The 72089-nt window shown below is 35.2% G+C and overlaps 1 protein-coding gene across 3 annotated transcripts; it reads right to left on the reverse strand.

The window, feature by feature from the left end:
- Nucleotides 1-25553: 25553 nt before the first annotated feature.
- On the reverse strand, nt 25554-53819 carry LOC148939437 (uncharacterized). Of its 3 annotated transcripts, none has more exons than XM_089106786.1 (7): nt 53791-53819; nt 44445-44737; nt 41648-41763; nt 35436-35669; nt 31784-31930; nt 28071-28229; nt 25554-27407 (listed from the first exon to the last, which is right to left on the reverse strand). In XM_089106786.1, the coding sequence occupies exons 2-7, from the start codon at nt 44719-44721 to the stop codon at nt 27171-27173; spliced, it is 1170 nt and encodes a 389-aa protein (XP_088962912.1). In that variant the 5' UTR covers nt 44722-44737; nt 53791-53819; the 3' UTR covers nt 25554-27170. The 3 variants fall into 3 exon arrangements, with proteins under 3 accessions (XP_088962912.1, XP_088962910.1, XP_088962911.1); XM_089106784.1 differs by having other exon boundaries at nt 53693-53816; XM_089106785.1 differs by having other exon boundaries at nt 44445-44744; nt 53693-53805.
- Nucleotides 53820-72089: the final 18270 nt, after the last annotated feature.

Below are 72089 nucleotides of genomic sequence, written 5' to 3' on the forward strand. Positions count from 1 at the left end.
GTTAATGCTCCCCCACTTACATAAAAGGTCTACTGAACTTGAGTACCACTGCAAACAGTTGTAAGGTTGCCCCTACTTAACAGGGCTAATAAATTAGTTAGCGTGATATAGACTGAGGCGTCGGATAAGAATCGGTACTCAGAATTCAGTTACAACTGATTTTATTTATAAAATAAGATAAAATGAAAAATATTCTAATTCTATACATTTTGGCTAATTCCAAACCTCTTCTAAAGTCAAATGATCTACTTGTTCAAATCCACCGATGTATACCGAAAAGAAAAAGATTAAGTTAATCCTAAGCTAACGAATGTTTCAACTTAAAGGGGTTGCACTTGAACAGATAGTCAAGGCTTGAGTTCTGGGTTATAAAATCTTTCAGTTCAAGTTATTTTTGAGCTAAGCTAAGAATAACCGTACTTGCTTTTAATTCAAATTTCATTAACCCAAAACCAAGGGGCAAACCAATTAGCCCCAGCTAATTGCTTATCAGCAATTAGCTGGGGCCTGGGGTCACTAAGAGGAGGGAAATTTAGATCATAAGACAAAATTTTATTATGGATTTGCTTGAGTTCGGAGTCAATGTTTAGAAGCCTTGATTCGAGGCTTGAATATGCAACGGCTGGAATGACAGGAACCTCGGTAGGCAAAATAATCACGTAAATAGGCAAAATAAAATCATCAGACTCGCATCTCTGAAGGTTTCAATTATATCCTTTATGTGACGGTAATTAGCTAGATCACCTTGCCGTCGAGGCACACGTTCGTCCACGGACACTTGAGACCATAGGTCAGTTTTAGCTATCATGATAGACTTTTCATCAAAAAAGTCAGCCGCATGTTTGGCAATAATTTCATTATCCACTCCTTCATGAAAATTTGACTGTACAAAGTTTAGCAGCACAGAATGCACAAGCTCCATCATAATCATGAATATATTCAATGTAGCCTATACCACACTCAACCTTTTAAGTAATAAATAAGTTCAAGTCTAAACTAGTTAGATTTGATTAGCACCCATCTCTATTCAATTATTGCATAAATATTCACCTACAATTTACTGTCCCAAGGGAATTTGAAATAGCCTGCAAAATGGTAATCTACTTATAAAAATAAATCCAAAATGAAAGTCCACAGGGAAATTTAACAGCTTGAGTAAGGTTATATCTGAAAAAACTATGGTGTTAACACAATAAAGTCTGAATACCAACTGAATACAACATCAATCAATCGATTTTATGATCGAACGCCTTACAAGGTCTTGCCGATCAGTTGTAGTGTTTGTCATATTAAAATACAAGGCACTAAACATATAATAATCGCAGCCATAGCCATCTTCAACCAATTTATACGAAACTGAATAAAAAATATTTAATAAACAACGAACCTCGAATAAAATAAATAATCAAACTAAAAACAAAACATATTTAAAATCATAACTTTCTGAAAAAAAATATAACACATCGAAAGTTAATAAGAAATTTAGAACCTAATTAGTTAAAAAAAAAATCTAATATTAAAGTTAAAAAAAAAGACTTAAGTCAATAACGAATAAAAGAATAAACTAAAACAAATATGTACGATTATTGACGAGGGAGCGTAGTATTAAAAACCTTGACGAATGAGGGAACGAAACTATTGCGAAACGATATATCATGATATTACTGGCTGAATACGGAATGGATACATGAATTAGTTTCAACTAATAGTAAAAAAATTTAAGAAACCTATTTACGTTTAAACCTTCTGCTGAAAGCACGGTACGAGAAGAGGACGAACAAAACGAAAAAACAAGGCAAAGTTAGAAATTATTAAAGTAGGCCTACGAGTGAAAATAGCATTTACTGTCGACGATTGGTAAATCCGGGGCCAGATACGGGGGAGGGGGACATCTTCCCCAGAAATGTATCCCCTGCCACCTGGTCACCCAGCTTTTTGGAACCATTATAGCGTTCGATCAAGGCGAACAAAAATGATTTCGGGAGTGACAGTTTCAAACAGGGTACCCTCTTTAACTGATTGTTTGGCAGCTCTAACTGCTGATTCGTGTAAACTAATTCCATTTTTCCCAGAAATCCACTGGATAGTAACTTGGCGTCTCTCATTTTACCAAAGTACTTCCATCGCCTTACAAGCAAAAGTCGTCCCGTGCTACTTGAAAATTCAGTTTTTTAAGTTGTGTTGAACATTTGAATATCGAATCGGTTCAAATTCACGACACCCTTCCATCTTCAAGATCCCATTGCACAGAAGTAGGCATACAGAGCACCCAGTTTTAATGAGGCTGTTTTTGCTTTCCATTCCTCCCTCCTCCCCTAGTTGTATTTTTTTCAATATACAGCATTGAGCAAAAATAATGCCTGTCATCACTTTGAAGTTGGGAATTCCAGCTTTTTGAAACTGTATTTTTAGCATCTGAGGAAGGTAGACAAATAAAGCATTTCGTTGCTGGAAGTTTTATTCAAAAGGTGGTACAGGTACTGAACCATCAAAATGGATGGTCTCTCCTTGGACAAGCCGTCAGCATGTATAGTTAATACTTAGGTCAGAAAGAGCTAGAAGGAAAAGCAGCATGCAGCTAAAAACATTATTACCTTAAATTACCTTAAATCGCATGGTCCAGCGAAATAAGGAAAAAATCCTGTAGAGTCGCTGGTTGCTGGTCAGTGATGATGGGGAGCCATTGGTTCGGCGGCGTCCCACTCTGTTTCCATGGTTTGGTGGACCGATTCTTATCAACGACCATCTTGAATGTATCAACAGAGGATGCGGTGACAGCTGCATCGGGAAGACTGTTCCAGGGGGCCACTACTCTATTGGAGAAATATTGGTAGCGGAGTCTAGTGAGATCTCTCTTCCGGAGCAGCTTCTTACTATGCCTTCTTGTCCTGGGTGATTTGTCAAGTTGGAAAGGCTTCTGAGAAGAGGAAGTCATGATGACATCACCCCTCCGTTGTCTGTAGACGAGTGTTGGGAGCTATACTTTGTTCAGGCGAGATAGATAGTCGAGGCTCTTGCATCCATCAGCTTTAGTTGCGCGCCTTTGAACAGACTCTATTTTCTGTTGGTCACCCTTATTCAGGGGCGTGGCAAAACACATCCCAAATTCCAGCAATGGTCATGACTTTGGATGATCTGCTAGATACTGTACGCTTAATTATTCCAAGGGTCTGCTTTGGCAACCACTGTTTGTGTATGTTTGTGGAATTTTAATTCTTCGTCAACGACTATTCCCAAATCTCTTTCAGCTACCGAGGAACCAATCGATTGCCTAGAGCCATCCCCTTCACTCATATGCTACTGACACTTCTTGTACTTTTTCCCGAAATGTACTGTCAAAGAATTGTTTTTAGTAAAGCGCCAATGACGCAGTAGGTTTTAGGCTTCTGCAGTGAGACGACACCCAAACTCTTGTTTGTAGTTATTTTTATTCGATTCAAACTTGATTTGCATATTCAATTTAAGTTTCACTCGTTTTAAGATTTATTTATTCATTTACATTAATATATATTGTATGTTTCTTGGCCTTGATTGTTTATTTAATTTCTGTTCGTTTTAAGTTTCATTTATACTTTAATAGCAAAATATTTTTTTTCGTTTTAAGCTTGATTTTCATATTCAATCTAACCATTACTTGCTTTAAGATCTATTTGTTCATTTACATTATTACTTGTTTTATGTTTTTTGCTATGATTGCTTATTTGTTTTCTGTTCGTTTTGGGTATCAATTTTCCTTTCGTAGTAATTTCTGCTCATTTTGAGTTTTAATTTGAAACTATATTTGTATCTCTTCAGCTTAAGTTTAAAATTACATTTATTTTTATTTGAAAAACTTATTTTTCGGAAAGTTTTTTTTAATTAATTTTTGTTCGTTTTTTATTGCAAAAAGTTTCAAGTTTTTATGGCATGGGGGCTTATGGTTTCCAAAAAGTTTCCAAATTTTTATGGCATGGGGGTTTTTATGGCATGGGCTTCTTACTGTCCGATTATTCTTGACTTTAAAAAACGGATCTAGAACTTTCAATTTAAATCGAATTTGGGTTTCTTCAAAGTCTATACGATTACCTCTTTGATAAAAAACTTATATATGAACAATACACAGCTTGCAGAACTTGTGGACAGTGATTGACAACAATGAATGGATTGAAGAAATAGCTCCAATAAGGGGGTTTAGACCATTTCACTTGCTGACACAAAGGGATCACGACTGTTTGGAATTGACCTTAATAGGAATTTGTGTGCCAAAGTAATTTTGCATCTATCACAGAGTATGTATTTTAACCTTATAATTGGATAATTATAATAAATTTCCTATGTGTTCTTCCCATACAAAACCCCTTCCTATAAGTTATAAACCTCCTTTAATAGGTGATGCCCCAGGGCATAACTTACAATGCCTACCCCTGGGCCCTGGTGGGCTGTGTCGACACTGGAGTTTTTTTTTATCAGAACTTTGAACTATTTTAACAAAATGTCTGTCTCAAAATTTTTATCTGATGCATTTAGGGTGTGGAGGAGGGAGAGGGGCTAGTTGCCCTTCAATCTCTTTTGACTCTTAAAAAGTGAACAAGAACTTTCAATTTTCAATGAAATGAGCCCTCTCTAAAGTTTATACGACCATCCCTTCCATAAGAAATAATATGAAGAATTCCGAGAATCCTAAAATTACAACCCTTGCCCTGAGGGCTTTGGGGGAGTTGTAATCCTCAAAGACCTAATTTCCAGAACTTAAAACTACGTTTAATAAAATAGCTGTCTTAAAATTTTGATTGGATATGTTTGAGAAAAAAGGTGGGCGTGAGAGGGGGGGGGTTAGTTGCCCTCAAACCACTTTTGACTATTATAAAGGGCACTATCCCTCGGAATTTCCAATCGAATGAGCCTTTTATGATGTTTCTACGACACCGCCTTCTATAAAAACCTTATATGCCCCCCAGGGCATAACTTAAAACCCTTGCCCTGAGGGTTGTGGGGGATTGTCCTCCTCAAAAATATATTTTCTATCTGTAAATCAGCTACGCTGAACAAAATGGCTAGCTCAAAATTTTGTTTGGATGTGTGTGGGGGAATGATGGGTGTGAGGGGGGGGGCTAGTTGCCCTCCATTCACTTTCGACAATTAAAAAGGGCACTAGCCCTTTAATTTCCAATTGAATGTGCCTGTTTTGAAGTTTCTACGACAACGCCTTCTATAAAAACCTTATATGCCCCCAGGGCATAACTTAAAACCCTTGCCCTGAGGGTTGTGGGAGAGTGTCCTCCTCAAAAACATGTTTTTTATCGGGAAATCAACTACACTGAACAAAATGGCTATCTCCAAATATTTTAGCTATTTGCTGTGGTAAATGATTGACGTGGGGAGGGGGGCTATCTGTACTTCAAAAACTTTCGAAAATTAAAAAGGGGACTATCCCTTTAATTTCCAATCAAATTAGAATGTTTTGAAGTTTCTACTACAACGCCTTCTATAAAAATCTTATATGCCCCCAGGGCATAACTTAAAACCCTTGCCCTGAGGGTTGTGGGGGAGTGTCCTGCTCAAAAATATATTTTCTATCTGGAAATCAACTACGCTGAACAAAAATGGCTATATCAAAAGTTTGAGTGGATCTTTTGTGGGGAATGAGGGACGTAGGGGGGGCAAGTTACCCTACAATAAATTTCGACTAATAAAAACGGTACTAGCCCTTCTAATTTAAAATAAAATGAGCCTGTTTTGAAGTTTATATGACAAAGCCTTCTATAAAAACCTTATATGCCCCCAGGGCATAACTTAAAACCCTTGTCCTGAGGGTTGTGGGGGAGTATTCTGCTCAAAAATATAATTTATATCTGGAAAACAACTACGCTGAACAAAATGGCTATCTCAAAATTTTGATTGGATGTGATTTGGGGTGTGATGGGGGTGAGGGGGGGGGGGTCGTTACAATCCAATAACATTCAATTATTAAAAATGGCCCTATCCCTTTGAATTTCCAATTAAATGGGCCTTTTTTGAAGTTTCTATGACAACGCCTTCTATAAAAACTTTATATGCCCCCAGGGCATAGCTTAAAACCCTTGCCCTGAGAGTTGTGGGGGAGTGTCCTCCTCAAAAACAGATTTTCTATCTGGAAATCCTTTACGCTGAACAAAACGGTTATCTGAAAATTTTGATTGGATGTGTTTGGGGAAATGATGGGCGTGGGGGGGGGGAGAGGGCTAGTTTCACTCCATTCACTTGCGACTATTAAAAAGGGCAATGGCCCTTTAATTTCCAGTCGAATGAGCATGTTTTGAAGTTTCTACGACAACGCATTCTATAAAACCTTATATGCCCCCAGGGCATAACTTAAAACCCTTGCCCTGCTGATTGTGGGGGATTGTCCTGCTCAAAAACAAATTTTCTATCCGGAAATAAAAAACGCTGAACAAACTGGCTATCTCATAAGTGTGATTGGATGCGTTGGGGTAAATGTTGGGCGTGGGGGGCCATTTGCCCTCAAATCACTTCTAATTATTAAAAGGGGCTCTAGCCCTTCAAATGTCGAATCGAATGAGCCTGTTTTGAAATTTATACGACAACGCCTTCCATAAGAACCTTATATGCCCCCAGGGCATAACTTAAAACACTTGCCCTGAGGGTTGTGGGGGAGGGTCCTCCTCAAAAATAATTTTCTATCTGGAAATCAACTACGCTGAACAAAATGGCTATCTGAAAATTTTGAATTAATGTGTTTGGGGAAATGATGGGCGTGGGGGGGGGAGGGAGGCTAGTTGCCCTCCAATCATTTTCGACTATTAAAAAGGACACTAGCCCTTTAATTTCCAATCGAATGAGTCTGTTTTGAAGTTTCTACGACAACGCCTTCTATAAAAACCTTATATGCCCCCAGGGCATAACTTAAAACCCTTGCCCTGAGGGCTTTGGGGGAGTATCCTGCTCAAATATATATTTTTTATCTTGAAATCAACTGCGTTGAACAAACTGGCTATCGAAAAATTTTGATTGGTTGTGTTTTGGGGAATGATGGGCGTGGGGGGGGGCTAGTTGCACTAAAATCACTATCGACTATTAAAAAGGGCACTAGCCCTTTGAATTTCTAAGAAAATGGGCCTTTTTTGAAGTTTCTACGACACCGCCTTCTTATATAAACCTTATGTGCCCCCAGGGCATAGCTTAAAACCCTTGCCCTGAGAGTTGTGGGGGAGTGTCCACCTAAAAAAAGATTTTCCATCTGGAAATCCTTTACGCTGAACAAAATGGCTATCTGAAAATTTTGATTGGATGTGTTTGGGGAAATGATGGGCGTGGGGGGGGGAGGGGGCTAGTTACACTCCAATCACTTTCGACTATTAAAAAGGGCACTAGCCCTTTAATTTCCAATCGAATGAGCATGTTTTGAAGTGTCTACGACAACGCTTTCTATAAAAACCATATATGCCCCCAGGGCATAACTTAAAACCCTTGCCCTGCTGATTTTGGGGGAGTATCCTGCTCAAAAATATTTTTTCTATTTGAAAATCAAGTAAGTTGAATAAATTGGCTGTCTGAAAATTTTGATTGGATGCGTGGTGGGGACTGATGGGCGTGGGGGGGGGCTAGTTTCCGTCCAGTCACTTTTTACTATTAAAAAGGAAGATAGCCCTTTGAATTTCCAATGGAATGAGCCTGTTTTGAAGTTTCTACGACAACGCCTTCCATAAAAACCTTATATGCCCCCAGGGCATAACTCAAAACCCCTGCCCTGAGGGTTGTGGGGGAGTGTCCTCCTCAAAAACCTATTTTCTATCTGGATATCAACTACAAAGAACAAAATGGCTATCTCAAAATTTTGATTGGATGTGTTTGGGGAAAGGATGGGCGTGGGGAGGGGGCTAGTTGCCCTCCAACCACTTTCGACTATTAATAAGGGAACTAGTCCTTTAATTTCCAATTGAATGAGCCTGTTTTGAAGTTTCTACGACAAGGCTTTCTATAAAAATCTTATATGCCCCCAGGGCATAACTTAAAACCCTTGCCCTGAGGGTTGTGGGGGAGTGTCCTCCTCAAAAATATATTTTCAATCTGGAAATCAACTACGCTGCACAAAAATGGCTATCTCAAAATTTTGATTGGATGTGTTTGGGGCACTGATGGGCGTAGGGGGGGCTAGTTGCCCTACAATCAATTTTGACTATTAAAAAGGGCACTTTACCTATGAATTTCCAATCAAATGAGCATTTTTTCAAGTTTCTAAGATAAAGCCTTCTATAAAAACCTTATATGACCCTAGGGCATAACATAAAACCCTTTCCCTGAGGGTTGTGGGGGAGTATACTCCTCAAAAACATAATTTCTATGTGGAAAACAAATACGCTGAACAAAATGGCTATCTCATAATTGTGATTGGATTTGTATGGGGAAATTATGGGCGTGGGGGGGGTATGTCCCCTCAAATATCGAATAATTATTAAAAGGGGCCCTAGCCATTTCAATTTCCAGTCTAATGAGCCTGTTTTAACATTTTTATTACAGCGCCTGCTATAATAATTTTATTTGACCCCAGGGTACAGCTTCCAACCATTGCCACAAAGGTGGTGGGGGAGTGTCTTCCTCAAAAACATAATTTCTATCTGGAAATCATTTACGCTGAACAAAATGGCTATCTCAAAATTTTGATTGGATGTGTTTGAGGAAATGATGGGCGTGGGGGGGGGGAGGGGGCGAGTGACCCTCAAATCACTTTTTACAATTAAAAAGGGCACTATCCCTTTAATTTCAAATCAAATGAGCCTGTTTTGAAGTTTTTACGACAACGCCTTCTATAAAAATCTTATATGCCCCCAGGGCATAACTTAAAACCCTTGCCCTGCTGATTGTGGGGGAGTATCCTGCTCAAAAATATATTTTCTATCTGGAAATCAACTACGCTGAACAAAATAGCTATCTTAAAATTTTTATTGGTTGTGTTTGGGGGAATGATGGGCTTGGGGGGGGGGGGCTAGGGACACTCCAAGCACTGCCGTATATTGAGAAGGTTACTGTCTCTTTAATTTACAATCGAATGAGTCTGTTTTGAAGTTTTTTAGAGAACATCTTCTACTTCAACCTGAAATGCTACCAGGGCATAACTTAAAACCCTTGGTCTGAAGGTTGTGGTGGAGTGTCCGCCTCAAAAATATATTTTCTATCTGGAAATCAACTACGCTGAACAAAATGGCTATCTGAAAATTTTGAATTAATGTGTTTGGGGAAATGATGGGCGTGGGGGGGGGAGGGGGGCTAGTTGCCCTCCAATCCATTTCGACTATTAAAAAGGGCACTAGCCCTTTAATTTCCAATCGAATGAGCCTGTTTTGAAGTTTCTGCGACAACGCCTTCTATAAAAACCTTATATGCCCCCAGGGCATAACTTAAAACCCTTGCCCTGAGGGTTGTGGGTTAGTGTCCTTCTCAAAAACATATTTTCTATCTGGAAATCAACTACGCTGAACAAAATGGCTATCTGAAAATTTTGAATGGATGTGTTTGGGGAAATGATGGGCGTGGGGGGGGGGAGGGGGGCTAGTTGCACTCCAATCACTTTCGAATATTAAAAAGGGCACTTGTTCATTAATTTCCAATCGAATGAGCCTGTTTTGAAGTTTGTACGACAACGCCTTCTATAAAAACCTTATATGCCCCCAGGGCATAACTTAAAACCCTTGCCCTGAGGGTTGTGGGGGAGTATCCTCCTCAAGAATACATTTTCTATCTAGAAATCAGCTGCGCTAAACAAAATGGCTATCAGAAAATTTTGATTGGATGTGTTTGGGGGAATGAGGGGCGTGGGGGGGGGCTAGTTGCCCTACAATCATTTTCGACAATTAAAAAGCGCACTACAACTCTTGATTTCCAATCGAATGAGCCCCCTTTGATGTTTCTACGATGACACATTCCATATGAAGTGCCTCTGCGGAAAAATAATAATAAAACATTGAAGCCGTATGGCCTTTACTATAGGCAACGCTACAGCGTTGCCTCTGATCAGCTATCCAGCTTAAAAAAAAAAAAAATCCTACTTATCGTTCTTTTCCAATTTATTTCAAAGACTTGTCATATTCCCAGTAAATGGATATCATTCACCATGGGATTTTTACTAATATCAACATTTAGCTAGCTCTAATTTGAGCCAACCAGAATTTGTCATTAAAATTCTTCAGCCAATCAAGGAAGTCTATGGAAAATCTGATTGTCCCAAATTAGAGCTAGCCAAATCTCAGTGTAAATGGGTCTTAAATATCTCAAAAACCTACAAAAATCTTACCTTTTTATCAAAAACTTCTCCTTCTACAGAAGACTGAGGTCTATTAACATAATCCTTGAGGAACACGAGCGCGATAAACCCAACCTGGATCACCAGGTCGAAGAGGTTTCTCCCCCTCCTTGACCTCCTACTTTTTAGAGCTTTTTGGTATGGTTTCAAGACTCTATCGACGACGGTTAATTTGTTCTACATCTCTTTGCTAACGTTCTTCACGAGAGAGAGCTGCAAGAAACAATAGTAGAGTAGAGAGAAATCGGTAATTAACTTAAGAGAAACCAAAGAAAATGGAAAACATATAAGAATTGGATCTTCGGCCATTCAGCAAGGGGATTGAAAAAATATTAGTGCCAGTTAGTGCAGCGTATTGCGACTTCATTAAAAAGTGAAATATTTCGAAGAAAATTGGATATTTGATGAGATTAATCTCAATGCAACAGGATTAAAGTTCGGGATAAGATATGATTAATCAACAATTTACTTTACTTTCAAAAATTGGTCAAAGTAAAAATCCAGTCTACATACAGTAGGCTAGTTAACTCTAAGCTAGTATGCCTACTAGGAACTGACATCTTATTTCTTTACCCTTTTCTGCAGTGAAAGACAAAGTAAGACAAAGTAAAGTAAATATTTATCTTAAACAAAACTTCTGAAAAAAAAAATCTATATTCTGTTAATTTTGCTATTCACTCAGATATCCTCCAAATTTCAATATCAATACTTGTAAACATATAAAATCTTAGTTTTTTAACTTTTGCTACAGTTTTTCAGAATAATTCACTTTGAGTAAAAAACTCAGTAACTCAGAGTAACTCACTTTGAGCAACTCAGTAAAGAGCAAACCATGGCCCACCTTCTTAGCACCTGCATTCTTACTTGTATTCTTAGCACCAGTATAATAGCCGAATAAATATATCGGAGGAAGGGGCTTAAGCCCTTTAACCCTCTTCTTCTTGGATGACATTATCTATGACACCAGCTAGAAGTATTTGTCTTTTACTGTTAACACCCAATAAGAAAAGTAATTTATTTTACATGACGTCATCGCAAATGGAATTCCTAAATTGACATATGAAATATAAAATAATGTCGAATGACGTCATCAAAAGCGAGCCTGACATAAATGACGTCACCTCTTGAATATAAATGGCTGTTCCCAGTGAGTTCTTATTAGTTGATCAATACCAAGTTACTGCAAAGCAGACAATCTATCATGTGTAACGTTCTTAGCAAAATGTTAAATATTGAGAAGGAAAAAGATGTACGGTGTCCTATTGGAGAGAAGAGAGCAGTGGTGAAGAAGGTGAATGCCTGTAAATCTACTGGAATTTCTAAACTGGGACCTCAGGCTAAAAATGTGGACGTGGAAAATGACAATTCAGATCAGATGGACAAAAAGGCCGCAATTGAAATGGTGGCTAGTAGTAAACACATTGATCCATTCGACAAATTAGACAAAGAGATTGCCACAGTTGCCAAAATGCTATCCATATTTTATAGGTCCCCAGAAGTGAAGAAAAGATTCAGATTGCGGAAGGAATTAATGGATCTTACACGACAGACAAACTCACTTACGGAAAAACTAAAGGGATACCGAATCCAGCTCGGAACACGTGATTTAGATGGAATTTTATCCAGCTTTTATTTCCAAATAGCCAAATTGAGTTCAATCCTAAAGAACTTGGAAATAGATGTGGAAAAGACGGAAAAAAACGAAGAAGAAGGTTTAGATTCAAGCCAAAATAAAACTGAGCCCCTGGGTCAGAGCAAAGTAGGTCAAGATCAAACTGATGTGAGTGAAAATATTTTATGCAATTTAGGCATGACTGTATCTACGGATCAAATAGATGCGGTGGAATCTCATCTAAAAAATAGAATACACCCGAATTTGAAGGATAATTTCCAGAAAACAGCTTTACATTATGCCGCTGAAGGGAGTAGACTAGATATTTGTCAGCTACTAGTTTCAGACGGGGCAACTGTAGATGCATTAGATTCTAAAAATTGCACGCCTTTACACTATGCTGCCAGACGAGGGACATTAGATATTTGTCAGTTTCTAGTTTCAAAAGGTGCTCTTATAAATGCCTTAGATTCTGACAATAATACACCTCTACATTGTGCTGTGAATTCAAATGCAATGGTTGTAGTTAAATATTTTCTAGAAAAGGGAGCAGACCCCCACCTGGAAAATTATAGCAAAGTATCAGCTGTAGATACAGCTGCTAAACAAAGTTCACTGGCTATTAATCTACTGCTGAATGGGGTCAAAGAATGGTAAAACTGAAGTCTCTTAAACACTAACAACTATTTAATTTATTGTTTAATTTTGTCTGTGTGCCTTTTATAAAATAAAACTAGAAATTGTTCTTATTTGGTTTTGGATTATTACTTCAATTTCTTTTTTTTATGGGAATTATGTCGAAAAAGAAACTATGGAAATGGTGTGAATAATTTTTTTTCTACCAACAACCATTTTCTTATTCAACGCATCTTGAGCGTTTTTTGAAAGATTTACAAGAACAAAAGCGAGGGAACCCTGTGAAATTACTCAAATAGTTCATGTGGATATCGTATTAAAATTTAAAAAATAATAATTTGATGTACATTTCTGGGTTTAATGGCAGGCCTGTGTGGGCTACCAAAAAGCTCACAACTCCAAGTTCTTATATTTTTCTTGTTTGTTGTAAAAACAATAGGGAAAAATCACTCATATTTTTAATAATTATATTTAGATTTTCTTATAGATTGGTTTAATAGACGAAGCTAGTTGGGTATGTTCTATCATATTCTACTGTTTAGGAATACATGCTTATACAGAAGGGATATGATGAAATTGTTCCTCTAGTATACCATATTTATGCCAAATCTGAATTTAGCTTGAGTTTGTACAGCTGGATTTCACAATGGTTGAAAACTTGGGTTGATTTTCACCGCATGATTGAATTTCTACAGCTGGGATTTAGCAAGGTCTAAATTTTAGAGAGATGCAGCATACCAACTTATCTGCTGCAAAATTTCGCAGTGGATAAGGGGGCGGTATATGGATTGGTCAAAGGCTAGAATTTCAACTCTAATCATACAAATTGAAATTCCTCGAACTTTTGAGTTGTTGCCATGTTCAAATTATGTTTACTCATACTTACCTGTACAGGGGGTGGAGCAATGGAGCATCTCCTAAAAAAAATAGTAGTAGTTGTGAACCTACTCCCCCTAAAAAATGAGTAGGAACAAAATTTTGATTTTCAAAATTTCAGAATATATTTTGAATCTAAAGCTTTAGATTCAAGATAGATTAAAATAGTCTCAATGCTTTGAGAATGAAGAAACTTATTTAGTTATATATACTTTAAGTACTACATAATCAATGCATATTGTTCTGGAGTAAAGAGGCACACAAAGTGGATTAAAGAGGCGTTGAGTGGAGTAAGGAGGGGCGACAGCCGCCTTATAAATTGTCACTGCTAAGCCTAAAAATCGTATTTAATGTTTTCATGCTTCTGAAGTCAGTTGAGTCAGTGAAGAGGATCAGTTGAGTAGTATGAGCAAGAGGACCAAAGTGTGATTGAACATAAATTGCCCTGTCGATACTTCCTTAGATACGACCAAGACGGTATCCAGGATTATTGTTTTTTTTTTGGGAGGGGGGCAGAGGGGCTTACAAAAAACTTGTAAAATCACATCAAAATGTATTTTAATGCAATTTCATTACGTTTTCACGAGCTGGACAAACTTTTTAAGGGGAGAGGGTTCAAACCCCTTAGCCCCTCCCCTGAGTATGACCTCAGATTAATCGGCAGCAGCTTCATCAACGATCTTCAGCCAGTATTTGTCCCATCTCCAACCATATCTTTGGAAACTCCTCCTTGGCTCTAGATCTTCCTTGAATTTTTGCCTTCCTGGTAACCATTTCAATGAGGGTGCTGGCTCAAAACAAGGAAATCTTGGACACCTCTGGGAGGATGCAAAGTATGGCTAAGGAGTTTCAGGCAACGTCCATTATTAATGAGTAAAAGTTCTGCTAGTTAGCTACAATGACTCAATACTTCTCGATTCAAAATTTTGTTCTATCCCAGAGACTATAACGAAAACAACGGCTTGGTGCTGCGGTGAGTTGTTAGTAGTAGTAGTAGATAGAAAATGGAAAAAATCCTTGCCCTCTCCCCTACATTTTTGGTAATTTGCGGCCGTGCTTCCTTGCTGTCAAACTCACTTTTGAAAGATTATGAGCAAAGAGAAAATTTGTAGAGACATTTGTAGAGAGGTATGAGACATTTTTTTGGCTCTTGGATTCCTTCTTCTCAATTATTTCTACTCTGCAGGAGATGGCAAGCTGGCAAGACAGGGATACCAGCAGTAAAGCATATGTACTGCGCTCCTGCATTGAGAACGCAAGACTAGCTGATTGGACTGGTCTTCTAGAATTCCAGTTTTTGTATGTTATGAAACCATTGAAAGAGCCACTTCAACAAAAGGACGCTGATCTCGTGAGAGCTTTAGGACTCATAAGCAGTGTAAAAACAACTTTAGAGGAAATGTGAGTCCGTGCAGAAACTGAGTTTCAGTCTCTTTATAAAGAATTCAAGACCATGACAGAAAAAAATTAATGCTGCCTTGAAAGTCGTTCATCCACGCGCAGCCTCGCCCCTGTCTACCGAACAGGAGTACCGAATATGAATTGAAAAAGCCACAACAGGATGATGGTGTTCTTCCCATTTCCGGATGCCATGTTACTTGATTTCACGGGTTCTTCCCATTTCCAGATGCCATGTTACATGACTTCATGAAGCGATTCGGCTCCTATTTTGCTAATGCCGCAAAGCTGTCATCATTTATCCCACCAGTTGTCCACAGAAATAGTTGGGACTATCTCAAGGTAGATCCCAAGAAGCACAAGGACCTTCTCAGTGGTACAAAACTGGCTTGGGAATGGAATTCCAAATCTGGATGACCCACTGGTTAAACGTTGCAACGGAGAATCCAAAGACGGCCATTTCAACTCTCAACAACAGTCAAGAGCAGATTTTCACGACCACCTTTGTTTTGCTCACAATCCTTGCGATGCTTGTAGTGTCAACATACAAGGCAGAAACAACTTTGTCCAAGGTTGATAGGACTTGTTCTGCAGTGAAAAGCGCAATGTCAGAGGAGAGGTTGGTGTCACAGTTGTTTATGCAAACATACAGGAACGAACTGCCAAAAAACAAGATGTCATTGGTTAATTTGCCACCAGAAAAGCTCGGACACTGAATCTGATACTCTAGTATTGCCTATTCTTTCTTTTTATTCGATTTTCTTTTTAATTTGATTTTGAGTCTTTTGCGATGAATATTGAACGAAATTTTAAATTTGTTCTAGGTTGTTGTTACAGATATGACTCGAATAGATCTAACAGACATCTACCCGTTTTTCTAGTTAGAAGTGTTGTGACCATCCAATGAAACGTTCTGTTGGATTAGTTTCTAGGTCTTTTTATATCACCACCACACAGATTCATACAAACGAATTAGTCTGACGAAAGCAATATCAACATCCCCAGCTAGTATTGCGCTCGATTGACATTGGTGCTCTTAGTCCAGTGGGCCCCCTCAAGATTTTACTCTCGATCTGCCGGTGAATTTTTTAGCCATAGTACATTTTTCAATTACATATCAATCGAAGCAAATTCAAATAGAAGCTAATCTTAGTCGAAATATTCTTGTCTATTTAAACCAGGGGTTTCCAAACTTTATTTTACCAGAACTCCGTTAAAAATGTTTTGATCATATGGTACCTCCCTTCCCTTTCATTAAACAGTGCAAACACGAATTTTTTTTATTACTACAAAATTTATTAAGATAAGCTCCTACAAACAAAGAAAAACAATTTATAACAATTTTATATTATCATATTTTAATGAGAAGGATGTGCTTGTTTGGACAAAGCACAAAGCTTGTCAAATCTCGGTGTCAATTATAAGATGACTGAATGAAGCTTATGTTCTACAACCAAACGAACTACAACCAATTCTACAACCAATTTCAGTTTCATTTCACTTAATGCAGCAAATTCTGTTTCGTATAAATAAGATCTTGCAAATGGCATCAATGCTTTTTAAGCTTTACAATTAAAAAAAACACAAGTTTTTTCAACTGAAAGTAAGGAGCAACATTAAAACTTAAAACGAGCAGAAATCATTAAGTATATGAGGGGGTTTCTCCTTCCTCAACACCTCGCTCTTTACGCTAAATGTTTTATTACTTTAAAAAAAGGTTCTTATTGTTCTAATTAAACGAATTTTGTGTTTCATGAATTGTTCTTAAAGAAGTGGGACAAAATTTAAACTTTAGCGTAAAGAGCAAGTTGTTGAGGAGGGGGAAATCCCCTTCGTATACGTAATAAATTCTATTCGTTTTAAGTTTTAATATCGCTCCTTACTTCAGTTGTAAAACTATTTTTTTTAATTTAATTTCTAGTCATTTTTTTATAATAAATGTCAGGATATCTGACTCCACCTCCAAAGAAAAATCCCTCCTCCCCACGGAAATAATCTCTAGACAATTCAATCCTGCTGAAAATTTACCCCGGACAATTACCCTGAACATCTCCACGCGTAAAATTGAGTTGGCAAAGAGAAAGCAAGACATAAGACGCATTTCGTATAAAATTCTGGCAAATTCCCCTAGCTTAAACTTTCCCCTGAAAAATGCAGCCCTTAGAAACTTAAACAACAAAAACAAGAAGAACAATAGGGAATTCTTTTCTTAAGACAGTGAAGATAATTTGAATGAATATTTCGGCCCTATGTCCGAAGACCGTCCTCAGCAAGACAAAAATATATAAAAGAAAAAAGACTCACAACAACATGCGACCAATCAAACCTTAAAGCAAAAATTTTCAAAGCAGTCCCAGCACCTTTACTTCTGCGAAGTTCAACCAGAACTGATAAAAAAGTGAGGTAAAACAAGGCGATTCAATGAGATGAAAGAAAAATAATTTAAGAACACTTTCTAATTGCTAATCTAGCCTTTTTGGTGGCCTGCCTCAAAGGTCTTTTTGTGACCGGTTCTGTCTTAATGTCTCTTGATTTTTTAAAATATTTTGTAAGATCATTTTTTATTCAATTTGTGCATAGAGCATTTTAAGGAAATATTTAAGTCCCTATTTAAGGAAATATTATTATTAATCTTAAGTCTGATTTCAATTGCTTCTCGGACTACCTGTCTTAGGCCATTGCTAATAAGGACAGATTGATTAAAAAGTATGTTGTGGCTAGGATTTTCAAATACATGGCTTCCTAAAGCAGAATCAAATGAAACAGTAGCAATATTAGAATTTAGAGCTTTGACAATATCATCTTTATGCTGTTGTATGCGTTTCTCTTAATTCTGGTGAGTTCTACCAACATAGTATTTGCCACAATCGTATGATGTCTTATAGACCCCTCTTTGGCGAGTAACTGGGGTCTTATCTTTACAGGAATTTAGGAAATTTACGATTTTGAAATTATTGGTAAATACCACATACAGATTATTTTGTGCGCAAACTTTTTTTTTAAGATTTGTTGTGATTTTTGGGATGTAGGGAAGGTAAATTATGTTTGAGGGCCTGTCAGAAATCTCGTATGGTAAACTACCATTAAGTTTACGGGAGTTTCTTTTCAGTCTACAGTTGATTACACTATTAATAAATAAAATAGGATACCCATTTCCAAAAAGTATGTCCCTGATAAAGTTTAGTTCTGCTGTGATGTGGGAATCAGAACAAATGTTTAGGGCACGATCGACGAGAGAGATTACGACAGCTCTTTTAACTTGTGGGGGGTGGTTTGAGTTAAATTGCAAATATCTATTATTTTGTGTTGGTTATTTATTCGATTTAAAATACAAATATCTATTATTTTGTGTTGGTTTTCTATTGATTTAAAATGCAAATATTAATTATTTTGTGTTGGTTTTCTCTGGTGCTATTTTCCTTAGAAACTTCCCTCCCTATGGAAAATCCCTCCAGCGGAAAATCCCCCCCCCACACCCGAAAAATATATGGATACTTCCAAATAACAAATACTATACGCAAACAATGGGCAAATCTTATAACTTAGAACTTTCCCCAGAGGCTGCGGGGGGTCATGTCATCTCCAAAGGCACAGTTTTTCGTTCTTTAAACTATGTTGAAGAAAATGGCTCTCAAAATTTTGATCGGACGATTTTGAGAAAAAAATGGGCATGGGAGAAGAGGGCTAGTTGCCCTTCAATCTTTTTTCGTCACTTAAAAAGGAAACTAGAACTTTTAATTTCGTTTAAATGAGCCCTCTCCTAATACTCCAGGGCCTCTGGGTCGATATAATCACCCCAGGGGAAAAAAAAAACAAATAAACACGCGTCTGTGACCTTTCTGGCAAAAAATACAAAATTCCACATTTTTGCAGATAGGAGCTTGAAACCTGTACAGTAGGGGTCTCTGATACGCTGAATCTGACGGTGTGATTTTCATTAAGATCCTTCGACTTTTAAGGAATGTTCTCCCCTTTTTCGAAAATAAGGCAAATTTTCTCAGGCTCGTAGCTTTTGATGGTTAAAATTAAACTTCATGAAACATATATTTGGAACCAGCATAATGAGCCAATTCTTTATATATCTATTGGTATCAAAATTCCATTTTCTAGAGTTTCGGTTACAATTGAGCCGGGTCGCTCATTACTTACAATTCGTTACCACGAACTGTTAGATTTGACCAAATATTATATTCACTCTTAATATTTAGCCAAAATTGTGTTAGAGATGCATTCTGATTTTTTTTTTTTTTTTTTTTTTTTAAGCAGTAGCACTAGCTAATTCGATCAAGTTTTCTTTGTCATTACTTTTTAAGTCAAATTGGTATTCTTTTTCATCGATAAATGGATTTTTTATCCGCACATATTTTTTTAAATTGAGATTATCAAAGTAATTCGAGAAACTAATTAAAAAATCATCTATGCGTTTAACAAACGGATTTTTGTTTGCTTCTATATTATCTTGGGTGCATAAATTTAAAAATAGAAAGATGTCAAACTTCTTTTCCAAATCTACCTTCTATTGTTTCTTGAATGCTTTCACATTATCTTCTAAAATCAATGGATGCATTTTTGGCCCTTACATTGATTTATCCAAAAAGGTGAATTTTCCTAAAATATCCACCAAACAGGTTATTTTAACAATTAAATTACCATCCCCAAACAAATTTTGATTTTCTTCTATAAAAACTGGAATTTCCACTTTGAGTTCATTTATTTTCTGAATCAGTGGCGGATCAAGGGGTCCCCTTCCCTAACGTCATCTAAAGTAGTATAATTTACTTAATTAACGCAAGTTTGCGTTAATTAAACTTGCTTCTAACGCAAGTTTATCGGATCAACCTATTTTGCGCCCCCCCCTAAACAAAGTCCTGGATCCGCCCTCCCTTGCTCTGAATCATTTTGCCACAAGATATCCAGCGCCCTTCACAATACTACAAAAGGGAAATGCAAGTAGCTCCCATATCGTCACACAGCTTTTTACATAATCTCACTTATAATGTACCCTTTTTGTATGTAATATATAGTTTTCTTGACTTTTGTAAAAACATCTTTAAGTTCCTCACTTTGTTTTTGATACGAGAGCTGCTCTATGGGGTATGCAGTGCGTCCAGTTACAGGATACAGTGCGTCAGGGATGTTTTCATTTTAATTAGTGCTAGAAAGTCAGTTTTGTGTCCTGATATTAACTTCGCACCTTCTCTATAAAGTCAAAAGCAATTTTTCCACAACATACCTTTCTTATTAAAAAACTTTCACCTTTATTCAAAATTTCACTTGATATGACAGCAAGAAATAAATTTGCAAAAAAAAAAAATCTTCAGTTATGTTTTTCTGTTCAACACATTCAAAATATACAATAAAATATGGGGTTTTAGCTCCATCAGTTTCTTTTTCTACTTTCAGAGCAATTTTTTAATGCGTATCTGAGAAACTAATTGATCGCAAAAATCGTCTCTAATGATCTTCTAATTGATCATCCCTGAACATATCTATAAAATCTTGCTAATTTTACCTCAAGATGGCAAACGCAGCTTTTATTGAGCCTGGGCGTCTAAATCCCGTCAATCACGAACGGGTTAAGATATTTTGTGTGACTACGCAGTTTTAATTCCATTTGATGTTTTGTCAGTCCTAGCTAGTACTCGCACCGTCCCTTAAACTAGTCTGTACCCCCTAGGGAGGCGCGCCTCCCAGTTTTGAGGAAGCTGATTTAAACATAATTATTTCAACTAAGATTGACATCTATTTTCAATTACTCTAGTTTGCCGCCTAATAATTAGGATAGCCTATACTTTGTTTTAAACATGGAAGGAAAGCCTCTGGGACTCTACCCTCAGTTACTCGTAGTTTTTACAATGTCCTTCCAACATTTTCTTTAATTTTGTGCTATTTACCTGTTTTCATATTGTTTTACCAACCCTTCCTCCCTCCAACAAATTCATGCGTATGTGCCTGCAAATGCTCATGAAATCCCGAAGGAAACCACAAACACATTAGAAGCATCAGGAAAGCAGTGAGTTTGAAACATCTATATTGATTTATTGATATTTCGGATACCCAAATCAAAATACAGGAGAATCCAGATATAACCCATCACTAGTTATCACAACTAACGCCCATATTCCTATCACGATATTAGATTTGAAGAAACGAGGAATAGTAAAAGCAAACAAATTATTATAAGGAAAACGTCACTGGTAAGGAAGAGAACCCGAAGGAAGTTTCCAGGGGGAATGGGGGGCGGCGGTAATTCCTCGAGAGGGAAGGCTTTGAAAAATTGCCCGACTAATTTCATAGTTTTCCCTATGTTACATACCACTGAGCTTCAGACATATTTTTGTGTTTTATTGGGTGAAGGGGAGGGGGCCAGTGGCACACTAGGGCCGCAATAAACAGAAGTTTCAAAAGGCATTTCGGGGAAAAAAACTGTCTGGTGAGAAAGAATTGCAAGCTGAAGCTAATTTATTTTAGTTTATGTTAATAGTAAAAACTTATGACATAAATAAATTAATGGGAATTTCGAAAAAGAGCCTGAAACCCCTCGAAAATAGCGTCAACTTGAAGTGAAAGCTGGACCATTGGAATTAACACGGTCAAAACATGTTTAAAAGAATTACTTTTTAGCATGGAAACCACTAGACATGTCTCCTTTTTTTCAGGGGTGATTGCACCAAGCCAGTGACTGTAAAACGTTGGCAGGGAGCACATTTGAAAGAAAATCACCATAAGTGACTCACACACAGTGAGTCACAAGCCCTGTAGCTCATACTATTAATATATTCTCATCCTGGAGCACCATAGCCGTAATCTAATCATTCATTAGGTTTTATTATTTGTGTAGATAATTGTTCCACTCTGTTGTAAGTAAAATGTTCACAAAAAAATAAAATAAAAAAATATATATTTGAGTAGGGCTAATGTTATCCCATCATTTTCTAAAATAGTCCGTTCTAAGGCGTTGAAGGGGGTGGGTGATTATTCTTTAGACTCAAGAACGGTGTGATAACCATGGTAGTAACACCACGGGGGGGCGGGGGGTTAGCAAAAACCTACCTTCTCCTCTACTCTTTCTGGGAGTGCTCTTACTAGATTACCAGTACTTGTATGGCCTGACGTTTTGCAAATAAGGAAATTTAGTGTTATTTTTTCTTTATCTAACAGAGCATTTGTGCGAAATTAACTCCAACGGTGGAATTAACTTCACGATTTATTATGTAAAAGGAAAATGTCCTAGTTCAAATAATGTGTCAACATGAAACCATCAAAATACACAAGAAAGTTTCAAAATTGCTTAAAATCTCAATTTTAATACTGGATAGATTGATCCATTATCGTCAACAATGCAGAGGCAGTTTTAAATTAGTATTAAACATAAGAATTTTTTTTTTATAAAACGAAAAAAAAACAGCAGCAACTTCATTAAAATAGAAACAAATAACTGAAAATCGAACCGTTTATAGGAAAGTTTGAGCAGTTCCATAAAACAAATAGTAGAGAACACTGAAAAAGATTCCTTATTTCCTTCCTATGTTTGATTTAAGTGTACCAATCATCTGGTGGACATTATGTCCATAATTTTTTCCTTATATTCATCAGCATGTTTCATATAATTCCAATTTGCTCATTAGGTCGAATTAATGTTAAAGAAATATGTATTCATTAATAGAAAACGCTAATTGGCGCTTGGAAAGAATTCCATTCAAAATTAATTTTTTAGCATGAACGGCAAATTTCCCGCTACGCGTCCTTACCCCATCCGAAAAATTCCATGTGTGTGGCTTCATAGCTTAACACACCGAAACCATTCTTGACAAATAAAGCAAATTTCGGCACTTTTTTTAGGTGGTTGGATATTGAAATCTTTTTTATTGCGAACATTCTTGAAAAACACCGCGTTTGCGCATTTTTGCTAAAAAAAAAAAAGAAACAGAATTTTCGCCGTATTCTGTAACGGAACTTGCACTGGAACTGGAAGCTTAAAACAATAAAACCCCTGATATGATTTCCCTCTATTTCTTTGATTTTATTACTGTAAAGAAAAAGACCACTGAAAGGTAGAAAGTAGATCCTTAGCTTTAAAAAAGAACAATAGTTGCAAATACAGGAGTGCATAATGTGACGACTATAATGAGAATTTGTCCCAATGAAAATAAAATTTTCCTTAACAGGTCACCTCCATAATTAGCAACATGACTTAAAAGACAAATTGAGATAACCCAACTAAGGATATTAATTTTCATCAGAAATCCAATAGTTTATAAAATCAGATTCATTTTTTTTCCATGTTTTTTTTAGGTCTTTTCTTTTTTAGTAGCATATTATTTTCAAATTCTGTATATAATCATGCAGGAGGAATTTACATGTACCATTTCTTTTTTTCACAACCTTAGTCGATTTTAGCTTCATGTCTTTTCGTTGGCCTTATATTTTTATTCCTTTCTATTTCCCAATTTCAAAAGACCATAAATGAAGTCAGATTGTGAAAAGCAAAAGCAACGAAGCATAAATTAATTTCTCGCTCGTCGTTGTACCTATCTCAAAGATGTTCTTGGGGAGGGGGATTTCATTTACATTTGTCTGAATTCAAAAAGTAAAAGTTAAAGCTGAATTAAAAAGTTAAAAAACACAATTGAAGCAGCAATTTAGCAATCTTTGAGCATATATTTTGTCAGAAAAACAAAAACAAAATCTATTTCAATCGTGCAACATACCAAAGATTTCCGCAGTATTTAAAACGATTTTTAATATGACCTCCTGGGCAAGGGATGTGGAATTCAGCCCACCCACTCTACCCATGCCTGCACACCTTTACTTGTGGAAGTCTCAGTTGTTCTTCTAAGTTGCTCTTTGGCTCAGTTGAGCTTCTTCAATAATATCTGTCCCACAATCTAATCAAATCCAAATTCTACCAATTAAAGTCTTTGTACAATCTAGGCGCGGGGGGGGGGGGTAAATAAGTTTTTCCATTGCAAAATTAATTACCTTCATATAAACCAACAATAGGAAAAAGAAGAAAGAATACAATGCTTAAAGGAATAAGAATACAGTACTAGTTTTAATTATAATCTATTAGCCATGAGAATAAAAATTTCTGAAGCTTTTTGTTATTTGGTCATGTGTTTGGCTAATGCGATATGTATTTAGCATAGTCAAGTTTGCTCCAAAGAAGATATTTAGGTAAGATAAGTAGCCAGTTTTATCTTCTTTTTTAAACGTATTAATTTTTATTTTAGAAGATTCCGATATGAATGTACAAAGTTGGTCAATGAAGCGTTTCAGTTAAAATGATTAAAAAAACAAAACAAGTGAGGTCGATTGATTTACATTCTAAACTGCTCAAATAATGGTGGGTCGTATGTCCACTGCCAGGTTAATTTGAAGTCCCTAATGTATACAATCAAGATCAAAAAATTTAATAGAGCCAAAATACATAAAAAATTGTTAGAAAATTTGCGAGTTATAACTAACATTATCATCGTCACTAATAATCTATTTCGATTTCTATAAACTAAAATTATAACATCATATCTAAGCCTTACATCATTCAAAAACAAAGTTACACCAGAAGCGAAAGCTAAAAAACACCACAACCTTGCCAAAAATTAAAATATGGAGGGATAAAAATGTGCAAGCACCACTTCATTCGCCGTTTTACAGCATATAGGTTACAAAGAAAGATCACCACTAGATGGTAATCTTCGCATTTTCAACCTGTTGTAAAAAAAACTATAGCGCCCCCTCAAGAACGACAAAATTACTTTTACTGAGAGAAATTTACGTCACAATTGAAAATCGACTTTATTGAACAGATACAGTAGAGTGATGGTGATTTCTGTTTTCATCGAGAGAATCATTTAACTGAACTGGTCGATATGAAACATACACGTTAATATCAAACATGTTTGATATTAAAAAATTTGATACAAACATAACAAGAAGAAATTCGTATCTTTGAAATGTGTTTTATTATCTTTTCTAGTCGTGTGAGTACTTTAGTAAATAAAATAAAATTTCTTAATTCACTTGGATGAATGTATCTCGTAGTTTGAATGTATTTGTATTAGGGCTAATTTTATACTGAGTTATTAGTATTTGTATTGCTAATATTTTACTTATTGTCACGACCAATATTTCTTCTTCTGAAACATTTAAACAAGGAAAATCTTAAATTTCTAAATTCTTAACATGATTTCCCTCATCCCATTTCTCTAATAGAAGGTGGTAAAAAATATTACTAACAACTTTAACCAAAAAACGTGTTCCTTTTACCAACGAAACCGCTGATATTTCACCACTAGAAATAGGAAAAATAATAAACCCAAAGATACGTCATTGGGTTTTAAGCAAAGGATTGAAAAAAAAATTAAATTTACAAGCATTTTTAGTTGATAAAAAAGGTAGGCACCGCTTTTATGTGTTACAGCCCCATTATCTTTATCAATGGCTTTGAATTACCTCGTTTTCGTCGTTGTCCTACGTTATTTCGTTTTTATGTGTAGCCATTTTGTTATTGGATATTATTTGAAGATGACTTCAAATTTACGTTGGGGGGGGGGGCAAGCCAACTTTTCTCTGGTCATCACGAAAAAGTATGCGCTATAGTAGTTGTTATTTTTAAAGCCTTTAGTCCGATAGGCTTCGCTGCTTGTATTTATTTTTAAACTTGCTTCTAATCCGTTTATATTAGGTCTCCCTTTTTGCTTGGATTCTAAATCACATATTGCCACAGAATCAATTAAAAAAAAAAAAAAAAAAAAAAAAAAAAAAAAAAAATTATGTTTCAATGGATAACGAAATATGTTGTGAACTAATAAAGGCACGAAAAACATTTCAAACATAAGGTTATCCATCACTATCAAGTCTTAATTTTATATTCCTTTTATGTGGAGAGGTTTTCAAAGACCGTCGTCAAAAAGAGAAGTCTCTTGGTTTCTCGGTCCGCTTTCGTTTACCTTAAATATGAATTTGTAAACCAATATTTATACAATTGAGAATTTATCAAAAACATCACCTGGCAACACCCCAGTGGAAGTTTTAGAGCTAATATAGTTTTATATTTTTTTTAAAACGTGTATCACATGCTCCATAGGGCAAAGAGGATAATGTCAGGACCAGCGGCATATTGTTATTGATGGTGCAACGAGTGTTTCCATGAAAAAGAAAATAAAAAAAGATACCACTGACAACACATTCCACCTGCCATCTATTTCATGACCATTTTTCTGTGAAATAAATTCCTTAATTTGGCCGAAAAACAGCAAACAAAGACCGTGCTTACAACTACAGTCACTCTTCTAAGCACAATTACGTAATGGAATAAAAATATGGACGGATAATTTCAATAGGATTGAATAACTTCATACATAAAAATATACACATATAAATAAGGCACAATCTGTCAACTTTTAAAAGTGAAATAAAAGCGTAAAAAGCAATGCAATGTTTAATTAACTGAAAAAAAGGTATTCAAGACAGGCAAACAGGTAATTTGATTTTAAAAATACATTTTATAGGCTGTATGTTTAATCCCTACAGATTAATTAATGAACTATTTTGATTCATCAACAGTTCCAATCCTTTCTAATTCCCTCAGTTCCATAAATCTATCTACTCAGAAAGACTGCAAATCACTGTGCCGATTTATTGCTAAAGTCAAATAAAACTAAGACTGCCTTAATAGCCTCAGAACCCATTGTTCGAAGTTTAAACAAATAATTAAACAGCTGGGTGCATCTGCAAAGGACACAGAAAGGTGTATCATATATAATATATCTTTTCTGGGGTAAAGGACCGGATTGATTACTTAAAAAACTAAGAGTGAAAATTAAATTGGACATACAGCTGAAAAGACAACATTTGATTAGATTTCTTTGAAACAAAGTTAGTTAGGTCTAAAAAAAGGCCTGGAGATAAGAGAAAAGCTTGCTTCAGCACCATAAAATCAGTCCCAAAAATATATTCAAAATGACCTCAAAGGTCATTGAAATGAGCTTTGAAGAAAAATAATACATAAAAAAAAAAATTAAGTTAAAAATTAATTTAAACGAATAACTGAAATGAAGTTTCATTTGATTTCTTCTTCAGCGTTAGCGTTTGGAGATGGGGTTGAGTTACACTCTAAACCTTGAATAGGGTTTATAACATTTAATACCGTCAAAATGTATTTTTAAACACTTATCCAAAACAGTTGATATTATATTTCGAAAATTTAGATTCATAATAAAAGATAAAAAGCTCACATCTATAATGATGTACCACTACGACGAAAAGGTTTTATTTACTCCCTTTGTCATGGTCTAGAAACAAAATCAATTTACCCCTCCCCATGGATAATCATCTGAGTTTAAAAAACGCTTTAAAACTCCAAAAAATTCAATGCTCGAACATAGGCTTACAACAACTAGTTGTATCTTTAACTGGCTTGCATTTAAGATAATCCTCCAAATACTGGCACGGACACAAAGCAGAATGCAAATGACGCGGTCTTGGAGGGTTGCCAATTCCTGCGTCATTATTGTCTGACTCGTCTATTGTCCAATCTAATCTATGTCGCAGATAATCTTTCGCCCATCGCTGAGAATATCGAATGAATAACCTTTCGGCTTTCTCCTTTAAAAAGAAAAATTTTGATTATCAAATAATTAAAGGTATATTAGTATAAGATTAGACTAAGCTAGAGAAACAAAGGCAATGAGAAATTAACGAGACCAACAACTCAAGTTTATTTTTTGGAAAAAAAAATGAACGCCATCTAACGATTTAAAGTCATATAATGAAAAATTCAACCAAGCAACAATCAACCCTAAAAAACATAATGCACTAAGACTCAATCTGACCAATTGAACTGAAGCAAAATCAAACTCCCAACAAAGCTCCCCCGAGCAACAACTTAGTCAACTCTAAATCGGATCACGTACAATTCAAATTTTACCCGATAGAACTCCTTTTATTTACCAGGAATACAATTTGTGAGTTGGAATTTCGTTCGATATTTTATTCAAGTAAAACCTCCCTTTTGCCTAGCCTAAACATTTTTTGGTTAAGATTGCGAAGGTTAATATTTACTTGATTAAATCTAGGTTTTGCACAAATGCAGCTTCAATTTTACATATACCGAATTTTGCGTCAGTCGAATTTGTTGGGTTGAGTTTTGCAACATTGAATTTTAAGTGGACTGAATTTGGATGTGTTCAGTTTGGCTTACTAGGAGCCCACTACACTTAAATAAGAAATGGATTGGCGGAAGAATGTTTATAAATCCACAATACATACCTGCTTCTTGACAACATTCCTTCCACTCGCCCCGGATACTACAATATCTGCCTCAGGTAAGTCCATTCGATTCCTGAACTCTTGACGTCGACGTTCTGCCTCTGCATCCCCTTGAGCAGGTTCTGTTTCACCTGCTGCAACAACTGACTGAAGTTTTTTCTGAAAAAATTAAATGCTGAGCTTATGTCATCTGTATGTTCCACTTAAAGGGGACCATATTAACAATCTTATAGCTTTTTCTAATACATATACATCGAGTAAATAAAAATGAAGATCAATTACTATCTTGCAGCACCTGGCACGTTATGTTCTGAAATTTAAAATAAATATCACGAGAACTACATGCAGAGTTATCAAACCTTCTGGGTCTTTTGAGGGTTATACCCGATTCGACCTCTTTGAGGAAAGAATTGACCACGGTATAAAATAGCAAAAATTGGTCCTTTTCTACGGTATGATCCCTTTCATTATCTAAAAAGCGTACTAAAACTTTTCATTTCCTTTCGAATAAGTTATCTCCCCATATTCTACGATTACAAACGCTTCATTGACTAAATTTTGCGGAAACCAAAAATTTCCTTTTTTTTTACACATACGAACTTGAGACCCCTGCAATGGAGTTCATAGAAACAGTTCTGATAACCTCCTTGAGGTGACTCAGTTAGTAGTAGGCACGAATATCGGCCTACTATTACTAGTTTCAGACACAATCCCGCCATTCCCCATCACAACCAGTTTGTGAACCTCAAGCAAGAGCCGCGTTTTCAGGCTCAGCGGGTTTAAACACGGGTTGTCCTCGTCTAGTTTCAAGTTTCTAGTTTTTCGTCTAGTTTTGTCAAGTTTCAGCGGGTTCGAAGCTTCAACTCCGTGTTTGATGCACTAGATGCACTGCTAAACAACGCTTGATGCGCTAGACAAGAAAAACCCGTGTTTAAAGACGGGTTGTTCAAGGATCAGCAGGTTCGAACAAGGGTTGTTCTCGTCTAGGGCATTAAGCATTTTGCATCAGTGTATCTAGTGTATCAAACACGGGGTTGAAGCTTCGAACTCGCTGAAACTAGACAAAACTAGACGAAAAACTAGAAACTTGAAACTAGACGAGGACAACCAGTGTTCAAACCCGCTGAGCCTGAAAACGCGGCTAAGGTATTTCAGGAAATACGCTGCTGAAATTGGCTGTGTCACAAAAACATGTGGTTTTCCATTAAAACGTATCTTTGTGAGCCCAAGCTATGGAATCGGCGTCACCAATAATATCATAAACTCGAGATCACAACATTGCGCGTCATGAATTATTCTTGGAAAATTCCGTTTGAAAACCAACTCTGTTCAAAAATACTTTCCTTCTGTTGCATTATAATCTAGATTTTGAAATTAACCTTAGTAAAGGAGGGCAACAAGCAACTCTAGGAACAACATTAACAAAGTGATGCTACAGGAATGTTTTTTGGAAGCACTACAGTATTTCCTTTGAGCAAGCCTACAAAGCATACAGCCCAAGGATTGTATGAAGTCTAACAACTATCATTTGTTATGAAATGTATAAAAAGAGTAACTATAAATATTCATATTGTGTTTCAGACTAGAATAAATACAAACATAAATATAAATACTTACCTAACAAGGTCTAGGCGTTTTCTCCCCGCGGAAAATCCCCCCCCCCATTTTCCCCTGGACAATTCCGGATGTTCATTAGAAGGGAAATTGAAAGTTCTATTCGCCTATTTAAGTCAGAGGCAACGCTATAGAGTTGCCATAAGAGGGCCATAGAGCTTATATACCTTATACATCTTATAGATCATAATGTCTTAATATTTATTTATTTTTTCCCAGGCGCACTTCATATGAAAAAGGTGGTCGCACAAACTTTGGAGGTGGCTCATTCGATTACAAATCGAATGAGCCACCTAGTGCCCTTTTCAGAAACTTCTAGTGCCTTTTTCAAGAGCCAAAAGCAATTGGAGGGCAAGAAGCCACCCCCACTCCATTTTTTCCCCAAACGCATCTGATCAGAATTTGATAGAGCTATTTTAATCAAACTAGTCCAAAGGTCGCATATCATGCCTCCAGGTTTGACAACAAGTAGAAAAATAGGGATTTTTTTTCTTTCCCGTAAGACAGTGGAATTTCAAACTGTAAATGAATATTTCAACCCTATGTCTAAGGGCCGGCCCCAGTCAAAGAGTCCTAGATGAACTTAATTAAAATTATGATGCTAGGGCTGTTTAAAAAATTGTCTTTAGTTTTCAAAGTCATATTTTAATGTAATTTTCTCTTTTATATTTTCATTTGTGTTATGCTGAGGAGGGCCCTTGGACATAGGGTCGAAACATTCATATAAAGTTTGGAATTCCACTGTCTGACCACAAAAAATTCTCTATACTTGTTATTTGTTGTTTATGATGGAAAGGCAGTGTGGTCTTCGACGCTATTTATGCAAAAATAACAGTAAATTGATTGGTAGCTTCCCACTTTTTCAACGTTCTGTTTGAGAACTCAAATATTGGATTGCAAGTGAAACTTTGAACAATTTTCGACTATTTGGTCAAAATAAATTTTCGATAATCAGTAATTGTGTTTAATAAGATCTTAATAATAAAGCCTCATTTCTTAATAAAGATATTCGGGTGGACGAAGACGGGTATTATTGTTCATGCGGATGAAAGTTCTGCGTGACTTAGTCTTCTACGTGGCTGAAGCTATCACGACCTCCAAAATAGTGCATAATGTTGACACACACTGTTTGTGTATGTTTAAATACATTTAAACATTTTATATAGGTAAAGAGGAAAATTACCCTTTAAAATCTGTGAAAACAAAACTCTAGGTAGTACTAGTCACCCGTCATCCCCAAGAATTTCCTGGCAAGGTCCATGATGCCCTGCCTGTCCTTTGTGCCGGTGGACTTGCGAATACAATATTTGTACTACATAGAAAAAAGATTGTTACAATGAGAGTGATACTAATTCCCCATCCCACAGTACCAATAATAAAGGTGTAGACCAAAAATATTCCCGGGAATCAAGAGGAATTAAATATCAATTTCTACCTCCCGCTCCTTCCCCAAACCTCACTCTATATTTATATGAAGGTTCAATAAGAGTTAGAACTTTTGGGCATTAAAATGCACTCTTTGAGACACCTGCCTCTTGCCGAGGAAGTTCTTAGCGAGGAAGAGTTTTGGAGGGAAAATTTTCCGGGGAGGGGGAAACGCCGGCTCCCGTCTAACAAACCCTAACAGATATTATACCTGTTCTACCTGTTATACCTGTATACTCCTTCACATAGCTGATTCTTAGCGAGTTCTTAGCGAGGTAGAGTTTTGGAGGGAAAATTTTCCAGGGAGGGGGAAACGCCGGCTCCCGTCTAACAAACCCTAACAGATATTATACCTGTTCCATTATCTTTGCCAATGGCAAGTGAATTACCCTATATGCGTTGTTTCTATTGTTTTGGACCTCCTTTGATATCACTTTTCTTTCTGTCTTTGCCAGCACCTGTTATTTTTCAATATGAAAACCAGCTGATTATTAGCTGTAGATAGAATTATCCTACTTCAAAGAAATGAGTCAACGAAAAACACTGTTTCCCTCCTTCTTTTTGTACAGCCCGCCATTGTTTTTTGTCTTTTGCCCTCATCTAATTCTGAGCTGAAGAATTGACATACTAGGTCAAAAGACTAAATATAAATAACAAAAAAATTGCATACTTACGATACAGTCTTTGGGATTGAAGTACATGAAACACAAATGAACCTTGTGACACGACAGACGACCCCTATCATCTACTCCCAATAACAGCTTATGAGGCACCAATGCTCGATTGACACGTGCTACGGCTCGCTCTAAAGCACGGACAAGCTGGAAAAAAGAACAATTGTTTTAAGTCCAGAGATACTGCTAAAACCGCCTCTCATAATCTAAAAAAAAACATTTAAAAACAAAGTTGTAGGGTCCACAGTATAAACGATAGGAAATTTCATAAACAAAGAAGCCTTTTTCACTACAGAAATTAGTCCTAGCACCCTTGGAGAGTTTACAACAGTTTCGGCTATTTGATTTTGGTTAGACAAATTTTCGTCTTGAAAGAAACAAACTTGTTTGGCTTTTTTTCTTTTCAGTTAAATTTGTCATTTTTATTTCTTCGTAGCTTTAAAATACTCAACTGAAAAATGCCACATTTTTAGCTTTAATAGTTTCGCATATTACACTGGTAAAAAAAAAACAAAAAAAAAACAGACAAACAAACAAATGCATTCTTGATTTTTTTATAAATGGATGTGATAGGCATCGTTAAGTAACTAACTGTAGTTTCTGCAATTTTTTTTCCACGTTTAAATATTTGAATAATAAACTGACCCCTAGGAAATCTTAAGACTTAACTTTTACTCTCCCATATAATTTCACAGTATTCTGAATACCTTTATGCATAATACTACAAAATTACGGCTTGGAATTACTAAGCTTTTCTTCTTTTTTCTCTTGTTTATATTTGGTGTTTATAAACAATGACGAAAAGCAGATAAGCATACCAGACAAAACATAAGAAGTTCACGAGGGATTTTCTGAAGACAGTGATTAAAGTAAAATCTACTCAAATATTTCTGCCATATGGCTAATATGCCATATGTCTTATGCGAATGCCATATAAATACATATGCCATATGTATTCGCTTATATCTTAAACGAAGTATAATTCAGATCCTCAAACAAAGAAACCAAGAAGAATCTAACTCACTCAAGAGTCCCATTGTCGAATGGAAGAAAAAATTGAGTCAATTTTCTTTAACTGAGGAAATTGTCAACCTTGTTTAATATTCGTGTTTTGTCAATAGTGACATTTCTACTGAAGCTCTCTTTTTCAGGAAACGCATTTCCAGGATAGGAAAAAAGCACGCGAGTTTTCATTCTTCTACCTTCAAGAAAACAACCCATATCTCATTTTTCAATAAACTAGAAAAAAGTAATTGATATAAGTTTCTCGTATCGTCTTCAGTCGGACAGGAAAAAAACAACAAAAAAAAACGAAATGTTCAGTGGTTTTATACATGGCAAACGCCAAGGCTTCTAGAAAATAAACTGTTGTCTAGCACCAAAATTGACTAAAAGCAATAACATAGTCCAATTTTCTTTCAATTTACCAATCTACTTTTCATTCATTATAGAGGCTGCAAATAGAAAACACGAAGAGTACAGTTTAAATTCTCTAAATTGGAGCTTATGGTATAATAGATACATTTTATCAAATCTCTTTAAACAGTAATAATAAAAAAAAGTAAAAACGTTAGAAGATCAATCAGAAAAATAGCCTAAAAGTAGTTAGGTAATTGTAATAATAGAAGAAAAATCTGAAAAACGGTGCTGAAGCGTTATTGTTCGATTATTGAAACCGCAAGAAGCACAGATTTGAACGAGGGTACAGCCTTACATTATAAATGAGGGGACACCTAACAGCAAAAAGCTGACACAACTGTAACGCTTCTGACTGGCCGCCAAAACAAAATTTATTTTTCTGGGAATACAGTAGTAAAGCGGATCCGATCCAGGAATAAACTTTCAAGGTATATATTTCAAAGTTAAGAGAATAAAATTGAGTCTTTAAGTATAGTTTTTAGAACAAATGAGCAAGTGTAAGACGAACTTGCAACAAGCATGACCACTTTTCAGAAAAAAAACAAGGACAATAAATCTAAACAAAACTAAATTAAATTTGTTCAATTTTACTGTAAAAAGGGATTCAAATATATTTTAGTGCTGAAACGACTGCTAAAAGCTCAATTAAAAGAGACACTGAAAAATATTGTTTTTCATAAAGAATTTTATAAGAATTTATTTGCGCTAAAAGCCCGGCCATGGCAAAAATTATAAACAAAGAGCAATTACAAAGAAATTGCACAAATCCTAACATAATCCTACAGAAATCTACTTCTAGGATTCATCGCGAGACAAAGGAATCATGCCAAGCTTCTGATACCCATAAAACACTCATCCGCACACACTCTCACCAACCACTCAAAATTACAATCCCCATAACAAACACTTCAAGTTTGCAATCACTCAGCTCCTCACATTCACACATCAAGTGATATACGCTCTCATCTAAACCTCCAGATATAGGACAAAAATAAGGACCAGCCTTTGACCTTTCCCTCCCGATAAACTTTCTTCTTTCGCCCAGCGGTAAACTATCAGCCTTCATTTCAATTAATAACTTTATTTCATTTTTATTCAAACCCACCTTAAAAATAAAATTTTACCCAAAATCTCCTTCAACCCAGTGAATTCGAAAGCGAACGCTGGGCCTGCCATGCCTGTATTTCTTGGTCCTGTAAAATGCTTCCAACTCATCTACTTACTTGGTCCCCCATTTCCTAGAGGCCTAAACCATCCCCCAACATGTGACTTAGTCCAAATTGATCTATTACACTCTTAATTAAAAATATTGTTTTTCATATATTGAGATAGGCCATCACTACTTCCAAAATATAAAAAAATAAACTCGGCCCACTTTAATACTGAGCCACCCTGGTTTAACTTTATCGCATATTTTTGGGACCACAAGCATACACTCAGCTATCCAGCCTTCTTGAACCCTCTCTCCTTCCATTTATACATCAAAATTAGGTATACAAGGGCCACAAGTCAAAGTCACAAAGGGGCCTAGTACGGAAAAAATCGATACAGAAGTCCCTGTTAAACCTTAATTGTTTCTTATTTAGTTTATAATTAAAATATGTGTATATTTCAGAATTGTATGATTTGTTTTCAACTGAATTTACAGTCAAAAACAGATTTACAGTCAAAAACTTCTAAGAAAAATTCGACCTTCATTTGTTTTGGTGCTGTAATTAAAAAAAGGCAAGCGGGGGGTGACAAGAAAAAATTCATCCTAACTATAAATAAAAGTTCAAATAGGGATAAGATCCTTTTCATAGACAGTGTTTCACAAAGAGTGAGAGAAATTCACAAAAAAAACAGATATTTGGGTCACATATGCAGAGACCAAGTTTTACTACTGATGACGGTCACTACATATGTGACCGAAATATCTGGTATTGTTTGTGAATTTCTATCACTGTTTGTGAAACAAAGTGTATTAAAAGGTTTTTATCCCTATTTGAACTTTTATTTATCGTCATGGAAAGGCAGTGTGGTCTCCGAAATTATCTAGTTCATCCTAGGGTCCCAGTCTTGTCTCTTGAAAAGCCTGGGTGTATCTCTTAATTTATTTATTCACTCAGCGTAAAATAAACTGCCTATCACTCTACTGTCATTGTACACCTATCGCAGAACATGAAAACAACTAAACTTTAATGGTACTATCTAATGTGAAAAATAAACTACCAAATAAATTTAGGTCTGTTACCTTTATTTTAACGTACATACAGAAAAAAATGGCACCAGCATTCAAAATCAGCCAAATAATACCACAGCCAAACAACGTAAGGCCTCTAACACCGGAAAATAGCAGTGTGAGCAGAATTAAAAATGCAGACATGATCCAGCCAATGAGAACACGTTTGTAGCAGATTATATATGCGTTGAAGCGAACATCATTAACTAAAGTTTCCATGGCTGCCACGTACTCTTCTACGGTGAGCTAGAAATACACGAGGATTTCAGCTATAAAATTGAACTGATCCTACAAAACAATCAAAAATGTTACTAATCAAACTGGGAATTTGACAAGAAGAACAATTAAGAAGCATCTCGTCCCAAAAAAGTCTAGGCTTTGATGCAGAGATTTGGGAGCAGACAATAGCAAATTAAATTATACTTCTAAATTTAGTCTAACTTGAATATTAAAGAAAACCTAAAAGAATCCCATAAATAAAATCGGAATACACACGAAGTGAACCCAAATAAACGTCATGAACATTGTATTACCGAGATGAACTAAAAAATTCAAAAGAGTCCAATGTATTTTATCTTAGTTTTCAAAGCTTCCACTAAAAATTGTTCATTCTATAAAAAAAGAAAATTAATTTCAGCGTAAAGCCTCTTGGTGGACTTGAACCAAATACATTAGGCAATGCATCGTCTACTTTATCCAAATGACGAATAAAACACATTTGGATTTCCGGAACAAGTTTTATTGATAGAGTTATAGCATTTAGCAAATACTAAAGATATTTTATTAACGAGTTATCTGAGCCTAAATTTACCCAAACATGTGACCCACCACTGAGCAAGGACTCAAATGAAAATCCTGCCCACGAGACATCTGAAACTGATTACATTTTGAACACATACATGTTTATTCAGAATGTTTTCTCCTGTATTGTTTAGAAAGAAACAATTACAGCTAAAAACAGGGTTTGGCGGCTCTGTCTCCACAGCTTAAGCATCATAGGTACCACATAGTACTAGTACCAGAGTTTTTGAGGGTGAGTACAAGGAAATTGGACATTACTTATTCTATGCAGCAAGACCGTATCTTTATTTTTATCTGCTGTGTGGATTAACCACACACACAGGAGGTAGGTTAGACTAGTGGCTTATCGTCAGGTAATATTACAATGAAAATAAATAAATATGGACCATGGATCTACTGTCAGACTTTATGTAATGTTATTGATGACACCAAGTTCTGCTCGTGCATTCTTCGGCTCGTAGCATTCTTTGTTTGAGTAGCTGGGACATTTTCGTTTCTATTAATGTAACGGGGTTTTTAGATTGCTGAGGTTGTTTTAGTTTTTTGTTTTGTATCCTTGGCCCTGGAGCCCATTCAGAGAGACGTGTCATTGAGTCAAAACAATCACCCCTACAAAAGCAAGAAGAGATGAAATTAATAACACATATTACTTGTTCAAAATGTGATCTCATCTGTTAAAAAAAAACAGCATCGTTTGTGTTTATGAGCTTTGGCAGGGGAAAAAATTTTAAAGCACATTTTAGCACAAAGTCAATCAAACTGATTTGAGAAAAAAAAAAAATATTCCGTGTCTGCCGTTGAATAATGGCGAAAATGTTGTTGGTCATTACCAGGTTTTAGTCCATGTTCTTAAAGAACTTCCTAGCAAGCTTAAAAACCTAAGAGTAAATCAAGTAATTCGATGCTAAAATATCAATAATCTTTGAAGTGGAATAAATTGGCTTCCCCTCAGAAGAGCTCACTTGATTTACTTGTCCTTTCATGCAAATCCCTGTAAATAAACAACTTAACTGGGTTTCTTCTGCAACAAAGATACCTGTACTTTAGCCAATTGACTTTGAAAAAAAATCAATGTGCCTTAATTGATTCAACTACTCTATTTCCTTATTGTTATGCCTGAAGGTGCTCAATCCATCTTTTTAAATTCTATATAGGAGAAGAAAAAGTACTGCGAATAAAAATGTCGCAAAAATTTTCCGCAATTTTCCCGCAATAAATATTTTTCGAAACCATTTCTGAGTATACTGTATCAATTCTTCTCACTGACAAAGCTGTAATTCAGTAAATGTAAATGTAACATTTTTGGTTTGTGAATAAAACCTTTAAACTAGGTTATGACCTGGTTGAGGTTGTTATATATATAAAAAAATACAAATGGGAAAAGGTGACTAAGCCTTAATATTTTGTTTATATTAACAGCACTGGAGGCAATTTATATCATCGCCAAACCTTTGAATGCCAAACAAGCGATTATAATTTGAATAGCATGACCAGTCAAATAAAATAACCTAAACTTAGTAAAACTTAGGGTAAATAATCACTTTCTGAAAAAAAAAACTTTCTTTAATAGTTCAAGTAAAAGTGGTTGAGCTAGGCGGATGAAACGTTCAGAGATTTTTGGGATTAATACTTGAAATGATTCTTGAAAGTTTGCCTCACCCTACTTGACTACTTTTTTGTATATATCAAACAAAGTATGTCTAAAAATCAATTGTTTGCCGCAATTTATGCTTAACAAAGATTGATGCTTAACATATGCGCAAATGTAGGTCAAACAAGCTGTTTGACATTTCCCCCAAAAAATGAATTGAACAGCCTTATCACCATGTAACTCAAAAATTAAACTAATTTATGATACAGTATGTATTCTAGCTAGAACTAAATGTATTTCAAAAGATAAAAAGTCTGATAAGACTGTTAATAAGGAGAAGAGATTATATCTACCTGTAACTTTTATAAGTAAACAAATAGAGGATATAAATTTACTTGGAATTTTAAACCAGGCTGATGTGAAACAGGCCCTTCCTAGTAATTTAAAGTATAAGAATAATCCGATCATAACATATAAGTTTTCAAAAACGATAGGACAAATGATTTTTAATTATAATTTAATACTTGAGAATTTTGACACGGATAGTAATTGGAAACCTGTTTGTAAGTGTGACCAATTGTTATCATTTGTTAATCCAACTTACGAACATATTATTACAGTTGATTTAGTAATAATAAAGAAAATTGAATTGCAGAATATAATGAAAATGGGGGCTAAAGTCCGTCTTTCAAATTAACTAAAACCCTCGAATGTGCTTAGTGGGTTAAATAATAATCTAGAGATATTTATCGATAATTGGTGCAAAAAAGAGAAAATTAACAAAAATAGTTTTCGGAACTGGAAAAATTTTATTATTAATAAGGTTAGAAATAAGATATATGAGAGGACAAATAAACATGCTAATGATGTAGTTTTTTATAATTCTAAGATAAAAAAAGTGATTGCTAATATAAAGAGGGATTTTGTAATTGTACCCATTGATAAAGCGAATAATAATTTTGCAATAATTTGTCAGAAGCTATATTGTGATGTTTTAACAAAGGAGCTTAGTACAACAAATACATATAAAAAAGTTCAAGATGTTAATAATAGTCTATTGATTGGAATAGAGGATACACTTTTTATAAAATTTAATATTAAGGTTAATGATAATGATAAAAATTTTCCGTTTTTATATTGGACGGCAAAATTTCATAAAAATCCCCCGAAACCACGCTTTATTGCGGGTGCAGCAAGAAGCCCGACCAGAGTTGCGGCTACTGACCTGTCGTGTATTTTAGGAGAAATCAAAAATAAATTTAAGGCATATTGCTCGGGAATTAAGAATTTTTCTAAGTTTAATCCATATTGGAGCGTTAATAATTCTCTGCAAGTAATAGACTCTCTTGCTTTAGTTTCAGCCAAAAGAGTGGACTCGTTTGATTTCACTACATTATATACAAATTTACCCATTAATTTATTATTTATAAATTTGAAAAAGATTATTAAGAAAGATTTTCTTTTGTCTAATTTGCCGTTTTTAAAAATTGATACGTATAATAAGACGGCAAGAAGGACCAATTACTTTAATACTACCATTAGTTCGAGATGTTATAGCTTAGGTACCATTTTTGATCTACTAGAATTTGTTCTATTTAATACTTTTATAAAATTTAATGGTAATCTATATAATCAAAGTATTGGAATTCCTATGGTGGGTAATGCCAGTCCAGTTATAGCGGACCTGTTTTTAAATTATTTAGAATATGATTATATGATCGATAAAAAGAATCCAAGTAACATAAAGTATTTGCTCTCAAATAATAAAAGATATATAGATGACCTTCTGGTGATAAATTGTTCAAATTTTTTTAGAGATTTCAAGTATAATATATCCACCAGAGTTAAAGTTGGAATCGAGTAATGGGAACGGCACTAATGAGCATTTTCTAGATTTAGAGCTTAATGTTACGCCTAATAGTACTATAATTTTTAAAATACATAATAAAACAGACGATTTTAATTTTAAAATAGTTAATTTTCCATTTCCAAAAAGTAATATTCATTCGAATATAACATATTCATCGTATTTTTCCCAACTATTTAGATATGCAAGAATTTATACTAATTACATTGATTATAGAAACAGATGTATGTTACTTAGCAATAAGGTAATCGTAAGAGATTTTTACGCCAATAAACTTACTTGGCAATTTAAAATGCTTTGCTCTCAGTATGATAAGCTTTTTCATAAGTACAATAAGAGTTATCAAGTACTCTTGAATGATATTTTACGGTAAGCTGTTGAAGGAGTCTAGTTTATCTTCACGGTAGTAAAAGGTTGGTTCCCACACATGTGGTAAAAATTAAAGTATGATATTTGGAATTTAATTCTTAGAATTTGAGTGAAAGTGAAATTGTTCCGGGGGATGGCTAGTGCTATGTAATTACTTGGATTTAAATTGGCTGAAGGTTTGGCTCTCAGTTTTAATTGAAGGTTGGTTAAGGATGCTTGGAATATTTTTTTATTGGGTATATTTTTTTATAATTTTGGGATATTTTGGATTTTGTTTATGATTATTCCATAGGTGTCACTACATAGGGGTATGCCAGATTATGGCATGGCGCGCTCATTTTGCCTGGGTAATGAAATTTAAGCGCCAAAACCCATTTAGGCAGTGAGTTTTCATCTGATGAGCCACTATATATGGTGATCATATTGGAAATATAAAGTTTTTGTAGATTTAAGGTGTTATAGCTTGGTTTTGGAACACTGACGCACATTTGTTTATGTTGATTTTACTCTAATTTGGACTCGATTTTCGGATTATCGGATTGGATATACTGTTTTGTCCTAGGGAACTGGATGGATGATTAAGCTCTAGACCTTGTTCAAGTGCTCATTTATTTCAGTTACTAAAGTAGGAAGACAGTTTTTTTTTTTTTTTTTTTTTTAGCCAAGTAATTACCGTAATACATTATAGACTAGAAATAATTCCAGACATCAAGAGGGATTAAATATCAATTTCTACCTCCCACCCCCACCCCCCACCACCCCTTGCTTATAACTAATTCTGTATTTACCTGAAGGCTCAATAAGGGGTGGAAATGTTTGTCCGACTTGTAAAAACATAACAATAATGCATAAAACACAATTTTGACACGCTTTTAAAATTTTTTATGTAACCCCTCTCCTTCCTCCCCCAAAAAAGAAAAGCCTTGGATAGAGCCCATGAGATTCCATATCTATTTCTATCTCCACCCTTCCTTTGTCTCTCCCTTAGAACTAATCTAAATTAAATAAAACTTACAACAAGTTTCCCCCAGGGATGATCATATCAATCCAAGGGTCCTAGAAGATCGGGAGAGGGCTAATTCTAACAAAAACTAAAAGTTTAAGTGTCTGTTTAAGTGACCAAATAGAATAAAGTGCAACTAGCCTCTGTCCCCTGCCCCCCCCCCAAGACATTCAAACGAAAATCTGAGATAGCCATTTGGTTCATCATAATTGAAAGGTTAAATAAATATGCCTCTGGGAATGACAAGACCCCCCACAGCCATTAGGGAAAGGGCTGTGAGTTTTGCAATTTCTTCATTCCTTACAAAAATTATTTGTTATTGGGAAACATACGGATATTATTTGAGAATTCTAGTCCTTTTTTTTATAAGTCGAAAGTAATTGGAGACCAACCAGGTTCTATCCTAAAACCATTTTTGATATCTGGTCCTTTTGTTACCTCTTAGGAAATCTGATCAACAGTTTGAGGTATATTTTGTACTTTCTCTTTGGCTACTCAATTTTGCGTCTGGGGAAATTTTTCGGGGGGGGGGGGGTAAACGCCGGCTCCCGATAAATCATGGCAAAAAAAAATTAAATGAAAAACCCACTTACGCTTAATTCTGGTGCCATTAATTCTTCAGGTACAAGCTCTGGTCGAAAGCGGGCAGGTGTTATCCAAGGATATTTTGAGTTAGTTGGTAGCACAGTAACAATCAACTGTCCATTCTCTAAAAAAAAAAGTTCCAGTTACAAACACAAGTTCTAAGAATGAGTCTGAAAGTATCAAACTATGAAATGTCTTTTTCAGTTTATTTCAACTTGACAAAGGATATATCAGCGAAGTAGAGGGGGGGGGGCAGAGACGACCTGGGGCATATTCAAGTCAATAGACAGCCAATAATTCTTTACATAATTTCATTAAAAATATTTTTCTTCAAAAGAAATTTTTTACCAGTCCATCAAATCCACTTCTATCTCCTACACAAGTCCCACTCAAATACTTTACCGTGTAGATAATAACAATAGTAACAAATAGTAAAAGTTTAGCATTAAATTTTAACAAGTTTTCAACAATAATAAACAACCTTAGTCAACATTAATAATATAACAAATTATCAAACACTAGTTGTAAATAATGACACGAATGTAAATAAGGAAAATTTAATAGAAAATTTTAGATACACTTTAGTTTGCATTTACTAATGAAATCAAGGGCCCTTTACCCCCCATTGCCAGGGTGCAATTTATACGAGCAGTATTTCCTAATATTCCAAAATAAGATTCAGCAGATTTACATCAATCCCAATTCGACTAAGCAAAAATTTGCTTTCCCAACATATCCATTTCTGACATGCTTCTCTATATCTCTTGCTTGGAATTCATTCTTTCTTTTAGATTTTGTCTCACACCCTATTGCTCCTGCCAATAGCGTCTCTAGTAGTAAAATATGGCTTTGAAGCATGGGCGCTTCGAAAAGCGGATGAAGATTTGCTAGATGCTTACCAGAGAAATTGCTTAAGGATTGTTCTGGGTACCTGGCTGACTGACTGTATTTCAAACAATAGGCTGTACAAAAAATGTGGTTCAATACAGCTCTCTATGGCTATAATGAAAGAAAGGTTGAGATGGCTAGGGCATGTTGTGCGGATGAACGATGGCAGATTGCCAAACATTGTTCTTTTCGACCAACCGTCTAGGCTAAACGGAAAGCAGGTCGTCGTAGTCTGAGGTGGGAAGACGTCATACAGAAAGATTTAAGGGAAATGGGAACTTTCTGGGAGGGTGTAAAGAGGGTGGCTTTGAATAGATTGGGATGGAGGAGGAGCGTGCGTAGCTGTGTTGGCCTCAGGCGGCTCAGTGCTGCGCTGAGTTTTTAGTAGTAGTAGTAGTAGTAATAGCGTCTCTGGATAATTCTGTTGCAATGAAGATCTTTTCAGTTTCCACTCCATGTATCTCTTTGGTGGGAATTAAAAATAGTAAATATGTGTTTACTATATGTAGGTAAATATATGTTAAATATATGTAAATACATAGTTGAATTGAAAATCAAGTATTTTACAGTAGGCATCAAGACATGGCTAATTGTAGGAAAAAAGCCAAGACAGATAGTCTGAGTAATTGAGAGGCAAAATGTTTAAATGGCATGGGTAAATGGTGGTAGTAAGTATGACCCTCTTATTGGACAAGTACTAGTGTGTTAGTTTTGGAAAGGCACGCCAGCCTAGAGTCTCGAGCAGGTTGACCAGGAATTTAAAATTGACAAAGGACCATTATATTGCCTGGAATGAGAGGCAGACAAGAACCGCCCACCTATGGTCTTGGGAAGGTTGACTAAGAATTTAGCATTGACACAGGACCCTTAATTTGCTTTAGATAACTGGCAAACAATTGTTTAAAGCCATCTTCAACTTTCAAATAGTATATATTCATTGCCTATGCTTAGCCCTGCATTCTGAGCCAATCTTAATTTTTCAAATTCTTGGGTTACTTACTTGCCCGAGACTCTGGGCGGGTGGGCGCCCCCAAATATTGTTCCATATTCCTCTCTCTATTCAGCACTTGTTCACAGATACCCACCATCACCAATCACTTTGCAAATAGTATTTATTTTTGGGCTGGACAGAAGCTCAGTCCAGCATTCTGAGCAAATTTCAACTTTTCACAAATTTCAACTTTAGTATATATTTGTATATAAGTAGCATACAACCTTTTTTTCTCTTGCAATAATTTCAGCCTTTTTAAATATATCATGCACTTAAGGCATGATTCCACCTTGGTTTGGAATAGTAGTAAATGATGAATTTTAGCTCAGTCATTTTACAAGCATTGAGTAAAATAAACCTTGCTTAGACGTTCATCCCTGCTTAATCAGCATACAAATATAATGTCTACATGTTGAGAAATCACACACATCAGAGCTTGAAGGTGGTACCATAACTAGACGTAACTACAAACAGGGTAGGCATTTCACATTCAAATAAGCATTTCAGTGTTAAGCATTATATTATGCTTAACAGAAAGCCTGCATTTTAATGGTTTTCAGCAAATAAGCAACAAAGCTGCCTATTAAACCTAATTAGGATACACTATAGTCCATTCCAGCAAGTTTTTCTGTATCCAGCAAGGCACTGTCAGTTCTTTGGTTCCCAAAAAGAAGTGCTGCATGACACTTCTAAATGGTAATAGATCAGATTAAAAAAATAAAAAAAATAAAGAAAAAACATTTAAATTTCTCTTGAATATCAGAAGGCTATACTATAATATAAATATGGGTCAAATATTTCAAAACAGATAATATTACTCTATACAAAAAATCATTGTTTTTCAGATAAAGGAAGTGTTTTTAATGTTTGTACTGTGCCTAATTATAGACTGTGTCATTATGTAGAAAAAATAATAAGAAACTTACTAAAGTCATTTTGAGGGCCTCCTGATGGACTTTCTAAATTCACTACCACTGTTCCAGAGCCATTTACATTTGGAGGAACAGACATCATTCTTGCAGGTTTAGAAGTTATAGGCTTTACATTAGAAGTAGGTGTTCCCTTACTGGTTGTGACATCTGTCTGTTCATCAACATTTATAACAGCTATTGACTTCTTATCTTGATTTGTTTCTTCAAATTGGACCCACCTGGCACTCTTAACTGAACTACCTTCTGAATTGGCCCCATCTTCCTGGCTCATAGTCTTATAAATTTACCTGAAAACTGTAATTAATATTATCTGATATTTAGCTTAGGCTATACCAATTTTAAGATTTTATGTTAAAACAAACATAAAATTACTTTTTAACTTCCTGGATCAGCAATCTTTGAACCACCTTAGAAAATACACTGAAAAGCAATTGCTTATTTTTCTTTTCATTTTTTTTTTATAAATAAATATATATATATATATATATATATATATATATATATATATATATATATATATATATATATATACAATAATAAAGAGTTAAGGCTAGAGTTGGGAATGTCTATTGCATGCCCAATCAACAAGACTAACCAAGGACCCATGGAATCAGTCCAAAGGAGGGCAAAAAAATGTATTAAAGACCTCTATGATGTCCCTTATCCACCCTGTCTCTGTAAGCTCAGAATACCATCTCTAACATATCAACACAAACAAGGTGATGTGATAAGAGCATATAAGCTTTTCCAACTTGATAGTTCAAAGGGAACTCGTGGTCACCCTCAAAGGCTTTTCTCGAAATGAGCAAATATCAGACAAAGGAAATAGTACTTTTGAAATAGTGTCAGCTTGTGGAGCTCCTTGACTGAAAAAAGTAACCTCTATTGGCATGGATGTGTTCAAGTCATAAGCAGACAAGAAGTGGCTCAACAAACCATGGTGCACTATTAGGACCCCACAGAGGACTAACTCTCATTACTGAAACTGGCGAACACCGGATTTATCCTATTGTTGGCAAGTACAATTTAAGATAAAACCATAAATGTTAAAGTCCCCTTGTTTATTACATTACAAAATAACAAAACATAAAGACAATACTTTTAATAACTTAATACTTAATAACAGAGAAGGTAAACTCAGGCTACTTAACTTTCACTCATAAGATACATAATTCAAATAGGATATAAATTTAGATAACTGTCTTGGCTCATGCATAAGCCAGTAGCGCTTGTGGTAAGCTGCTTGCTATACAAAAAGCTCACTGTTCCATTATGAAGAAATAATTAAGAAAATCAACACCCCAGAGTAAATTTTACTTGGTTAAATTTGTATTTTATTATATTTATATTTTTTTTCAATGATCTGTGTTAAGAGATTTTGTTAAACTAGTAAACAAGTTTTATAAAGCCCACTATTAGCTATACTTATATGCTCTCTGAAACAGATTTAACTCAATTTCAACTGAGCTGTAAACTTAACCTTATTTGCACTTTAGACCAAAATTAAGGTCCATACTGGATCTGTTGTACTCTTTGTTGAGGATGGTGAAATTTTGTCACTGTCTTATAAAAGAGTGAAATGCAATAAGAGAGGTCTGCAGGAGAGATGCAATTTAAGCCCACTTGGTAACAGTGACCACAAGGTAGGTATGGCCTGTAATGAACCTTCTTCAGTGGTTTAAAGCTGACACCACTGCATAACAGCAACTTTGGATAGAGTATGCAAGATGCTTGGTATAAGAAGCAGCATCAACCTCCCAGGAAGACACTTTTATTATGAGGTTGGCATCAGTGGCTAAATGATAAGGATGAAAAGCCAAAATGGTGAAGGCTTGTGACTTCAGCCCAAGTAAAGCCTTGTACCTTGAGCTGGTTGAAGGGACAATAACTTCATACCATTAATTGTCTTTGCTTGCAAAATCTTATATGCTTAGTTATGTTAATATAAATGGCCTAAAATTAATTTTGAAATTCTATGTACTTAATAGCTCATCTGTTTGCTACTTTCAAAATTGGTACTAAAGTACAAGACATCCTAGGTATTACTCCATTTTAAATTTAGAAATGTGAGGAAATAGGCATTACTACAGTTCATGTGCTGTCTGAAATTCAGGCTACTAAGGGCTTAAAGAAAGTTGGAAGTATGACAAGCAGAGACAGAGGTATTACAATTGCAATGTTTGCTGCTATCCAAGCAGGGGTAGGATTTAAATATCTGATTTCAATGTTTCCAAAGAAGATCTTCAGGGATCATGTGTTAAAAGGTGCTCTCCTAAGATCATTGCAGGTGCACACTATTTGAATGGTCAACAAGGACTTGTTTTACAAATTTCTGCAGCACTTCATTAGATTCACCTGTGATCACCTAGTTCATCTAGATTCACCTAGTCCCACAAATTGATTGATATTGTTAATGGACAATCTTGAAATCCATGCATCTGTCATTACTATACACCACTATACATTACAGATACAACCTCTTGATAGAGGGGTTTTCAGACCATTCAAGGCCTTCTACAACACAGTCATGAAAACGATCCCCAGAGGACATGTGGCTTTATCCTAAGGCTCTACCCTGAAAGCAATTTCACAGGGGAGGGCCAAAAGAGAAATTTCTAATTTTAAATGACACTTGAGAAAATTACATTGAAGCAGAGAAGCTAGCAAAATCTTCACAAGGTCCATAGAAAGAAATTACGTCTAAAATTTTAGAAAGAAGTTAAACTGTCAGACCTCATCACAATCTGATAGCAATGAACCAGCAATTTTATGTGAAGATGAAAGATTTGCCAGTTCAAAGAATCCTGATTATATTAACATTGACGTTAAAGGCTTTATTCTTGTAAAAATAAGCTCTAAAACTAATGTGAAATGCTTTTCTACAGAAGCTATTTCAATAAATGAAGGTTACTATGAAGTTAAATATCTCAAGAAAGATGTTTTTTCACAAAAGTGACGGTTTTTTATGTTGCCACTCTCACTTTCTGTCAAAAGAGAACTAGATCAGTTTACCTATAGAGTTGATTTGTCAAATTTGAAGGTTAAATTTTTAATAGAGTAACTAAAGACATACTATTTAACATTCTAGCTTGAAATCAGTGCTTTATTTTACTTGTGTTTGCTATCTAATTGCTTGCTTTGCTTTTCCTTATGTGTGCTTATTTGCAGGTTGTATTATGGGTTTTTGAATTAAACGCTTGAGCCTGCTTATCTGCGTTTGTTGGCGATGCTTGTTGCATGGTGTCAGAATAGACGAACATGGATGCCACCATTCATTATCCAGAGTTGAATTGGGAATCAGACAACCCTAGAGAAGCATGGATCAGATTCAAGAGGCACGCATAATGACAGTGAATGCCATTTGGCCTTATATCATCTTAAGATGAATTTCAGTAACATATAGAAGAAGTTTTTGCAGGATTGGCTCGTTTTTCTGTCATAGGTGATGACATATCATCTCAGGCAATTCAAAAGAGGAACACAACGTCAATCTTCAAACAATGCTGCAGAAAGCTAAAAAGAAGGGAGTGAAAATGAACAAGGAAACGTGCATCCTGAAAGTAACATCCATCCCTTTTTTGGCCAAAGCTTATCTGGTGAGGGCACCCACCTAGATCCAAATAAGGTCAAGGCTATCCATGAAATGCCTCTGCCAAAAGCATGGGAAGAGCTGTAGACCCTTCTTGGAATGGTCAACTACCTGTCCCACTACATTCCAAACCTGTCAACACAAAACAAGCTGTTGAGATTGTTGCTGAAGCAAAAGGTGTTCCTTTGGACCCCTGACCATGAGCAGTTCCTTCAGAAACTAAAAGAGTCCATCTGCAGAAAAGTAGCTTTCTTTGATCCAACTTGCAGTAACATTAAGCTGGATGTAGATGCATCAAAATCTGGGCTTGGTGTGATTCTGCTTCAGAACAACAGACACTAAACAGAAATATTCCCAAATAGAAAAAGATATGTATGTGATTGAACTGTATGTGATTGCCTGTGGAGGCTGTCACTACACCAGTATGTGTATGGTCAACATTTCAACATAGTAACCAATCACAAGCAACTTGAAACACTGATGGACCACCCAATCATTAAGTCCTCAGCCAGGCTCCATGCTGCTGAAGATCCAGCCCTATGATTATTCCATAAAATACAAACCTGGCAAGGATATTCCTGGCCCATATGCCCTCTCATGGCTTCACATCCCAGCACAAGAGGACTCCCTCCAGAAAGAGATCAATTGCCATGTCCATTCAGTCATGAAGCTCCTTCCAATCAGTTGTGAGAGGCTCAGTGAACTGAAGATGAAACAACCAAAGACAAACAACTTAAGGCTCTTGAGAGAATCATACAAGAGGGTTGGCAGAAACAAGAAGCCTAATACCTGCTGATATTACTGATTTCTGGCAGGTCAGACATAATCTGACCATCATCAATGGAATAGTTTTTAAGAACAATTGTCTGGTTGTTCTGACAAGCATGCAGGATAAAATTATGAAGAGTATCCATGCATCACACCTAGGCATAGAGAAAACTAAACAGAAACTAAACGCCTACACGCCTGTATGAAACAAAACTAAACACCTACACTGACCAGATCATTGAACAACTCAAATGACACTTTTCATACTTTGGTGTTCACATGTCCTTAGCTCAGATAATGAACCCCAGTTTACCTCATGCAGTTTCAAGACCTTTCTGAAAGAATGGGGTATCAATTACAGCATGTCTAGTTCAAACCATCCCTAGTCTAACAGGTTGGCTGAAGAAGCTCTATCAATTGTGAAAGGTATGATCAAGAAATCACAGCATGCAGAGACTGATCTACAGATGGTGTTGCTTGAATACAAGAACACACCAGTCAACAGGTTTGGGTCTCCAGCACAACTGCTGATTAGCAGAAACACCAGATCTACCATTCCTTGTACAGTAGACCACCTCACTCCAAAAGTCATCTCCAGATCTGAATTCCTAACCACAAGGTTGGAAAAGAGAGAAAGGCAGGAGCACCGCTATAATACTCATGCCAAGACTCAAAATCCATTGAGAACTGGTCAGGCACTCAGAGTAAGAATGTAGAATGAGATGTGACAGCCAGCAGTTGTTGTGAAGAAAGATTTTCTTCTCTGCTTGTACATTGTAGAAATATAAAATAACAGAAAGTACCAGCACAATCAAAAACAAATTAAGGCTATGCTTGGAAATCCTGACAAACCAGAATCTGATGTTCAAGCAGATTTCGAAATTCAAGCTACCAAACCCATTGACCTCAGGTCACCTTCTAGTCTGCCACCAAGTGACCAGATTGAAAGCACTGTAACAGTGAACCAACCACCTTTGACTCCACTCAGCCAGAGATCCCAGAGTCTAGGGAAGCTGGTGGCTCTGGAGTAGAAGTCAAACCACCAACAACAATAAATCTTTGATTAAGTTACCCCCTTGAGTAAAGTGCATAGTAAATGAACTTTCATTGAGAAAAGGGGAGATGTAACATTCTAGCTTCATATTAGTGCTTTATTTTGCTTGTGTTTGCTATTTAATTGCTTGCTTTGCTTTTGCTTATGTGTGCTAATTTGCAGGTTGTGTCCTGGGTTTTTGAATTAAATGCTTGAGCCTGTTTATCTGCATTTGTTAGCTATGCTTGTTGTACTATTTATAAATAATTAATCTACACACCAATTATAATTTATGTGCTGTAATCTAGGTAAGCAAATTTTGTCAGTATAAACTTACTGTAATTCTTGATTTATACTAAAAACATAGGTATTGAGATAAGGTTGACTTTTATGAAAATTCCATTTTACATTTATAATGGGTTCATGGTAAAATATTGCCTGGTTCAAGATACAACAATGTCGTGCATTGAACCAACTCTAATACACCATTTCTGACAAAGAACAAGGTGTTACTTTAAGAGTCCCTTTAGGGTTCAAAATAAAACTTGCAATAAAAACAATTAGTAAGTATGTTTGGAAAGAGACACATCTAGAAGCCTAGTATGTTTACCTTCTATGAAGCTAAGTAGAACTTCAAAATTACCAAAAGGCCCTCATCTAGAACTTTAGCATTAATGCTCCTTGTTCTATCCTGGAAGCTAGACCCAAGGGCATGGGTGCTTATTCATCCTAAAATTGGAGCACTATCCTAGGAAAGTTACAAGCTATCAATTGTAAGCATTGGCTGATTGGCTAGTTATATTAAGCTTGAGAGTACCTTTTGTAAATTTGTCAAATTCAAGATTGCTGAAAGATACTTCAGGGGCTTAGAATGATTTAGAAACATATTAGGGGCCAAATACTCAACATTTCATTTTTGATATTTGCATTGTAGCCTGTTAAGGCCTTTGATAGTGCTTTCAGGAGTATTATCTTTTTTACCTATCACTTTGGACTCAGGCTAGAATTGTGGGAAAGACAAGGTTGTTGAAGAAGAATTGTGGGCAGCAAAGAAAATCATTGAGCTCTGTATTATGTACAAAGCACAGGAATTCCCAACTCAACCTGCTTACAGTGTTCACTGTTTAGCCCACTGTAGAGCAATATAAACAGCACAATCATCTTTTATCTATAAGAAAAAAATAAGACAAATTGAGTATCTAGGGGATAAGGAAGAATACAATACATTGAAGAGATAAAAAAGAAAAATAATTGGTATGGCTGTAATAATGCAACAGGTAAAGATAACATGATGACATTTGATTAGGAAATTTGGCACTTTGCACTGATATTTCAGTTCCACTGTTTTATCAATTTTTCTTAAAGAGAAACTATGTGGTCAACATGAATACAGACTTGCAGCTAAATTAAACTTAGTTGCTTCCTTTTTTCACATATGTTTATTGATATTGGTTGGATTTTTATTGTCTGTAGTACTGAGGAGCACATCAAATGCTAGTTTTAAAATTTTGCTTCTTTGCTAAGAAAAAAAAGGAGATGAGGGGCCATACTCCTCTCCCTCTGGCTCCAAACATATCCTTTGTTTGATTAGCAACTGACAATAAACTTGGTAACAAGAATGATGGGTACTTATCTGTTAGCCAGTATACACTTGACAACTTGGATCTATAAAATCAGACAATAACTGGTTTATTGCTGTTTGTATACAGAGACAATTAGCTTCAGCTCAGTGGAAAACTATATTGTTGCTATATTTAAAAAATGTCTAGTTGTTATTTTGGTTAAGTTATATTTTGTATTTAGCCCCTGTACACTTAACTCCTGACTTTCCCTTGTCCAGCAACTAAATTAAATCCTGTGATGTTGCTGGTGAGTGATGGTTCCAATTGGCAGCATCCCATTTTGTTTTCAATGGTTACTTCAGCAATTCACAATCAACTCCAGATTTGAAATCATTGGTGGTAGGGACTGTTACTGTCTCAGTTAAAGAATTCCAGAATGAAACAATTCTATTGGAGAAGAAGTGGTTTGCTGTACATATATGGGCTCTCTTCCAGAACAATTTCAATGAGTGGCATTTAGTCCTTTGCAGGGTGTCTAGTTGGAGGTAAGAAGGAGGCTTGTTGCTGGTTAAAAAAAGAATTCTTAGTAATGTCCAAATATATAGCCCACATTGTACATATCCTATCTATCTCCCAACTGTCTCAGTTGTTTCAACCTTGTACCTGTAGATCAGAATTCTTGATTGTGTACTGGCTAACCAATAAGTGCCAAATGATTAAATAATTTTAAATAATCCTAACACAATTCTGAAAGGAATATTTTTCCTTACCAAGAGTTTCAATATTCTATGACATAATATTACTATCTAAGACCACAGATTGGAAACCTAATAGTTAATCTGTGCTAAAACTATTAGGTTGCCCCTTTGTGGTAATACATTTTGTGACAAATTTCAAATAGTCCCACCACTTTATCAATCCCTCTCTTGCTACTTATGAAATTTGGGCTATTTCCCTGTTGTAGTGTTGATAGAAGTTAGCATTGGAAATTTCTGTATTTGCAATAACTTAATCCTAACTCCCCTTTCAGAAATCCTGGATCTGCCACTCAGAAAACAAGTTTACACCATTTTCCAACGTTGATTGAGGAACTGAGAAATATACAATGGATAGGCTAGCTTAAACAAAGGAAACAGGGTAAATTTCTAAGGGACCCTATATATTGGCTAGGATGAAAGTGAAAGCATCATTTGATGCCTTTTTTATGCTCTTTCATAGTTCAATAATTGCTTCTTTTGCAAATTGCATCTTGAGCCCTTAAAGGGGTAAATTTTTACCAAATCATATTACTGAGTTAGGAATAAAGTGACTACACCATTCAATGCCTTTTTTTATGCTGTTTATGAATATAATACAGAATTTCAGCCCCCTCCCCTAACCTAACCCCCACCCCCATATGTGCAAATATAGCCTATATCCTGAATTGACATATATAGGGGGGGGGGGGCTAAAATTCACTTCCAATAGAAATGATTGTTATATTTGTAATCAGCATAAAAAAAGGCATCAAATGGCATATTCACGTTATTTGAAACTCAATAATATGATTTGATAAAAATTTACCCTTAAAGGGACTCCAAAGGTATTTTATATGAATAATGAAAGAGCATAAAAAAACATCAAATGCAGTTCTCAATTCATCCTACCTAAATTATATGGCCCACTGCAAATTTACCATGAACTTTCCCCCACCCAGCTAATGTGTAAATATATACCCTGAACTGGAAAATACCCTGAATTAACATCTTTTAGGATGATCATAGCTTACTAGGCTATTTATATTTCTCTACAGTGTTTTTGCCTAAGTTTTCTTTTTACTTTCTTGTACTCTTTCCAAAACTAACTATGAATCTTTGGCTTGCAGCTGGGTCAATATCAACCAAATCATATTATTGAGTTAGGAATAAAGTGAATACACTATTTGATGCCTTTTTTTATGCTGATTACAAATATAATAAGCATTTCCATCGGAAATGAATTTCAGCCCCCCCCCCCCATCTATATAGGCTATACCTAACCAAAACCTGAATTGCCATATATAGGGGGGGGGCTGAAATTCATTTCTAATATAAATGCTTATTATATTTGTAATCAGCATAAAAAAAGGCATTGAATGGTGTATTCACTTTATTCCTAACTCAATAATATGACTTAGTAATATTGACCTGCAGCTGATCCTTCTTTTCTTATCTATAATCAAAGAACAAAATTACAATAAATACATCATTGAAAGAATTCCTCAATTCAATAGTCTAAAAAAAGGCTAAGACAGGCATAATTAATAGCCTACCATAAAATATACAACCCAAAATTTCGAGATTGAGTCACTATTAGTGAATAAGTAAATAAAATATGTGTGTCCTAATAGCAAACATAAGAGTCAAGTACAGTTCCAACTTCTTGATATATGCTTTATATTTTCTGTTTCTTCTTTAGGTCAAGAAAAAAATAAAACAGTGTTTTCACTTAGCTTTAAAGGAATATACTTATTGGCTATTAGGAACGAGAATTAATCGCAAATTCCAGTGCAACGATCAGTGTTGGGTTGGTACTTAAATACATATACTTAAGTACAGTTGCAAGTACTTAAATACATAAGACATATGTATTAAATACATAAGACATACTTAAGACATTTTTTGAAGAGTACTTTAAATACATACTTATATACATTTTTCGTGTACTTATCGGTACTTAAGTACCAAGTACATTTTGTCTTGAACTTCTCTAAAGCGGCGTTCACAAGCGTGTCTAGCTAGAATCCCTTGTCTAGTCACCTGTCTAGCCAGAATCCAATGTCTAGGCAACGACCGTTCACATGTTAAATTCGGTGCTTAGCTAAAACTCCAAATTTAGTTTCAAATTGTCATTTCTAGCCAATCTACAGAGCTTATGCGGGCAAAACTTTCAAATATTATAATCCCTGTTTTTACTGTCACAAGCTAATGGATAAGATAAGCAAAACAATTGCATTAGTGTGCTTCATTATTTTGTCTGGTGTTGTATATTTGCCTAAACTGAACAAAACAATTAAAAAGAAAACAAAAATTAAATTTCAGTTTACAAATGTAAACAAAAATGATGAAAATAGTGGATCTCGACACATTGTGATTGGCTGTAATCAAAAATTCTAGATATTGAGTTCTAGAGTCTAGAACTCAATGTCTAGCCAGTCACCTTGTCTAGCGCGTCTAGCTAAGCACCGAATTTTACTTGTGCACGGTCGTTGCCTAGACATTGAATTCTTGATAGACATGTGTCTAGACATGGGATTTTAGCTAGACACGCTTGTGAACGCCGCTTAAAGTCGTCTAGATAAAAAGGTAAAGGTAAAGAATGCGGCATTGGACATTGGACAAAAATATTTTTTCTTTAAAGTATAAATGAAACCCAAAATGAACAGAAATTAAATAAACAATCATAGCAAACAAATATACAATAGGTAGTAATATAAATGAATAAATAAATCTTAAAACGATCAAAACTTAAATTGTATATGCAAATAAAGCTTAAGATGAACAAAAACCACTACAAACAAGAAATTTGGTTTTGCCTCCTTCTTTCACTGTAAAAGTCTAAAACCCACTGTATAATTGGCACCGGGTTTCAAGCACAACATGATAAGACCACCATTTGTGAAGTTTGGACAGATCTGAAACCAACAAGCCACAAAAGATTTTCAACCGATAGATTTCTAACTAATTTTGTAATTAATTTTTAACCAATGGATTTTCGCCAATCGGTTTACACTGCTGTGTGTGAAATTTATAATTAGTGTATTTTGATTTAAAAATTGTTTCTAATTGATTTTGTTTGTTTTTTTATTGCAAAAAGTTTCTATGTTTTAAAAAACTCCTTGTTTGAAAAGGAGATTTTTTTTTCACATCAAACTTTCATCAAAGTATCAAAACTAGTATCCAAGTAACAATATCAAAGTACAAAAGGATCAAATTAAAGAAAGAACCAAAGTTAACAAGGTATCGAAGTAAACAAAGTATCAAATTTACAATAAGCAGCTTGCAAAACTTACAGCCCTTGCACCGTAATTCCATGTTACCACTTAATCACTAAATCCAAGTATCAAAATACACAAAGTAACAATATTTAAGATCCGCAGTTCAGAGCCATTACCCCGGGGATGGGAGGGTGGGGGTGGGGGTGCAACCAAAGAGGCATAGTTATTTGGCCTTTGGACTATCTTGAACAAAATGGCTATCTCAAAAATTTTTATCGGATGTATTTTGGGGGAAAAGGCGTGAGGGGTTGAATATCCTCCGATCACTTTTGATGACTTACAAAGGTGACTAGAACTTTCAATTTCCAATCAAACGAGCCACCTCTGAAGTTTATATGACCACCCCTGGGGTATATTACATGTACCTTACATGCCCTTGGGACATAGCTTACAACACTCGCTCCTGGGCTCAGGGGGATATGTCAACCCCGGAGATTTTTTTCTTTGATCTTTAAACTATTCTGAAGAAAATGTCTATCTCAAAATTTTGATTGGGTGCATTTGGGGAAAAAAGGCCTTGGGGGACTAGTTGCCCTCTAACAATTTTTGACTCTTGAGAAGAGCACAAAAAATTCTAATTTACAATCGTATAAATGCCTTCCGAAGTTTATACGACCATTCCTTCCATAAAAACCGGATTTGCCCCTAGAGAATATTTTACAACACTTGCCCCCGGGTTACGGGGGTGGCTGTTTTATCCCTGGAGTTTCTGCTGTATTACCTTTGATCTATTTTGAAAAAAATGGTTATATACAAAATTCGATTGGACGTACTTGGCGAAATGAAGGTTAAGAGGGAGGGGGGCTAGTTGCCATAAGATTACTTTCGACTCTTAAAAGGTGTGTGGTGACCCTTTCTAATTAAGTAAAATTTGGGATTTTATAAAAACATTAAGACGCAATACAAAGTTTCGAAATAACACTTTTTATTAAGATCAGGAGCACATCCTAGTATGTGTATGCTTAATAGGAAATTGAAAAATCACCACTTCCCGGCTATGTGCGTCAGTGTGCCCAGATATGTTGTGGTTGATGAAATGCGTAAAAGATACATTTTATGGAAACGGGGTGTAATATACTAATTTTTTGCCGGACTGACCTCTGGCCTGTTGAATTTTGAAATACCTTGGAATATTGTGTGATTATTGTAAGTGTCTATGTATCTTATTGTATTATATAATATCGTAGATTTCTGATACTTGTTGTCTCCCTGGGACCACAAATCCCTTCAGAATATATATATTATCAAACCCTGTAAACCCTGTACTTGTGTATGTTACTGAATAAAAGTATTTTATTATAGCCAACCTTTTTACAATCCAAATTTAGTCCCTCCAATATTCCCAGCTGGTACGCCTCATTAATCAGGTCATAGCCTAAGGCAGGCTACCAAAGTCTAATGACTTTAGGGCCATAGTTTGTCTCCCCTTTAAAGGGAGAAATAAGGCAACAACCATAACTTCGCCCTACAACCATAAAATCAATTTACCAAAGCTGGTGGCGGTTGCAAAAACTGGGTTGAGAGGGCTTGATAAAAATTGTAGATTGAAACAAAATGGTTGTACCAGATGAAAATATGGCTGTCCTATCCACTGTACTTGAAATTGCCAAACTTATACCAGAATACGCGGGAAATCCACATGTCGAAGAGTTTATCAAAAAATTAAAAATTTTCGACAAACTAACTGAGTCGTTTGACGATAAAATCAAAGAGCAATGAATCGCAACTATATTAAAGGGAAGCGCCATTCTGGAACATAAGATAACTAAGGAAAAAAATTCCAAGGACATTAGAAAGCATACAAAAACCTCTAAAGCAAGGTTACTAGAAACGATGGTCTCCCAGAGGTTAAAAACGGAGATAGTGACATTCAATGCCTCAACTAGTATCAGGGAATATGCAGACAAACTTCGTTGACCTGTATGCTTACAGTTTGAGAAAGGCGGAAATGACGAGATGGTACAGAAAGAATAATTACATGCTTTTACGCAAGGGTTACCAAAAAAGCAATTAAGACTAATATTATCACGAAAACCGGAAAATCTAGAGCAAGCTACAATTCTAGTAGAAACAGAGGCAAAAATTGACGAGGCCATGAAAAAGTTTAATTTTGATGTCACAGGTATCAATAATTAACACAATAACCCAAGAAAGTCTACAATATGAAAGGGGACAAAAGCGAGTGAGCTTTTAGGAGCCAAACAGTAAAGCAAAAATGCTTGACGGAGGCCAAGGGTCGCCTTCTAGGAAAGAAGCTGACAGATCCCACGACCTTGAGTCGTTAGCGGCTAATAACTATAAGAAATATAGGCACCCACCCCCACCAGACACAAATAGTTGGAGATCCAACAATGATAGATAAAGAACATTTAGAAGGAATCATACACACGGTAAAAACCAGGAAACCAACAAACAATTTAAGAGAAGGTTTAATTGCTATTCTTGTGGCAAACCGAATGACTATGCGGTCGATCTATCTCTGTAAGGGTCGACAGAGCTGAATCATTACAAAGACCCCTTTATAGTTTAGAGTCTTGTGATACAGATGCAAATAATAATAATCTACCGATTTTTTGTTGTTTTAAAATTGAGTGTCCAAAATTTACCGTGTTTACTTGATACGAGTGCGTCTAAATCATTGATTCGAGAGGAAGTTTTTAAGAGGTTTCCTCCTAGTGTAAAAAATCGCATAAGCAGATGCCAGAATACCCTGACATCAGTAACAGGTCACAAGCTGACACTTTTGGGGGAATGTCCATTAAAAATTAGCACAGGGGATAAGGAAATAATAGTAACGGTGATAATATGTAAGCAAATACCATTTCCTTGTATTCTAGGAGTAGATGCTATAAGAAAATATGGGATCATATGGGAACCCCTATCTAATAAAATAACCATAAGCAAGCCAAACGAAACTAATAGGCAAGTTTGCGTAACAACAGAAAAAGAGAGTGATGATTCGGATTATAATTTAAGAATGAACGGAAAATCACAATAGAAGGAGGAACATCAGCTCAAGTGTTAGAAACATTAAATACAAAAGAAGGGAAGAATAAAACAATTGATGCCATGATAGGGGGGTACACCCTAAAAGAATATCCCACAATTTTTGTTGAAAATCAAATTATAAAAATTGAAAAAGGTATCACATATTTAAAATATCAAATCTAAGCAATAATAAAGTAAAGCTAAGCCAAGTAGCACAAGGATCGGGGGAAAATACTTCAAATACAGAAACCAAATCACTAGGCAGCTCGGAATTAAGCGTAAATTTCACTAGCCACGAGTAAATGTCGTCAAAACCGCAACCGGAGAAAAGTATGGAATGACAAAAACTGATTTTTTTGCAACAATTTAATTTAGAACATTTACCCCAAAAATGAAAACCCGGGTGGGAAATATTCTTTGTGACTTTAGATGGAAATTCGCAAGACACAAAGCAGATTAAGGATTAACTCACTTAATCGCGCACAAAATACCAACACAGGACCCTCCAATTAAAAAATTACCGTATAAAACGCCTTATCATTTCAAACCATGGCTAGACGACCAAATAAAGGAAATGAAAGACCATGGTATAATTAAAGAGGGTGTTAGCGATTGTTGTTTTCCACTAGTAATAGTCACAAAGAAAAGGCAATACCTGAAGATTTTGCATAGATTTTAGAGCGGTAAGTGCAGTCACGGTAAAGGGTGTAATGAAACTAACCTCGAATTGATGCAATATTACATCCTCTGTGAGGCTCAAAATAACGCACAATTTTTGACGTGATAACGGGATATTGACAAACAGCCTTAGACCCAAAAACAAAGCAGAAAGCAACAATAATCTTAGAGGATGGAAGAAAGGTTGCATTTGAACGTATGCCTTCTGGCTTATTATTTAGTCCAAACTGTTTTAGTCGACTAATGAATCTAGTTTTAAAAGATAACGAACCAGAAAGAAAAAAGATACCTTTGCTTACTTAGAAGATGTAATTTTGTTTACTGAAAACCTGGAAGACCATTTAATTGGACTTAGAAAAATACTGGGATAATTTGAAAAAGCAGGCTTAAAATTAAAACCAGAAAAGCTGAAAATAGCAGTAAAAAACTAGTTTTTCTTGTACATCTGATAAACAAAGGTGCTATTTCATCAAATCTGGAAAAAAATTTCGGTCATAGAACAATTACAACCACCATAATATAAAAAAGCTGCAGATCAGTGTGTGGTTTGTTAAGTTATTTCAGACGATATACTAGAAATTATGAGACAGTGGCATAATCCCTGACCAACCTTTTGAAAATATCAGGCAAATTCCAATGTCCATTGGACGTAATACAAGCGCTGAATGAAATAGAAAGGCAATTATTAAAGGCACCAATACTTTAGCTACCAGATTTGTCACAAGACTTCTGTTTACAAACAGATGCTTCGGGGCACGGAATTGGTGCTATATTATTAAATGTAAAATCTGAAAGGGTAGAGTCCATAGTCCAATACGCCAGCAGGTCGTTGACAGAGACAGAAAGAATATAATCAAAGGTTGAAAGAGAATGCCTAGCTGTTGCAGTTCTTGCATAATATTTTCGCCAATTTTGTTTGGAAAAAATTTGATTTTACGCATTGATCAAAAATCACTAGTTTTGTTACATACATTGCAAAATACTTCAGCGTGGCTGACAAGATGGATACTACGTCTTCAAGCATATTCATATACCCCAATATATATAAAGGGCCCTACAAACATTCTAACAGACTATTTATAACGGAACCCAAATAGGGAAGAAAATTTGATAACCGCCATCCACGACGAATTGGGTTGGGTGGAAATATTATCTAATGGAAATATTTCGAATCATCAAGATAAAGATGGTTTTTGTTCAGCCATGAAATCCTTTTTACTAAACAGAACAGAGCTGCCAGAACACTTCAAACATTTTTTGAAGGACTTAGATAATTTTGATCTGGATGAAAGTAAAAATCTTTTGATAAGATATTACAGAGCGCAACAAGAATATAGAAAAAATGAATTAAAAATTATTCCAGTAATTCCAAAATCGCTGGAAGGAGAAATTTTGCAGATGGCACACGCAACCAGTGGCTGTCACATGGGAAAAGTGAAAACAATTGGTGGAATAAAAGGGAATTTTTATTTTTCAAAAATGTACTCAAAAGTAAAAAATTTCATACATGGCTGTCAAGAGTGTGCCAAACAAAAGTCGCCACCAAAGACGTCTAAGGCCAAATTAGGTCAATACCCAACCCCTTCAGGATAGAAGAATAATGCCTATAGACATTTGGGGAACAGGAGGAGGTTTACCAGTTTCCAGGAAAGGAAATCGGTGTGTATTAACCATAGTTGATCATTTCAACTCATATTTATACGCTTTCCCAATTAAAGACGAAAAGGCAAAAACCATTGAAAAAGTTTTAGTCAACCGGCTATTTTTGGAACACGGTATTTTCCCTCGAATTTTACTTAGTGAAAATGGGCCCTGCTTTAGAGCCAAATTATTAGACGAAATTACGGAATATTTAGGTATAAAGCACCAGTATACCTCATCGTACTTGGCGTCAGCTAATAGAAAAGTTGAACGAAAACATAGTGAATTAGCTTGCATGCTGGAGATAAACGCAAGGCAGGAAAATTAAAATCGGGATGACCACCTACTATTCGTAGTTTGTGCAGTGAATACGGCTTTTTCACGTCTTTTAAAAGAAACGCCATTTTGTACAACATCTAAGAGATCCCAGAACTTGTATGGATGAGATACAAAACGATAGAAAATATTATAATCTTAACAAATATAAACAAGAAATGGTTATGCGTATGAAAAAAGCTATGGAACAGGTTAAAGACAATTTGGAAGATTCGAAGACAAAAAAAAGAAAAATTTGACAGGAACAGCCAAAATAAGACTAATTATTTTTTAGAAGACTGCGTCTTTGTACACAAAAACAACCCGAAAGGGACAAAAAGGTTAAAACCGAGGTGGGACAGACCTTACAGAATTGCAAAAATTCTACCAAATAACTTAAACGATGATTTATAGCATTAATAAAGCGAAAGGGAAGAAATAATGCACCATAGTAGAATGAAGAAAGGATTTTTTTCAAAACCATGAAAATCAGAGCCAATTTCTGCAGATGAAAAAATAGATGAAAAAATTGCATCAGTATATATCAGAAGACCGTATGAATTCTATGACCTTTTTAACAACCACAACAGCTGGGAGAAGTGGAAGGAATATTTAGCCCAGTCTTGGTTACAAATTTTCCACAACAAACAAGGAAAAAGTGGGCGATATTCAATGCCCAAAGGATACTGCCGATGAAAATAACAGAGAAGAGTTTCAAAAATAACCTACTGGTTTAAGAGATAATAAACCAGAGGTTATGTCCAAAGAAGAAGAATAATTGGAAGAAGCCCAAGAAATATCTGTATTTGATACGCTAGACTCGCCTAAGGTCTTAACACTAAAATGGCTTTCGCAACAAACGCCATCTACCCAATGTGAGCTAACAGAATGTGAAACTGAAAATTCTTCTACAGAAACGGATATAACTAAACCTGGGCCATTGTTAAGAAAAACCTCCTTAAGAAAAAAATTATGGAGAAAAGTAAAGAAGCCAGAAATACAGCAGCAAGTTTCTTCTTCAGCAGCACAAGTGGCAAAGTCACTAATGCATAAGGCGAAACGTCAAGAGGAACGGAGGCTAAAGACCTTTGACGAAGCAACAAAATCACGTTCAAATTCGGAGCCTTGTAAGTCACACTATAGAGACTACGGGAAAACTTGTAAATATTAAGAAGAGGAGAAAGAAACCTTGGGAATCCAAAATTCAGATCAGGAAACGGAAAAAGGGAGAACTAGTATTGTTCCTAGTCGCGTAGTATTTGAATAAAGTAATGATTACCTGGGGAAAAGAAAACGAGCAAAGAGCCTCTAGAGAAATATCTACATTTTTCTTTCTTTAATCGGTATGCTAATAACATCAAAGTTTCCTTCATACTATATCTCGTCAGTAAAAATTATTAACGTAGAAAATAAACTCTCAAAAAGTATACCCTAGAGATTCGTAGGTTCCCAGAGAAAAAGGAACTCAGACCAAAGTGACATCACAGCTTCCTTCACTAATTTTGTTGCCAAGGTGAAGTAAAACTTAGTCAATGGTTTTCGGATAAGACTGATAAAATTACGTTTCCTAACAGGAATGAATTAATGTCTCCTAACTTTTAATTGGTGCAATGAAACTAATCAAATTATACATGTACAGAACCAGAATTAAAAGGCAATTCTTTTGATATGTATATTGGAAAAAAAATTGTTTCTGGGGGTTGTTAAAAAAAAACAAAAAAAGACGAAGGACGAAAGAGGAAAAAAGACAAATTTGGAATGAGCTCAGTCACTGCTGGTCTCTCGTTGTTAAGTACATGAAAAGCATCTTCTGACCTTTGACCCTCTGAGAGGTGGCACCTCCAGTCAAATTTGGAAATGAAAATTTTAACGGAAATTAAAAATAATCATAATGGAAAAGGCAGCAAGAATTTACATTAAGTGCACTACATGTACAAGCTGGCTGTAATCTAATTATAATTAGTAGTAGATAACAAATGAATACTTACCCAATAAGGACGGTATAGATAAATACGATCAGTAGATAAAAATTGTCACAATTTAGAAAGTAGTATAGAACAAATTTTTTTCGGGTAAAAATTATTGAACTTATTAAATAAATTCACAGCACACCATTAACAGAACAAACCAGGGTGAGGAAATTGCAGGCGAAGGGCACAAATAACAAAACAATAAGCATTTAAATACAAAAACTTCTTATCGTCTTGTCATTTGGGGGATCCACAAACCAAATTTATATCAGAAATTTGGATGAAATTAACCTTTAGATTGGAGTTAATAGTCAATATATCGAATCAGATATTTCGAATATGGCAATTGTGATCATAATGAGAGGCTTTGAAAAAGAAACAAATCGAAGCTAATGCTACCAAGATCGTACAAGTCAAAACATAAATAAACAAGTGAACTGGCACAAATACGCTCAATAATCTTATGGAAACAAGACAGAAATTAAACTAAGGAAAAAAGGCCAGGGCGAATCATAAAAAAATATTGGGAAACTGCATAAGCTCTGATTACCCCTATCGCAAAAACAGAATTTGGGGTGAACTGAATATTTTTGGTTAAGAAAGTCACGTATAAACAAAATAAAATGGTCCGTGATGAAAACCGCAGATAGCAAACATCGTATTTAAAGCTATTAGCATTACCTATGAAATAAATTTCTCTTTTTCCTTGCAGATAAGATCGTAATTAAAACTAGAATAAAATTTGTAACCAGCATATCTTAAAAATTGCAATTTCATGGACAATTGGGCAAGAAAATGCGGCGCAAAACTTAACTAAAAGTGGTCTAAAAATCAACAGGATAATACAGTACCCTTAGAACACAAACGCTTTTGGACGGAGCAATTTAAATTATTTCAAAAATAAATACAGGTTGCGACAATAGACAACCCCCCCCCCCTTAAAAATAAGGAGGCAACGAAATTGACTGTAGAATGATAATCGGCATAAAAACTTGTAAAAGTTATTGAATAAAACAGGAAACATATAAATATATGCTTAGAAAAGATCTATCTTACTGAAAAAGCTGAAAAGAACTTAAAAAAAACCCTTAGGCTTCACTGAAGTAAATAATAAAAAAAGAGTTCAAGTTGAAAATATAGCCAGACGGAATTGAAGGAAAAGAAATTGAATGGAGTCGGCTAAACTCTGATATACGTGCATATTGGTATGACCATACGAGATTAGTACGAGATATTTGTACGAAATAAGTACAAAATAAGTAGCATATTATACTAGGGAGCCACCGTGACAGTTGTTTAACTCTGACCGAGATTAAATAAAATACTGGATATATGTTCCAGGTATAGAGAGGGAAAATTATGCTCTTTTATGTGGGAGTCGTTTTCGGTAAAAGGACTAGCAAATCATAAACAATTAAAAGAAGGCACATTAATAGTCTAAAAGCCCTAAGTTGAAATTGAAACTTAAGCCAAGACCACTAAAAGTTGGGAAGTTAAAGTTAAAACAACATGATCACTTTTATGTCTTAAAATAAATTACCGTATGCCATGAAGATAAGGTATATTTCCTGCAGAAGGGTCACTATGTTTGATAAGAGAATAGCCCAAAAGAAAACTGTGGCCACAAATAAAAAGTGTGGCTATAACAAATTGATTGCTGTGTGCAGGCTTATAACAGTTCTTTCATCATTAACAGTCAGACAAGAGAACCTGGATATGCTCTATGCAGCTTCCGGAAGAAACTTGTGGTAAGAAAACCTTCAGAGTGCAGGCACAAGTCAATTGATAATGTCATAACAGGTAAAAAGGTGAATAGCTAGATTTTGAGCTTATCAAATCTAAGTTGTAAGTGGATGAAATCTAAGATAAGCTGTAAGAATTTCAATTACCTGAAATTCGAAAAGAATTAAAAAAAATCATAAGTTTGAATAAACAAACAGACATAGAGTAAGCTAAAAACAGTTACAGACACAAATTGGTTCGAAATAGAACCATAGAAAAGTTGTAAAACAAAGATTAAAAAAACAAAAAATAAATGTATATAATCGTCAATGGAAAATGTATATAGTGGTAACAAATGTTATAGAAAAAAATATAGTTATAAAGGTATTTTGAAAACTTTTACTAAATATGGAATTGTTATCGTATAAAATTGGAAATATAGCAATTTTAATTGCAAAGTCATGTTATATGAAATATTGGCAAGCCCTTACATAGAGGCTAATCACAGTTCTCACTTATAGTGCATAAATCTATTTATTAGACTTGATTTTTTTTGTAAATATTTTAATTGCAGCTTAAGACTTATCAGACACAATTCTTGATGGACCTATTAAAAAGTTGTACAAAAAATAAATATTGCAGTGACTAAATAAATTGTAAGGGTACATAATTATTGGTTGTGTTTAAACAATTAAGTTATTTAAAAACATAACTTCAGTCATTTTAAATTATCAACATAAATATATTGAATTAATATGTTGAGTATTTTTTTTATTTAGCTTTTTTATCGTTCAAGAAGTATTCTGCTTTAATATTTTATAAGCATTTAACAAAGCACTAGCTGGAATTAATTCCAATGCTAGTCTATACCGTGTTTTATTTTTCATAAATACTAAAAGTGTTAACTAGTGATTTAAAGTTATATATATATATATATATATATATATATATATATATATATATATATATATATATATATATATATATATATATATATATATATATATATATATATATATATATATATATATATATATAAACTTTTTGACTTCTAGCCAACATACAAATATTTTTTGATGATGTAATTATCCGTTAAGTGATTAATAATTCCATGTTAAGTTTGAAAAGGATGATGCAACAAATTACCAACAAGAAACATAATGTTTCTATTTAAGCGGCATATCATGTTTAAAGTAAACAGAGGGAGAAAAGTAATTAAAAATAATTAACCTCCCGCTCAAAAAAAAGAACAGATATATATACAAAATTGTGTGTTTTTTGGTTGCTATATATGCAACACTTTATGCTTTATTTGTATTCTAATGTGAATATTTATTTTAGATACAGCCTTAGTTTTTTTGTGGGAAACCAAATTTTTCGTAACATCCTTTCGGATCCATTCCTCAATCATTTGTTTGACGCATTTTAAGAAAGTAGCAAATTTCAAAGCCAATTCAATTGTACCCTGATACCAACAGCTCACACCATTAGAAACCAAACCATAACTGGTCAACTAATATTTTGGAAACTGTATGCAGTATTACAGAACTTTGCTACCAGTTCATCATAGAGTGAGATAGGATCAGAACTTAAAATAGGCCTAGTAAATATCAAAGAAATAACAGCGGCTAAAGTAGGATCTGCCATATGAAGACTATTGATTAGCTTTGTACTGCAAATCCAAATTGGATATCTCAGCAGGTATTCTGCGAATCGGAAGAAAGTAGAGCGAATTTTCTATTTGTCAGCATTTGCAAAAATCTTCCAGAAGGGGGCACTGTAGAGGATGTGGGAGGGAACAAAATTTTGGTACAGCGTTGCCAAATAATGGTGAATAAAAAAGCTTATGAGAGACAATGGAAAAATATGAAGCTGATTGCTGCTTTTTGTTAGGAGATGACGAACGTGAGAAATTTTATTTCCAATAAGAATACCAAGATAAAAGATTTGGTCAGACAGATGAATTTTTGAATTTTCAAGTACAATCCCATCAAAAAATGGGCCTTTCCAGTTAAAAGAAAAGAAGTCGGACTTATTAGCATTAAATTCAAGACCATATTTTAACTATTCTGTTTGCAGTTTTTGGAAAGTTTCTGAAGTTTTGTCCAAAGCTCAGTCGAAGTTAAGAGTGTGATCAGTATAAGTGACTAAAGAGATATTGAGGCCAGGAAGAATGCAAAACATCTCACACTGGTCCTGACCTTCAAAGAAATAATCATTGAAATAACAATGTGGTGTAGTGGCACCCTACCTGGCTTCTGTCTTATCTGGTACACTTCTGTCCAGTGGCCTTGCCATTTACCTTGCTTTATATAAATTATAAGTCGAACTCGTAGCTTAGTTTACATATCTGTTTGAGATCTGATGATAGTCATATTTACTCTTCTTTTAGCAGCTCTTAAAAAGAAAAATCAAGGAGTCAAAGGTGAGGCGAAAAATATGACTCGCCAAGGTGAGTGAACTATATACACAAGAAGCATCAAGCAGAGCTTTAGCAGCAACCGCAAGAACGTATTGTGCAGTGCAGTATTGAAAGCCAAATTGATGTGGATGCTTCTAATATTTTTCTTCCAGCTCTTTTATGAATACCAGTTCATAAGGCTTCCGTAAGCTTGTTGATACAATTATGAGCATGAGAAATGTGCAATTATAGGAAGGTTTTTCGTTTTTCTGAATAGGAGAAAGATGTCCCACAAATAACGTTGAGGGAACCAAACCTTGTTTAAAAATCACATGTAGAAGTAGTTTGGGATGTTCTAGAAGTATAGAACCACCATTCTGATATGTAGAGCGTAAATTCCATCCATGCTTTGTGACAGCTTTGGTAGAAAGTACATAATAGTATGAGCCAAAGAAGTTACAGATACTGTATAATTAGAGTCAGGGAATGCATGCAAAAATTTGTCAAGCCCTTCAAACATATTTGATTTCAAGTTGGAGTCTGGTTGAGAGAATTCTGCATCACTGAAAGCATACCAATCAGATAAAGGAAAATTGGCAGCGGAAAGGGAATTTTTGGGGATCCTTGGGCAGAGCATCGACCAAAGGCAATGAGGGTTGTTTTTGATTTTCTGTGCAGTCTGATCTGTGATTTGCTTGCAGTGGTTGTGAATTTCCTTTGCAAACTTTTTCTTTGTTGCAGTACGAATTTAATTAACAAGACCAGACCATGGTCACTCGTATTCAATCTATAGATGTAGTCACTTCTTTTCTGAATCAAATGATTGGGAAAGACTTTGATCTTCATACTACTTACGAATACTTCCTAGATAGTGATGCTTTAATATAACGCCATGCGATTCTGTATATTGTAAAATGTGGCATACCTCTGCACAATAAATATCAAGGAGATTACATTTTTCCTCAGTGCGCAGTGATGAATGCTTGATTATCAGAGCAAATGGTACCTTCATTTTTGAAAGGATTTCAGATTACTATTCCAAAACAGTTCGTTGTTGATTAACGCCCAATTACTTATATATGATGGATTTTGTATTTTGTGTGACTAGTAGGTATCTAAGAAATTTATTTGGTGAAAAAGAAAGTAATACAGGGGGCAGATCAGATATTAAATAATCACAAAGAATCTTCGGTTGAGAGACACTAAGGATGGAGAAGCAACCCCATCGTCTATGTTGGATGTGAACGAGGAATCCTGAATGAGTATTAAAACTTGGTCCTTATCAACAACATACAAATGACTATCAAATATTTCACTAATCAGAGAGGAGTGAACAAATTGAATAGTCAGGTTACATTTAAAATCTCTAACTGTTAGGCAAACAGACTTACTAGAAACAATGCTCAAAATGTTTCTACATAACTTTTCTGAGGCAAAGCAAAAAGGCTCTCAGAAGTATTATTATGGTAATCAGTTAGTAAATAAACATTACATACAAACATATTATCAACTTTAACAGCAAGAAAATAATGGAATTAGCTTTACCTGGAATCTACAAGCACTGAAGTGAAAGTGGAATTCACGTAAGTCATAAGAACTCCCAATGGTCGACCACCAGAACTATTTTGCTTTGCAGGAATTTTGTATCTTTGGTATCCAAAATAATAAAGCTTAACTGACGTAAAAGCTCTTGTGAGCTAATCACATCATGCTTTGACATGAGCTCATCAAGAACTGAAGGCTTTTGAACAAAGCCACCGTTAAGGTTAGTTACGGCCGACCATTGTAAACCAGCGTAATGATAAACTACTGCAACTCCACCAATACATAGTTTCGTGCAGATTGAGCAACATTCTCAAGCTGAAAAGTGTGTAGTTCATAAATTCATTTAAACCAACCATCTTCTGCTGATATTGTAGGGTACAGATGATTATCTCTTTTATCCATGGATTCCAAATCCTTGGTCGCCTTCTCTGAAACTGAGCTGAAAGGTGTTCAATTTTTGGTCAATCACAAGACAAATGATGATGAAAGTTGATGGGATAAATTATTTTTTGATACTCTCTTAAAAACAAGATTTGTCTTTTGGAATTTTAATTATGGACCCAATTCAAGACAAAGTTCAGCTTTTGAACGTGACGTTGCCTTATGGACAGATATAGACCGGTTGGCAGCAGGGGAAAGAATGGCATCTGGGTGCCCCCTGGTCAACAAAACCAATTTACAGATATTAAATTATGGTTGTTATGTTTCTCTGAAGAAAATGTTTACTCATTTGTTTTCCTACTATTAGCATTTTTATATGAATCCTAATATGTACAGCAAGGTTCAAGAAAACCTCTTAAGACTCCTCTTAAGACACGGAAAAAAAACCTCTGAATGAAAAAAATAACATGAATAAAATGACCGTTGATTGTCAGTTTAATCGACATATGCTGACATTTGTTCCTTAAGGTTTTGGAATTTTTATTTATCAAAGTAAGAAAGGTAAAAACATTTCAGACGTGTTTTGTTTTCAGTAAAGCGCAAGTTGTGTTCTGGTCTTGAGAAGGGATTGGAGTTATCAGCCATACTCATGTTAGTTTTTGTTCGTTTTTGGTTTTAATCGGATATTTATTGTAGTTTCTGTTTGTTATTTATTTATAATGGTTTGTAGTAGTTTTACACTTGGAAGTTTATTTGACTTAATTTTTGATTATTCTTGGCTTAATGGAGCTCTTTATTTTTCTTTGCAAAACTTGTCTTGTGGAAAAAGTTTTTAAATTAATTTCTGTTCGTTTTTTCTTGATATAGTCTTTTTCATGGAAAAATATAATTGTATATCTTTTCAGATTTTTTCTATAAGAATCCACAGTATGGGTTGCTATTTGCATGTTGGAGTAACCTTTTTAACAATTTTTAATCCTGACACAAACAGTATAATTTTTAATTGAATTTTATATCTTTTGAAGTTGACCTGAAAAATAAAACTGAATATCATTCCCAAAAGATTTTATCTATTCTCTTTGACAACCTGGATACACTTACACTCTTTTTATTTATTTAAATTGTAAGAGCGGAAGTAGTAATAGTAGTATTCCCGAGAGTTTCAACTTAATGCCCCCAGTCGTTATTGATATATTGCTGAATTGTTTTATTGCCAACCATAAACACAATACCTTTGAACTAGTTTAAAGCAACATTTATTTTTAAAGCATAAAGGGCGAATACTATAATTGTGGGGGGCTAACATGCCTAATATCTCTTAAGACATAGTTGCTGGACTGTTCTACTATGTTGAAAAAAATGGCTGTCTCAAAATTTTGACTAGATCTGTTTGGAAAATGAGTGGGCTATAAAAGGTCTGCTTGTCCTCCAATCCCTTGTTACTCTTAAAAAGGTCACCAGACACTGCTGCTGTAAATGGGGTGCAAGGGGGAGGACTTCCCCCTTCATATATCTATTTAAAACATTTTAAATAAGTAAAAAGAAAGTAAAAACCTTTTAAGTGTATTTTTTTCAGTAAAGTACAAAGTATGTTCTAGTCTTGATAATATATGGGGGTTGTCAAAGACAAAATTTACAGAACTTTTAACTACGCTGAATAAAATGGCTATCTCAAAATGTTCATTATATGTGTTTCGGGAATTGATGGGTGTGGATGGGGGGGTTGTTGCTCGCCAATTCCTTTTGACTAATAAAAAGGGCACCAGTCCTTTCAATTTCCATATGCCCCCAGGGCATTAACTTACAACCCTTGCCCTGAGGGCTGTGAGGGGGGGGGGGCTCATCCCCAAAGACATAATTTGAGGACCTTTCAATTACGTTGAATATAATGACTTTTTCAAAATTTTGATTAAATTGTTTTTGGGAAATGGTGGGCGTGGGAAGGGTTCAATCACTTTTGACAATTAAAGAAAGCACTGACCCTTCTAATTTCGAATCAAATGAGCTGTTTTGAAGTAACTACGACAACAGATGGGCGTCACAAAATGACAAGTAAAAAGCAAACTTAACCTGATTTTGTCTATGATGAGCCAGATGAAGAAACTGCAGATAGTCTAAATACTCACCTGGCAGCAATTTTTCAGCCACTTCCAACACTACACTTTGAGGATTTTCCGCATCAAACTCCGGATTTTATAGATTTCCCCATCATCATGGAATCTCGAAAAAACTGAAGAGGACCAGTATTGCACTGCTCGATATTCCTGTTAGAATCATTAAGACTTTTCCTGGATTTTTGAGTGTTCCGTTAACTTTAATATCACAGCTGCTGCTTGCACACCTCGTATGAAGGAAAAATCAAATTGTTCAGGAGACTATAAAACTAATTTGTTGGTACGATTTTTAAGACGAAAATATAAAAAAAATTCACATGACTCAGAAAAAAATCCTTTACATTTAGATATTAATTTTAATTACCATAAGCCCTTTGAAGTGGTATAAACAGCTCATACAAGGTGTGCGCGGCTCCTAATTGCTTTATACGAGGTGTGATAACCGACTTTCTTCGAAAATGCAAAATAGACGTGTTGTGCACAAGTTCAACGTGGTAAAGATAATTTTTTACGAGGTGTGCTCAAGTTCTTAAGGGTTAAAAATCTGTTTACGAGGTGTGTCGGGTATAATAAAATTGTAGGCTATAGGCAATAGATTTAAAATCAGCTATTTTTGTTTTAAAAAAATCACTCTGCTTAAAAGAATTATTTTTAACAACAAATTGTTGATTAACAAGAAATCATTGTGATTTACAAGAAATCAAAATGATTTCTTTAAAGAAATCATTTTTTCTAAAAGAAAACAAAAATGATTTACAATCATAATGCATCACTTAACTTTGATACTCTTGTAGAAAGCATTACTATCTCGTGGCAACACATCCAGTAACCCCATAAGGTCGCTTAACTGACATGCATAAAGGCTAAGGGCTCCTTCGTGAAGTGGACGTATTCGAAGTTTCGGTTCTTTCACAGCT

The sequence above is a fragment of the Artemia sp. Qi Xiang Cuo genome, chromosome 21 (genome assembly GCF_049724085.1).
Source record: "Artemia sp. Qi Xiang Cuo chromosome 21, ASM4972408v1, whole genome shotgun sequence".
Classification (NCBI taxonomy): domain Eukaryota; kingdom Metazoa; phylum Arthropoda; class Branchiopoda; order Anostraca; family Artemiidae; genus Artemia; species Artemia sp. Qi Xiang Cuo.

Coding starts and splice junctions, on each gene's coding strand:
- LOC148939437 (XM_089106786.1), bottom strand. CDS start 44,721: ATGAGCCAGGAAGATGGGGCCAATTCAGAAGGTAGTTCAGTTAAGAGT. Junction 35,670..41,647: donor TAATGGCACCAGAATTAAGC/GTAAGTGGGTTT, acceptor GTGTATTTCTAG/CTCACCGTAGAAGAGTACGT. Junction 31,931..35,435: donor GTATGTACGTTAAAATAAAG/GTAACAGACCTA, acceptor TCTTTTTTCCAG/CTTGTCCGTGCTTTAGAGCG.